Raw genomic sequence first — 69556 nt, 5'->3', positions numbered from 1 at the left:
AATCCCTGTGCTCTGGGGCAGAGGTGTTGCCGAGAGGGAGGAAGCCTAGTTGGCTGGCCCAGAGCTGCTTTGGGACTGAAAGGGGGTCAGGGAGGAGTCTGTTTTGTTCATGTTTTGTTCACTTTGTTCTCAGAGGCCCTATGCCTTCTACTCTGGCTGCAGATTTGCTGGGGAAGGAGCTTGGGACCAGGGGAGCCTCAGGTCCCCCCGGAAGCATTTCCCGGCAGCCCTAGGACCCCGTGAGCAGGTGCAGTGGGACCCACGCTCCGCCTCTACTCCTCCTTTTCTGGCTGGGAATCCCGCCTGCCCCCACAACACACACACACATTCTCAGTGTGGTTCCATGTGATTTACTGTGAGTGGTCATCATCGTCCTAATGGCCCGCATCATGGCCTGAGGAGAGCAGAGACCTCAGATGAGTCATCTCCCCAAATGGTAATGAGGGCAGTCTGGAGAGGATCTGTCCTTCAGCATCCTCCCTGGGCTCTCGGTCTCCATCCCCTCACCATGAACAGGCTTACCCAGGGAGCTGCTGCTTCACCAGCGGGGGCCTGCTGTGCCTCTCCAGGTCGGTGTGGCACAGGGTGCAGCTGTGCAAGCCACGCCCTCTGGCCACAGGGCAGGACATTAGGCCAGCACTCATTCCCTGCCACGGTCAGGGTTGTGTGGGGCTGGAATCAGAGGCCTCCTCCGTTTTCTCAACCTGATTCATAAACATTACCTGTTTCACTGTGAAAAACTATCCACGGACCTCTCCTGTGGTTTTCTACTCCCAAGACCAGCAGTGTTCAATAGAAACAGAATGTGAGTGAACCACAATTATTTTAAAATTTTAATAGCCACAATAAAAAAAGTGAAAAAAATGTGTTTAGCCCAATATATTCATAATATATTGTTTCAATATGGGCCAGGCACGATGGCTCATGTCTATAATCCCAGTACTTTGGGAGGCCGAGGCGGATGAATCACTTGAGGTCAGGGGTTCAAGACCAGCCTGGCCAACATGGTGAAACCCTGTCTGTACTAGAAATACAAAAATTAGCCGGGCATGGTGGCACATGCTTGTAATTCCAGCCAGTTGGGAGGCTGAGGCAGGAGAATCGCTTGAACCCAGGAGGTGGAGGTTGCAGTGAGCCAAGATTGCACCACTACCCTCCAGCCTGGGTGACAGAGTGAGACTCCATCTCAAAAAAAAAAAAAAGATATACACACACACATGCACATATATAGATACAGAGATACATAGTTTCAATGTGGACCCAATATAAATTATTAATACAAATTTTGCCTTTTTTGGCACAGTGTCTTCAAAATCTGACATATACTTTACACCTTTAACACATTGCAATTGGAAACAGCAGCATTTCACATGCTCAGAAGCGCCTGTGGCTAGCAGCTCCCATATTAGACTTCACTAGCAATTGTTAGCTCCTAGTACCATCTTTACAGGCAGATGAGTCTCCTAGGAGCCTGAAGCAGCCATAGCCGACCGGTCTGATGAGCTTCAGTTTCTCTATCTGAGAGCCCAGCCCTTGAGAACCTCCTGGGAAGTGGGTGAGCCTTCTCCATGGCCCCTGGCTCACAACTGGATGCGCCCTCAATTCCTGACCTGAGGGCTCCTGCTCACAGGAAGCTGCCATCTGGTGCAGTCCCTCCAGAGGAGAGAGGAAGGTTTAGGAGGCGCCCTCCTCAAATCCAGTCGTCCGGGTCATTCAAGGCCCCAGGCTGCACTCCCAGAGCTCCTTGCCCTGGGCCACGCTCCCACCTGGTGCCAGGGCTGCGCTTCAGCTCTGCATGAGGGGAGGGGCTTTGTGTAATTTGAAAGGAAAGTTAATATTTAGATAGTGGAAAGGAGAGAGTAAGTAAAGAGACCCAGGAAGGCAACAGTCTGGCCGAGGGTCTGGAGCTGGGAGGTAGCGGGACAGGAGATGACAGGGAGCCCAGGAGGAATCAGGGAAGAGAAGAGAAGACGAACAGCCGTCACCCTTGGAGAGGGGTGTGTGTATGAACACTAAATGCAGAGCCTGGACAGAATGGAGCCATGGAAGTCTCTGAGACAGGGAAGGAATTTCAGTAAGATCAGGATTTGAGGCACATTAGTCTGGGGGCTGTACAGAAAGGACTGAGAAGGGAAAGATGAATGGGAAAGTAAATGGGGTAATTAAAAACATAGGCAGGAACGCAGAGCACTTGGACCTTCTGTGGTTGGCCCCAGGGAGCTCAGCCTGGGATGCGGGCCTCTGTGCCAGAAGTCTGCACAGGGAACTGGACCAAGGGCTTTGAGGTGGGCAGCGAGTCCTGGGGCCCCGCCTCCTCTGCCTGTCTCCAGGAGAACCTGGATAGCTCCTACAGAGGGATTTGCAGAATCAGTGGCTTCTGGGGATGTGACTGTGAGTTGAGTGTGGGTTTGCTTCTCCCTCCTATACATCCATCACCACCCGTTCTCTGCCCTGAATGCCAGGGTCTGAGGGCTGAGCTGCCAGCTCTGGGCTCCTGCAAAGCCAACATATAATTCCGGGCCACTGAGAACCCAGGCAAAGCTTTTGTGAGAATTAAACAAGACAGGCCCCTCTGGGCAGACACAGCCTCTTGGCAGATGGTGTCTTTGTGCTAAGCAAAAAGTGCCCGGCGCGGGCTGGGTTTCAGTCCCCACCACACCCTTGGCTGAGGCCTGGCACGTGAACCACGTAACCATGCACGACAGTCCTGCGTAATTCCCAGTGCTGGGGGAAATGGTATGAAAGCGGTGAGTCATACTTGAAAACCACAAGGCACCAGAGAAGAGACCTTCAAATGAGACCCCCTACCTGTCCTGCTTTCTCCTTCTCCCCTGGACCAGGGGCCCAGAGCTACTGGGGGACTGGGCAAGGGGAGGTACGGCAAGAGCAAACTCGCTGGATCCAGGGAGTCATAGCAGCAGAGTCTCGGGCCCAGGCACAAAGCCTGCATACATCTCCTGTCTCCTGGAGCCAAGTGAGAACAGCCCTAGGAGAGAGGCAGGACAGAGACTAGAGTCTTGTTTTTTTTAAAAAAACAAAACAAAACAAAACAACAACAAAAAAACAAACAAACAAAAAACTTAGGCCAAAAGAAGTTCAGTGGTCTAGTCAAGATGAGCCAGCTAATAAGTAAGGGTGGACAATGAGAGGCAAAGTCATAGGGCAGTGAAGAGGCATCAGGTGGCCTAGGGAGAGTCCTGGCTCTGACTCTGAGCATTCATTGAAGTTCTTCAAGTATCAGTCTGCTCACCTGTAAAACGGGGCTCATAGCTGCGGTTATTCCTAGGATTAAAGACAGCAGTGTATGTAAACTGCTTAATGACAGTTATAGAAACTGGGACTCAAACCCCAATTTCCTGCCTAGGGAGAGATGTGGATACATTGCAGGATTCCTCAATAGATGACGAAGCCCAGGATATTAGAAAGTTGTCAAAGTACCAGGCCCATAGAGCAAAGGAAGAGATCAGAGAGATGCACCTTCCACAGCTCTGGAGGATGCATAGCTTGCCCCCTGGGGCCTGCTTCAGGACCAAGGTGAGCGTGGCCCAGGGCTCAAAGTAGGCTCCCTCTCCATGAACTGCTCTTGGCCAAAAGGAGCTGCCCTGTTTCAGGCCACATCCCCTGCACAGGGAAGCCCCATCCAATGACTGTGTGAGTCCCCGGGCCAGGCTTTCCTGCCTCAATCTCGGTAACTCTGCAGGCTGCCACGCCCTGGAGCTTCCCAAGGAAACACCTGCAACTGCCCACCTCTGCTCTTCTCTCCCCACAGGTGAGGGGCACGCCCCCAAGAGCACTCCTCACGCAAATTCCCGTGTGTACATCTTCATCACAGAGTCTGCTTCCTGGGTATATTGTTTCTGTGGCTGCTGTAACAAATTACCACAAACTTGGTGGCTTAACACAATGCACATTCATTCTCTTACAGTTTTGGAGGCCAGGAGTCTGTAATCAGTTTCACTGGGCTTGAGTCATGGTGTCATCAGGGCTGGTTCCTTCTGGAGACTCTAGGGGAGGATCTGTTTCCTCACCTTTTCTAGCCTCTGGGTGCTGCCTGCATTCCTGGGCTAGTGGCCACTTTCTCATGTTACTCCAACCTTGCTTCTATTGTCACATCTCCTACATCCTCCTCTGACCTTTCCTCTCTCTTGTAAGAGGAAGGCCAACCCAAATAATCCAGGATAATCTTCCCATCTCAATATCTCCTTTTTTTGTTGTTTTTGTTTTGTTTTGTTTTTTGAGATGGGTCTCACTCTGTCACCCAGTCTGGAGTGTTAGAGGCACCATCATGGCTTACTGCAGCCTTGACCTCCCAAGTTTAAGCAATTCTCCCACCTCAGCCTCCTGAGTAGCTGGGACCACAGGCGCACACCACCTCGCCCAGCTAATTGTTTTTATTTTTATTTTTTTTTGTAGAGATGAGACTCACTTTGTTTCCCAGGCTGGTCTCGAACTCCTGGCTTCATGCAATCCTCCTGCCTCGGCCTCTCAAAGTTCTGGAAATTACAGACATGAGCCACCACGCCTGGCCAAGATCCCTAACTTCATTATATCTGCAAAGTCCCTTTTGCCATTCACAGGTTCTGGCAATTAGGATGTGGATATTTTGGGGGACTATGATTTAGCCTACCACACCAAAGAACCTAACCAAAGAAAGCAGCTGCCTGCTGCGGTGGCCTTCCTCATCACCTACCAAGCATCCTCTTGTTGACACCTCCCCAGCAAGGGCAGTCTGACTCCATCACAGGATGGTAGGAGGGGTCTGGCTATGGAAGGCCTGTCTCTGGAGTCAGTGAGCCCCATCGTCCTGAGGATGTGTGATACCCAGCTATCAGGAAGGCTTAAGGAAGCTGGAAGCCTCTGAAATCCAGAAATACCTGTCCCCTCTTTTCTCTGCCTCTCAGCCTATGTCACATTTCAAGACTTGGCTGCTGCAAGAAGCCTTCCCCAGAGCAGACAGAACAGCTGCCTCTTCTCCAGCCTCCACCATGCTCGACGGTGGCACCACTGGTGCCCACCCCACAGCCTACTACATGCATCTGTCATTTCATGCCTACCTCTCCTCTCGACTATGCAATAGGTCTTTCTCATTTTCCCACCCACTCGATGATTAGCATGGGGTCTGCTCCCCTGGAGAACAGAGACCTTGTCTGCTTCCAATCAGTCAAATAAATGCTTGCAGAACTGGGTCATGCTGAGCCTATCTACAATTTCCAAGGAGGAAGACGGAAGTGTGAGGTGTCAGCCGAATATCCTGGCTGCTCAGTCTGAATCAGTGCAGGCTGGGGTGGCCTGGGGAGGGCCCCCTCTACATTTCCATCAGTCTGGGTCTGGCAGCTGGTGAGATGACATGCTGCTGCTCCTGCAGGTCTGCCTGCTTGTCTCTCTGACTCAGAGCAACTCCATAACCAGACCCAAGCTTGCCTGTTCCCCAGCCCCAGCGACCGTGCAACAGTTTTCCCATTATCCATACTTTTCAGAGTAGTCCATAGTCTCTGTGTGTCCTTCTCTCTCATTCTCCCTGTAACTCGCTCCCCTTTTTCCCATCGAAACTGCCCTCCCCAAAATCACAACCACCTCTGTGCTGCTCAGTCCACAGGACACCACTCAGTCCTTAACCGTAACAGGCTGCTGCTGCCTCCTGTCCTGGCACGAATGGCTCCGGCTTCTGCATCTCTTCATGAAGGAACTGTCTGGCCCACATGGAATGCCAGGGGGATTCACACCCCAGGAGCAGCCCTTGAAGGAAGGGCAGGGAGCTGGTGGATACATACCCCAGATTCCCCACCCCTCGATGGGAAGAGTCTGAGACCTATTCTGTACACTCAGAGAGTCCATAGGGGGCTGAACCTCCGTGTTCGACAGCAGTAGCTGCTGGGTAGCTCACTCTTATCTACCTTTTTCTCTTCCCTGTCTCACTTCCCTACTCCCTCACATGCTGCCTGGGATCATCTGCCAAACAAACAACTTCACCCAAATCCTTGTCAAAAGGCCTGTTTTGTGGGGGCGGGGAACCAACCTAGGGCAACATATTCAATCATGTTACTCTCCTCAATGCTAATAAGAAAAGACCAGGCCCCTTCACTCAGTATTCAAGACCTCATTGATCCTGTCCTCAGTCTGCCTCTTTGACACCATCTCTTACCTTTTCTAGCCTCAAATGTATACTCTGGGCTGGGCACGGTGGCTCTCGCCTGTAATCCCAGCACTTTGGGAGGCCGACGGTCTTGAGGTGAGGAGTTTGAGACTGGCCTGGCCAACATGGTGAAACCTCTTCTCTACTAAAAATACAAAAAGTTAGCTGGGTGTGGTGGTATATGCCTGTAGTCCTAGCTACTCAGGAGGCTGAAGCAGGAGAATCACTTGAACCTGGGAGGCAGAGGTTGCAGTGAGCTGAGATCGCACCACTGCATTCCAGCCTGGGCAACAGAGTGAGACTCCATCCCCCCCCCAAAAAAAGTATACTCTGGCAACACAAAATTTCTCATCTGTTTTGTGTCTTAGCCCAGGTATTTCATCTAGGAAGTCTTCCAAGTCTAGAGGTCCGTGGGCTTCCTGCCCCATCCTAAGGTGAGCACTTCTATGAGTCAGCCGCAAGGAAGAACTAACCAGGCTGGAGTGGGCTGTTGGCCCAAAATCGAGCTCCGTAAGGCTACAGTGGGCTGCTCTGTAGCCAGCCATGTGGGCACTCTCCCTGCCCCCGCAGCCATTCAGGAAGCCCCTTCTTGCCTAGTGGTGTGCTGAAGTCAGCTTGCACTGGCTCAAAAGAATGAAACTTGTGTACCTCTTCCAGTTCTGCATTCAGTAGCATTATGTGGGTTGTCTGAAATCAGCCATGGCAAGAGTATTTACACCATGGAAATTGGCACATGCTACAAATCAGGAGTTTCATTTTCTTCAAAGAGTGACCATGGCCTCCCACCATGTGCCATAATCCTGAGTATGTCTGTGGGTTCCTAGTACAGGTCCCAGTTCTGAACTTCCCTCAAGAGGCAGGGCAGAATCAGCTTGGGGGAAGGGGTGTTGACTGGCAGCATGGTGCCAAGATAGATGTGGAGCCAGGGGTCACAGTGCAGTTGGCTGAAGTGGAAACCGAAGGAGGGAGGAGAGGAGCGCATGGGACCTGGGGACAAGGGCCAGGGGTGTGTGTGTGTAGGAAAGAGAGAGACTCCAAGAGAAATGGAGAGAGACAGCAAGGAAGAGACATGGAGAGAAGAGAGAGACATGGAGACACAGACAAAACAAAAAACACAGAGGGAGGGAGGAAGACAGAGTGAGACAGCAAATAGAGACAGAGGCAGAAACAGAGAGCGAGAGACAGCTTGAGACTGGGAAGAAATGACAGAGTGGAGGAAGCCAAGGGCAGAAATAGAAGAATTCAGCAACAAAAACATAAACTGGAGAGTGACAAACAAAGACCATAGCAGCAGAGAGGGCTCGGGAGGGTGTAGCCCAGGCCTAGCTGGGGCCCATGGTGCATGGGGCAGCTTGCAAGAGAGGCTCAGGGCCCACTTAGGACAAGGCCTCCCTTGCCCCGTAGCCCCAGCCATCATGTGAATACCTCCTTAGCTGTCCATCAACTACTTGAAGATGTGAATGTTTGATTGCTTCTCCAATTTAGGCATTAAATCCCTCAGTCATTCAATAGTGCATTGTCCAATTACCCACATGACACACAACTTTAAATTAGGAAAAAATATTTAGACAATTCAATTGCTAAGTGATCTGATTGTTTCTGAAAGAAATTCCCTCATAACGCTCCCTTGAGTTATTCTCCCTTCTTAAATCAACCTGAGAAAGGGATGTGCACACTCAGCAGTCTGTTTCGTGGCTCTACCTGGCTGAATTCAGCACAACCTTTAGATTAGAGTCCCCGGATTTAGGCCCTTTACCTTGCCCAGTGGTGTGCTACAGTCAGCTTGCTGGATAAAAAATGCAATTTTCACACCTTTTCTTAATTCTGCATTCAGTGACATCATGTTGATAGCTTGAAAATGGCTGTGGTGGGAGTATTTACACCATGGAAATTGGTAACTGCTACAAACCAGGGCATTTTTTTTCTTTAAAGAGCCACCACTGCCTTTATTCACCTCCCATACTCCCACCTATCTGTGGCCCCCAAGTGTGATAAAACCCTGAGCAGATTTGTGGGTTTACAGCATTTGCTCCAGGGCCCAGCTGGGAGCCTCCCTAAAGGGGCAGAGCAGAATCAATTGGCTTGGAGGTTTGGGAGAGTCAACTGAGCAGCATAGGACCAAGCTGGGGATACCAGGGCCCTTCCCTGGCCTTTGTCCCAGGGATCACTGTGCCTCCCCATCAAGACAGCACAGTCTGGAATGAGGAGCACCTGCCTGAACATTGGAAGAACACAGGTATCACTCAGTGTTGGTCAAGGAAACCCAGGCTCAGCAAGGGACTGGCTCCTGGTCACCAGCAGGGTGGGTGGGATGGGTATGTCTACTGGGCTTTGGTTTTATGTCCTGGTTTTCTAAGCTGCTCACACTCAGAGTCCCAGAAAGTTTGTTGTGTGCACTTCTAAATAGAGAAAAATGTTGTCTCTATAAATTTATACTCTCTACTGCCTTCTCAGGAAGCTGAGTCCTGGTCACGGGTGGCCCTTTGTGCTGCCATCCTGAGGAGCTGGGTAGACAAATTAGGGACAGGAGGGGCTAGGGAAGTGGGAGACTTATGTGGGAGGAGGTTGGGGAGAGGCTGGAGAGAACTATGGAAGGATTTCATGTGTCTCCTTGGGGTATGAGACCATCTTCTGAATCTTCCCACCCAAATTGTCAGTAAACTCAACCTTGCTCCCTGATGTCTTTGAGTGAGTGGAATCTGGAGGGGAGAGTGTGGTGGCAGGTTGGAAAGAAGGATGAGGGACCAGCCCCACTGGTTACGTGTGGAGAGGACAAGGTATGTGGAGGAGGAAGGCAGGCTTGGCAGAACTCAGACATCTGTGGGAGGAGGAGGCAGGTTCTTGCCTCTCTCTTCCTCTGGGAAGCAGCTTGTCTGGGAAATCCAAGCACAAGTCCATCCAGAGCAAGTTCCTTGATTTTCCCTTGTGAGGAAGAAAAGGGCTATCCTGACCCAGGAGGAAGAGAAAACTGAGGTCAAGTCAATCAAAGGGACAAAGCTAACCCCTATGCCATCAAGGATGTATGTGCAGTGCTGAGTACTATTCTTTGGATGTGAGCTGTGCTGAGTTTTGGTTTACAGAGCTCCAGAACCCCCAAGTGTAGAACGACTCATTCACTGATGTCATGTGTGTAGAGAAGAGACCCGCAAGCCTGGAAGATTCTCCTCTGCAGGCTCTTGTTCTCTGTCCCACCAGCCTAGTAATATGGGCAGGTCTTAACTTCATGAAGAGGCCCCGCCAACCACAATTCCATGCAAAGCTTGCTGCAGAGACTGAACTCTGAGGGCAAGGACCCCAGGCCAGACAGCAGACAACTGGGCATCTCTCTTTCTCTCTCTTTTCCTCCTCTTCCTCCTCCTCCTGCTCCTCCTCCTCCTCTTTCTTTCCTCCAGTCTGAGCCCTCACTCCCCACCAGCTAACTAGCCCAGAGCAGGCAGCTAAATATAGTTCCTTATTCTTTGACTCGTAGAAATCAGCCACAAACTGTCTGTCAACATGAATTTCTCAGCTCAGTCCTTCTAGCCATGAGCAGCTGCTGCTCCTGATACTTCACTGGGCTGCCCTCAAGTTCATATTTGGTGGGGTCTGCATGGAAGGAAAACACAAATTTGAGAGGGCAGCTTTAGAAAGTGTGAAGCCAGAGACTTTGAAATTGGAGACAGGAACCAAATCTTAGCTCGACCACTTCCTAGCTGTGTGATCCTCTGCTGGCTCAATTAGTGAGCTCTTACTTAGATTCTGTGAGATGCTCTAAGATCTTTCCGATAAATCCTCATTTTGGTTCAGGCTAATGTGAGTTGGGCTTCTATCACTTGCAAGCTGAAGAACAAGAACTTGCTTCTCAACCCCTTGGGTCCTCTGCTGATGGCCTCTTCCATCCATCATCACTCACACATTCCATTCCCACATTTTTGCCATCTCTTACCCCTAAAATGTTCCAAAGCTGTTTTCTTTGTCTTTTACTTTTAAGGAAGATTTTTTTCAAGTGTAACACACTTATTGTATAGTCTCAATTTGTTGGGGTATAGATGTGAAATTGTTTTCTAACTTCCCTGAGCCTCACTGTCTTCATCTGTACAATGGGACTACTATTGCCTGGCTCACAGGACTGCCAGTGCAGTCAACCAGGAAACCTAGATGGAAAGCTTCTAGCCCAGGCCTGGCACAGTGTGGACTCCTCTCCCTGTGTGGAAAGTTATTCTTTACCTATCACACAGTAGAACAGAGACTAGAATTATAATGCCTGCCCCAGGAAGTGGCTTTATTGAGATGTACAAAATATTCTACACGAATTTTTATTTCATCCTCACATTTATTGAGATGAACAAAATCAGTGTTGTAGATTGTTATAGACACAGTATCTGTCCCTGTGCCCTGACCCTGACTGTGGGACTGTCAAATGTGCTTCCTAGGGCACAACAGACACACCACACACACACACACACACACACACACACACACAAACACATGAAGCCAAGCACATTCAGAGACAATTTGATGACTGTAACACATACACACGCACACACACGAGGGCATGTGCACGTTTGTGAGTGCACTGCAGGTCCATGGCTGGATGAAGCATGGGAAATGGGGGAATCCACAGGTGCACGTAGCCCCACTGTCCTGGCTCTCAGCGCTCTCCTTCTGGGCCAGGCCTGGGCCATGGGTGTATTGAGAGGCTTTGGCGCCCTCTGCTGACTGTGGTCCTGCCTGCAGCCCTCTCCAACCTAGCCAGAGCCGGTGCCGCAGGCCCAGGGAAGCCAGGAGTCTAGGAAGGGGGAAAACCAGAAGGGAAGAGAGCGAAAGGGGGTAAAGAATGAGGGAGAAGAGAACCAGGGCCTATACTGTCCCCAAAGCCACCAGGATGGAGGACCCAGCTATGCAGCCACTCACTGACCACAGCAGCTGCTTACAGACAGGAGCACCGCCTCCCAGGTGCTCATGATGACTCTCTAGAGACCCTGTGGTGGCACAGCTGGTGGTGTGAAGGGCACAGGCTCCAGAAAGTTCCTCAGGCTCTGGCTGTGATGCCTTGTAACTCCACGTGGCAGAACATCCACCAGACCAGTGAACTTTTCCACCTCCTCTGGGAATGCCCAGGCCCAGAACTTCAATCCTGGAGGCTAGGGAGCTTGATGATGGAAAACATGGACTTGGGAACCAGACTGACCTAGGTAGAATGCCTGCACTGCCCCTCACTAGCTGTGTGACCTCAGGTTCCTAATCTCTCCATGTCTCTGCATCCTCGTCTGCAAAGTGAGGAGAGTAAGACAGCTGCAGTCAGGATGAAATAAAAATCCATGTAGAGGCCAAGTGCAGTGGCTCACACCTGTAATCCCAGCACTTTGGGAGGCCAAGGCAGGCAGATCACTTGAGATCAGGAGTTCGAGACCAGCCTGGCCAACATGGTAAAACCCCATCTCTACTAAAAATACAAAACTTAGCTGGGCATGGTGGCACACGCCTGTAATCCCCAGCTACTCCAGAGGCTGAGGCAGCAGAATTGCTTGAACCCAGGAGGTGGAGGTTGCAGTGAGCCGAGATCATACCACTGCACTCCAGCGTGGGCAGCAGAGCGAGACTCCATCTCAAAAAAAAAAAAAAAATCCACCTAGAGTGCAGCCCAGGACCTGATGCAAAGTGCATAATAAATGCTAGCTACTAGCATTACTGTTGTCGTGTTGTTGCCCTTGCCACGGGCTTCACGAGAGATGAAGGACATAGTTTCATCAGGGCCTCTACAGCTGACATGACTCCTGGGAAGTGGAGGGAAGGTGGAATCATCAGAATCTCATGTTTGCATAAGGCCATGATGTCAGGCTGATAGACTCCTGTTGGGAACACCTGTCCCAATTGTCTGACCTTTCTTCTAGGGTGGCACAGCCCTGTTCCTCTGCAGGACTCACTGCTCATCTCCCTACATGAGGCTGTTCACCTAGGCCGAGCTGACTGTCCAGGACTGTGTGCCTGGCCTGAGCTCAGCCAGGGAGGCCCCTCTTCTGGTGTTTTCAGACTCAGGGACGCGGAGACTCACTTATTTCTCATGGCATAACCTCCAAGTGACAACACTCAGAAACTGTCAGTGGTCATATTTTCTGTCTTAGACAAAACCAGTCTTCTGGGGAAAGAACGAATGAGGCTGACCCGCAGCAAGAAGCAAAAACAAGAACCTGGTGGGGCTGCCGTGGCTTGCAGATCCTTGGTCCCAGATGTCTCTAAGGCCCACCCACATCCCTGCCCCTCTGCTGGCTCAATTACCGAGCTGTTTCTTAGATTCTGTGAGATGCTCCAAGATCCTCCAATAAATCCTCATTTTTACTCAGGCTACTATGAGTTGGGCTTCTGTCACTTGCAAGTCAGAGAACAAGGACTAGCTTCTCAACCCCCTGAGTCCTCTGCTGAAAGTCTCTTCCATCTGTCCTCACTACTCACATGTTCTTATCCCACAGTTTTGCAATCCTCTACTCCTAAAAAGTTCCAAAGCTGTTTTCTTTCTCATTTACTTTTAAGGACTTTTTTCAAGTGTAGCACATTTATTGTAGGGCCTCAATTTCCTAGGATGTAGACGTGAAATTGTTAATAATCTCTCCTGCAACACACACACACACAGTCAACTGTGCTCTTTGAAATCCTTTTCCTGCTGGTGGTAGGGATCTTAATGACATCATGGCTGCATCCCACAACTCCGCTGTCACTTTCACCTACTAGAACTGTCTCATTTCAGTAACCAAGACTTGTTCCTGTTTGTGTCTCCTGCCATGCCCACTTCTGCCCAGACAAGAGCGGTGACTGTCCCTCCCACCCCAACAAGGCCACAATGGAGGGGAGCATCCCGCTCCTGATCAACCTCCCTATCACTTTTCTAGTCTCTCAGTGACAGGGGGGCCAGGAGAGGGACTTGGAAGCAATTCTCACATGTCCTCTCCTGGGTGAATTGTCACTGCTTCTCTGGCTACTCCACTGCCTCCTCTCTGCCCTGGTGACTGTTTCATGGACAGCCTGTGCATTCTCTCAAGCCCTAGAGAGATGCCCTCATGGGTGAGACACCAGCTTGTCCACTTGAGCCCAGCCACCTCACACAGCTCTCTCCCTCCACCCTCCCATCTGTCTCGTATTGCCCTCTTCCCCAACTCAGGCAGCTCAGAGGTATACAAGGGGGTTCACAGACTAAGGAGATGTCCCCTGGGGGATGCTATGCTTGTCTCTCAAGAAATTATCTTATGTTATCAGGGAGGAAAGGCACCCCACCCTACCCCTCATCTCCCGTGAAGAGGGGAGCAAGCAGCCTCTACCACAAACACTGCCCTCCCCACACGGCAACCACCGACGGTTCCATCCCCTGCTCCTCTTCCAGTCGCTGTGGGAGGTGGTGGTGGATGAGAGAAGAGCCATCAGCCCTGCGGGAGGGAGATGGTACTGGCTGCTGACCACCCACTGACAACTCTCTGAATGCAGAAGGCAGGGTCCCCGGTGCCTTTTGTACTCAGCTTTGGGTGTTAGCTGCAATTCCAGAACAGGAGGAAGAGTCCCACACAATATCCTGTTATGCTGGTGCAGAACTCTCCTCCCTCCCAGATCCCAGCTGAATTGATCAAAAGACTAGGAAAGAAGAGAACGCCTGTTGGCCTGGACTGAAAGCCAGAGAAGGTACATGCTCATGCCAGGAAAGCTGGGGATTGCTGTAAAATGTGCAACATACAGATTAAAAGAAGACCCCAAGGGCTGATTCACAACTCTAATTTTTGAGAAAGCAAAACTATACCATGAGAAGTAGATGAGGTCCTGGCAGAAAGTACTGACCCTAAATTAGGGCAGATGGTGGGACATGGGGCTTGCAGGGCATCTTTGGAAAGCCCTTTCCATAGTACCAACTACCTTGGGAAGGAGCTGACTGGGAGGTGGGCTGGGGTGGGGGTATGTGGTTGCCATGTCAAGTAGATAACTGAGCTGGGTGGGGTGGGAGGAGTTCCTCCCTCAATCAGTTTCTCTCTAATACCATGTTCCTCCTTTCCTGTTAGAGTGGGCAGAGGTCTTATCATAGCTATGTTGAATACCTACAGCAACAGCCTGGAAACCCTGGACACTGTGCAAATAGAACTGGCCCTTGGTGCAGAGGAGGCAAGGTTCCCTGCTAGGCCTGGCCCCGGCCAACCTCCACACATTTGTCCCAGCTAGATCCCTGAGCTGGTAATGCCCCTGGAAGCTCTACCTGGAGTGGGGGGAAGAATGGGACACTGGCACGCAAACACTCACACAAAGCTGCAGCCAGCTGAACTACTGGCTGGTGCCTCTGGTGATGAGTGAGTGGGGAGGCATGTCATAGACGGTTTGTGTTCATAGCCAACTGGTGATGTGAAATTGCATTAACCATTCCTAAAATATGACAGGACAATTGGAGCAACATCCAGGTGAAGGGTGATCTAAAGAGAATCCATTTCCTTCTCCTCGTTTGGGGGAAAATAACAAGACTTTATCAAACACTCACTTTTAGCTCGGTGTGGTGGTGCCTGCCTATAAATCCAGCTGCTTGGGAGGCTGAGGCCAGAGGATCACTTGGGGTCAAGAGTCCGAGGCCAGCCCAGGAAATGTAGTGGGACCCAGTCCCTAAATAAATTAATTAAAAAAAAATAAAATGTAAAAAAGTTTAAAACACTCATCTTTAAAGTAGGAGTACAGAGAAAAGCAAACACACACCCCCACACATAAACCCACATGCGCACACATATACTTGGAAATACACAGAGCCTTTGAAAAGACTCTGCATGAGGCAAGGAAGAGAATGTGGCCCTAAAAGGGCAGAGAAAAGTAATTCCTTTGAAAAGATTTATCACATAAACATAAATAACTTGCAGACCACATCTGCTCTGTACTCAATTCATTTAATTAAAGTGTGCACTCTAAGAAATGAGAGTTGAAAAATAAGATGGAAAGAATGAAATGAGAAGGCTGCTGGCTGAGAGGCAGGTGGAAATCAAAAACAAACCAGAGGAGAGAAAGAAAGACTGCAAAGAAACTAAAAATGCAGCAGAATTTTAATTTCCATCAAGATGGTAAAGAACAGAATTGGAACTACAGAAAATGGAATCTGTAAATATGAAGGACAGATAGAAGTTCTCTGAGACTGCAGAGGAAAAGCCCAACAGGATAAAAAAACAAAGGGAGAACATGATAGGTATCTGGGCTTACAGAAGACACTAAACAAATGAAATAAAAGCAAGAATTACAGGAGAAAGATGTTCCTGAGCTGACGAGAAGCCTGAGCTTGTACATTTAAAAGGTTCCTCCTTAAGTCAAATTAATAAAAAGAAATGAACACTTAGAAATGCCATGTAGAATTTTTGTATTGCAAGGGTAAGGAAAGAATTCCATCAGCACCCATGCAGACAGAAATATGGAGAAATATCTCCAACATTTATTTTTGTTGCTGTTGTTGTTGTTGCTGAGACAGGGTCTCACTTTGTTGCCCAGGCTGGAGTGCAGTGGTGCGATCACAGCTCACTGCAGCCTCAACCTCCTGGGCTCAAGTGATCTTCCCGCCTCAGCCTCCCAAGTAGCTTGGGACTACAGTCATGTATCACTATGCCCAGGTAATTTTTTTGGTTTTTGTAGATATGGGGGGGTCTCACTATGTTGCTGAGGCTGGTCTTGAACTCCTGGGCTCAAGTGATCCTCACACCTTGGTCTCCCAAAGTACTGGGGTGACAGGTGTGAGCCACGACACCCAGCCCAACATTTCTTAAAGTGTATAATTGGAAGAGAGAGTCCATGGAATTTTGTTAACTATTTATACTGGGGACAAAAGTTTCTGTCATAGAATAAGCTTGGGAAATGCTGAATTAAACAAAACAAGATAAAACCCTATGCTGAGGCTTTCTCAGGGCTTTTAACGTGTTCATGCATGTTGTTAAACTGGCAATATTAGCAAGCACAGTTTTCCTAACTTATAATGACTATGAAATCCTTTGCCATAGACAATGTGGTAAGACTGGTGTTCAGTAGAACACACTTTGGGAACCACTCTTCTATAGAATTTTGAGAGAACAGTTGTGACCTTACATTTTAACAATTTGCCTGGTGCATTCATGCATGAAGACAACAGAAAAAGAATTTCCTACATGCCAGAACTTAGGACACATGCCATGTATGGCTCTACTTTTCACGGGGAAAAAAGTACTCAGAGATGCACTCTTTCCAAGCCAGCACGAGTCAAAATAAGTAAAATAATAGGAAGTGAAAAAGCAAGTCCTGGGCTGCAATTCTCAACCCTGACCCAAATAAACTCTCTACATTAAAAAAAAAACATCCAGCCTGGGCAACATGGCAAAATCCCGTCTCCACAAAAAATAAAAAATAAAACCTTAGCCAGGCATGGTGCCACAAGCCTATAGACCCAGCTACGCAGGAGGTGGGCAGATAGATTGAGCAGGAGAGGTCAAGACTGCAGTGAGTTGTGATTGCGTCACTGCACTCCAGCCTGGGCAACAGAGTAAGACCCTGTCTCTAAACAAAAACAAAAACAAAAACAAAAACAAAAAAATCAACACAGAGAAATTGTATAAAAGCCCTGGAAGTGAATATTAAAAACATGTTAAACAAATGGTTATGCACGTATTGGTCAGGAGACAGAAATCACACCAGAGCCACTTCCTTCCCTGCCCAGCCCTGAGCCCCACAAACTGCATTCACCACCCAGGCTCCCTTGTCCTCCAGCTCCTTGCTGACTCTGACAATGGAGGAGTATGGGCAGGAGTGTGGAAGGCAGGAGGTGAGAAGAGCTGGTGTATCTCATCTGTGCCCTGCCTCTTTTCATGGCCCCTCTCTGGCAAGGCCTTTGTTCCTCCACAAGCTCAGCTCTTGCCTGCACCTCTTTTTCAAGGTTCCAGCTCTCCCTGGGCTCCAGTTACACTGGTTCCTCCCATTGTCCCTGAAGCCCTAAGGACAGTAACACTCACCACGTCTAGTCTAGTCTCTGGGTACCTCACCTTATCCACATTTCCTTTTTTTTTTTTTTTTTTTGAGACAGAGTCTCACTCTGTCACCCAGGCTAGAGTGCAGCAGCACAATCTTGGTTCACTGCAACCTCCACCTCTTGGATTCAAGTGATTTTCCTGCCTCAGCCTCCCGAGTAGCTGGGACTACAGGCATGCGCCACCATGCCTGGTTAATTTTTTTATTTTTAGAGAGACAGGGTTTTGCCATGTTGGCCAGGATGGTCTCGAACTCCAGACCTCAAGTTTTCCACCCACCTCGGCCTCCCAAAGTGCTGGGGATTACAGGCATGAGCCACTGCACCCAGTCCCCTTATCCACAGTTCTATAAGAAGTCCCTTCATTAAAGTCTTGTTAGTTAAACCATCTTGGGTGAGTGTTTCTTGCCAGGACCTTAACTCAAACCCTTCTCAATCATTTTTGTAAAGCCAGAATAACCCTGATACTAAAACCTGACAAGTGGCACAAAGTGAGACAGAATAAATGAGTCATACACCAGCCTCATTTATACAAATGTAGAGTCCTAATGAAAATTTAATCAGATAAGTCCAATGTATGTCAACAATGTATTAAAAGAATGCGGCATGAGCAAACATTCCTGGAATGCATGGATAATTCTATATTAGAATGGTAGTGAACTGATTTACCATAGCAATAGGTCAAAGGAGAAAAAGATCATTTTACATACTGAATAGATGTTTGGTAAATTGCGATATCCATTCCTGATTTTCTTTTTAAAAGCTCAAGTAAACAGGAAATCAAATTATACTTATCTCACATGATAAAAAATAATAAATCTCAAACCAACAGCCAAAATCAAAAGCGTAAAATACAAGTAGCATTCCACCAAATCTGAGAACAAGACAAACAGTTCTAGTATCTTGTCATTTAACATTATTCTAAAGATCCTAGCTAATGCAATTATATAGAAAATAAAAGAGAGAAACAAATTATAATTATTTGCAAATATGATTGTCTTCCCATAAAAAACTAAGAAAATACAAAATTACCAAAATAAAAGAATTTAGTAAAGTGGCTAGTTATAAAATAACTTTTTCTTTTCTTTTCTTTTTTCAAGACAAGGTCTTGATCTGTCACCCAGGCTGGAGTGCAATGGGGGTGATCTCGGTTCACTGCAATCTCTGCCTCCTGGGCTCAAGTGACCCTTCCACCTCAGGCTCCCAAGTAGCCGGGACTACAGGTGCTCACGCCACCATGCCTAGTTAATTTTTGTATTTTTAGTAGAGACAGGGTTTTGCCATATCGCCCAGGCTGTTCTTGAACTCCTGAGCTCAGGCGATCCACCCACCTCGGCCTTCCAAAGTGCTGGGATTACAGGTGTGAGCCACTGCACCCAGCCTAAAATAAATTTTCATTTCCTAATAAACTGTTAGAAAACATGATGCAAAAAACAGGGGCTATATTAGTTATCTCTGCTATGTAACAAATTACCCCAAAACTGAGTGGCTTAAAACGTTTATTATCTCAAGTTTCTGTGGGTCAGGAATCCAGGTGTGGTTTAGCCAAGTCCTCTGGCTCAAAGTCTCTTACAAGGGTAGAATTAAGGGGTCAGCCAGGGCTCTGGTGTCATCTGAAGGTTCAACTGGGGAAGGATTTGCTTCTAAGTTACCTCACATGGCTACTGGCAGCATGTGGTTCCTCACCAGTTGTTGGGCTGTGGGCCTCAGCTCCTGGCTCGCTGTTGGCCAGCCACCAGCCTCGGTTCTCTGCCACTCGGGTTTCCCATAAGGTGGCTCATAACACAGCAGCTGGTTTCATGAGCACAGGCAAGCAAGAGGGTTAGAGAGACAAAATTACAGCAAAACAGAAATTAGCCTCTTATAACCTAATCTCAGAAGTAACAACCCATCATTTTTTGCCATATTCTATTTATGAGAAGCAAGTCACTAGATCCAGCCCACACACGAAGGGAAGGGATTCTACAAGGGGGTGAATACCAGAAGGTAAGGATCACTGGGAGCCTTTTCAGAAGCTGCCTGCCACAGATGTCATTGCTTTGTTTTATGAAAATAAGCACCAAACACACTACATTCACCTATAAAATAAAGCTTCCTAAAGACCTATAATAAAAAAGACCTTAACAATAGAAAGATATGCCACGTTCCCGGACAGAAACACTCAATAGTGCAAAGAAGTTGATTATCAGTAAATTAATCTACAAAACTAATCCAATTGCAATGTCCAGTGGGATTTTTGTTTGCTGGTTTATCTTGGCAGAAAAAAAAAAAGTTTAGAATTTATCTTAAAGAATATATCAATGACTGCAAAGAACACTTCGAAAGAAAAAAATGGGCCGGGCGCGGTGACTCACACCTGTAATCCCAGCACTTTGGGAGGCAGAGGCAGGTGAATCACTTGAGGCCAGGAGTTCAAGACCAGCCTGGCCAACATGGTGAAACCCTGTCTCTACTAAAAATACAAGAATTAGCCGAGTGTGGTGGCACACATCTGCACTCTCAGCTGCTTGGGAGGTTGAGGTGGGAGAATCACTTGAACCAGGGAGGTGGAAGTTGCAGTGAGCCGAGATAGTGCTATTATACTCCAGCCTGAGCGACAGAGTGAGACCCTGTCTCAAAAAAATAATAATAAAAATAATAAAACAAAACAATGGGACTTGTATTCTCAGTCACTAACCCTTATTAAAAAGTTACAATCATTAAAATAGGGCAACAAATACCAATGTAAGAATGATGTGACAGGCCAACGGAACAGAATGGTAAACCCAGTCAAGCACACAAAAATATTTAGTGTATGATAAAATGGCCTTTCAGATCATTGGAAAATGATTAATTTGTTTATAATTCATTTGGGGATAGTTGGAAGTTATGTTCTTACCTCTCACCACACATGAAGGTAAAATAAAGAGTTTAATATAAAAAAGTGAAATGAAATAAAAAAATCACAGAAGCACATTTAATTGAAAATGTATATGTTCCTGGTGAGGCAGCAGTTATGCAACAATAAAGTCCAAGACCATAAAGAAAAGATTAATAATCTGACAGCTTAAAAATGAAGCATCAAGAAAGTATTTTAAAAATCGATGGAAATGATAAATTAATTGCATAATATGTGACAAAGAGCGATATATGAAAAGGTGCTAAATACACATCTTATAAACCAATACTAAAAAGATGAACATTACAATAGAAAACAGTCAAAGAATATGAACAGAAAATTTATCATTCATTCACTCAACAAGTATTTATCGAGCACCTCTTCTATGCCAGACAAGTTTACACAAGGGACACAGCAGTGAACAAGACAAAGGTCTCTGCCCCAAGGAGCTTACATTCTACTGGAGACAGGCAAACAATAAACAAGTACATTATGAAGTATTTTAGATAGTGGTAAGTACTATTGGTTAAAAAAAAAAAAGAAGAGTTAAGGCGATCAGGAGTGAGACATGGGGAGCTCAGGGGCTGGGGAGGTCTCATTAGGAAGGAGACATCTGAGCAAAGCTTTGAACAGATTCAGGGAGTTGACCACACAGAGCAGGGGAAATTGCCATGGTGCTGTGGAGGGGCAGGAGAAGGCCAAGGTGGCTGGAACAGAAAGAGCAAGGGACCAAGTGGCGAGGATCCTGGAGACCTTGAACAGGACTTTGGCTTTTAACCTGAGAACCATTGCAGAGCTTTAAGCAGAAGAGTGAAATGTCTCAAAAGGATCATTCTGGCTACCGTCTTGAGAGCAGACTTTTGGGGTACAAAGGTAGGAGCAAATAGACCATTTAGGAGGTCAGCAAACACAAGGCAACATGTTCACTCTCACAGGTAACCAAAAAAAAAATGCAACTAAAAAAATGCATTCACCTGTTTTTAACCTATCCAATTTTTAATGTTCTTTTAGAAAACTGTACCCAGTATGAGTAAGGGTGAGGGCACTTTAGGCAGGTAAATGGGAACCATCTTTCTGGATCTGGCTGGGTAGTCTATGCCAAAGCCTTAAAAACACTAAAACCCTTTCACCAGAAATGCAACTTCTAATACATTAATCTAAAGGTCTAATAATTGCTGATACTTAGTGAGTGCTTGTACGCACCAGGTTCTGAACTAAACGCACTCCACATTACCTCATTTAAATTCTTACCATTATTCCCATCTTACAGAAAGAAAAAAGGCATGGAGAGTCACACAGTTCACAAATGAGGGCTAGAACCAAACCTGAGCACTGTGACCTGCTACACAGCAGAGGCAGATATGAAGATTTCTTCAAGGGCGCTTATTACAGCATCATTTATAATAGCAAATAAAGTACCCAAAAAAATCAACAAAGGAGGTGATTCATTCAGTTATGATTTGTCCACATAAGTCAGTCATTAAAAATCCAGTTAAAGAAAACTCATTTCTGATCCAGCCAGGTACTGATACAGGCAGAACTTTCCGGAGCTTCTCCTTAGAAGCTGCCAGTTGTTGTGATGTCCTATTTCTTGATCCAGGTGGTAATGCAGAGGTGTGCTCACATTGGGATCATTCATCAAGTGGTACACTTAGGATTTGTGAACTTTTCTGTCTGTGAGCAGAGATCGCGCCACTTCACTCCAGCCTGGACGACACAGCAAAAAAACACGTTATTTTTAAAAATTTAAGTTGCCAGGTGTTTCTCCTCCTACGGGGACACAATAAGGCTGTGGAGCAGGTTTCTTGGGTCAGCGATGAGGCCATAGTTATGTAGACCCAAGGCTGGTAGCCACCACTTGCTCCATGTGGAATTAGCTCTCAAGATTCTGTGGTCTGAGAAAGCCTGGTCCTTCCCATACTGCAGGAAGGAAATGCTATGCAGGAAGTGGCTGGCCTTCTGGCAGATAGAAATGAAGGTACTCCCCCACCTCACACCCCACCTTCCCATTCCAACCAGTGGGTTAACATTTCCACCTCCAAGTGAAACTTGCAATCTGACTGCAGGCCCAGGATCCAGGTCCAGTCCTGAGGGAGACAAGGTTCTAACAGGGGAGGGGATCACCACTCCAGAACAGAGGGGGTATCTTGGAGAGTGGGGGACACAAGTCTTGACCTCCTCTTCATCTAGGCAGGCAGGAGCTCCTGTGATCAAGATGAACATTGAAACAGCAGTTACCTTGACACAAGGAAATGTTCATCAACTGTTATCACACAAACAAAGCAGCTTGTTAAATGACATAGACACTATGATCTAATTGTTTTTTTAAATGGGCGGGGGTGTGGAGCCTAGAACAATGGTTTTTCTCTAGGTTAGAGAATGAATTACTTTTTCTCTTTTACTCTGTATTCTAAATTTCCTATAATTGACCTATTTCTTTTGTAATCTGAGATTAAAAATTATATTACAAAAACCTTAAGGGAGAGATTGCTGGTATCTCTTCTTTCATCACCCTGTGGCCCTTTCCTTTCCAGCGCCCAGCTGGGCAAAACTAGTCTCCACTGGCCCCAAGGGCCTGCTCCTTCTGTTACAGGAAAGGGGTCCCGATCCAGGACCCAAGAGAGGCTTCTTAGATCTCACACAAGAAAGAATATGGGGCAAGTCCACAGAGTAAAGTGAAAGCAAGTTTATTAAGTGAAGGAGTAAATGAATGGCTACTCCATAAGCAGAACAGCCCCATGACTGCTGATTACCAGTCATCTATGATTATCTTTTGATTATATATTAAAGAAGGGGTGGATTATTCATGAGTTTTCTGGACAAGAAGTAGGGAGTTCCCAGAACTCAGAGTTCCCCTGTTCCCCTTCCTTTTAGCTCGTATAGGGTAACTTCCGGATGTTGCCATGGCATTTGTAAACTGTCATGCACCGGTGGGAGTGTCTTTTCGCATGCCAATGTGTTGTAATTAGCGTACAATGGGGAGTGCGGTCAACCAGAGGTCATGATCACCACCATCTTGGTTTGGGCTGCTTTTTGGGTTTTGTTTTGTTCTTTTTGAGACAGGGTTTCGCTCTTGTTGCTCAGGCTGAAATGCAATGACGCGATCTTGGCTCACTGCAACCTCCGCCTCCCAGGTTCAAGTGATTCTCTTGCCTCAGCCTCCCAAGTAGCTGGGATTACAGGTGTACACCACCACGCCTGGCTAATTTTTTGTATTTTTAGTAGAGACAGGGTTTCACCATGGCCAGGCTGGTCTTGAACTCCTGACCTCAGGTGATCTGCCCTTCTCGACCTCCCAGAGTGCTGGGATTACAGGCGTGAGCCACCATGCCCAGCCAGCTGGCTTTTAAAAAAAATTTTAATTGCATTCTGTTTTATCAGTGGAGTCCCTGTGACCTGTATCTTGGGACCTCCTGTTTCATCCTGTGACTACTAAGGCCTAGCCTCCTGGGAATGCAGCCCAGCAAGTCTCAGCCTCATTTTACCCAGTCCCCATTCAAGATGGAGTCCCTCTGGTTGGAATGCCTGTCACTTCCATCACCCACCTCCACTCTCAACCTACACCACCTCCCCTTCTCCAGGTCCACTACCAACCCCCACCAGGGGGAAATAAGTAAACTGCATGAGCTCTGAGAAAGCAGAAAAAAAGTCACCTCATGAAGGTGAACCAAGGACTGAGTCACTGACAGAGACGGATGGGTAAATGGGCGGACAGACAGACATGGAGACTGAAATAGAAATGCCTCCCAAAGGCCACAGAGAGTCAGTGCCATGTCTTCACCTCCACCCAGGACTATCACTTATGACATCCCTACCAGCCTGGGCACCCACTGGAGACTTGGCAGGTCTGGCTGCTCTCTGTGACAACTGCAGTCAGCACAGGGGCTGGTATTCCACAGATACCCAGGGAACATGCTGAGTGAGTGAGTGAGTGGATGAATGAAGGAATCGTTCATTGGGAGAAGCATCAGAAGATAGAGATGACAGGAGGGAGTGTGTAAGAGAGTTGAGGAGGAACAGAAACAGATGGAGACAGATGGAGGCTGCAAGTCACACAGTTGGCCACAGACAGAAAATGAACGAATAAGATGGAGGGAGGTTACTGCAGAAAATTTAAAAGCTATAGAAAGCCAGTCATGGTGGTGTGCACCTGTAGTCCCAGAGGCTGAGGCAGGAGGATGGCTTGAGCCCAGGAGTTCCAGGTTGCTGTGAATCCACTACACCCCAGCCTGGGGAACACAGCAAGACTATGCTTTTCTTAAAAAAACAAAAACAAACAAAGAAAAAGCTAGAGAAACCCAGAGAGATCCCAGTGAAAGTTAAATATACAGACAAAAAGAAAAGGAGAGAGAGTACACAAACCCTCCCTTAACCTTGTCAGGATGTTAGTAGTCAGAATCAGTGGTTCCTGCCTTAGTTTCCCTCCTAGATTTGCAGGCCTCTGCTGGGTTGTGTCCCCAGGGCCTGGCGCCCTGCTTGGTTTTGCCAGTTCTCTCCCTTGGGCAGGGGACAGTTGCCCTCTTACCCCAGGGCATGGTAGCTCAGGGCCCTCCCACCCAGAAGGCCCAGATGACGTAAATCCGCCCCCACCCCCCTCCAGCCCCGCAGGCAGGTCCCTGGGAGAAGATCCCTCCCCCTAGCTGGTCCTCATTCCTGCAATAACAATGGGCCCCTGCCTCCACTGGCTCTGGGCTCAGGGCCCCCAGGTTGGGTAGGGGTTGGGGCTGGAGGTGGAGGTAGAGACAGGAATGTAGAGTCTGTAGAGACAGGCCACACAGAGCCTGCTTGCCCCAGACTCTGGGGAGGGGTGAAAGTCAGAGAGGGGAGAAGCTCTAAGGGGCTGAGGGGCTTCCCGCCTCCACAGAACCCAACCTGAATGCCCAGAGTACTGTATCAGCTTGGTTATTTCCCAATCTCCTGGGAGCCATGGGGGAGGGGGCCCAGAGAGCTGGGAGGAAAAAGGACTGGGAAGTAGCCAAAGCCACAGAATTCCCCTGGGTCCTAGAGAAGGGTGGGTTCCTTCCACCCCCAACCCCATTAGTCCCTCGAAAAGGCTCTGACCTCACCTCCCCCACTTCCGGAGTGGAGTTCCAGCCCTGAAGAAACACTTCCAAACCCATGGCTCTGGCCCCCTCCTCAGGCCCCTTCCTCAGCTGCCTCGGCCCTGGGGACTGGGTCCCCCGCCCCACCGTTGCACCAGATGTGGCTACGGGGGAGGGGTAGGCACGGGGCCCAGCTGGCAGTGGTCACTTGGTGGTCCTCTCCCTGCAGAGTCAGCGCTTTCTGTGCCAGCTCGCCCAGCCTCCTCACTCAGCACTTCCTCCAGCCCACTTTCCAGAGGCAGCAGCTGCCTGGGTTGGGTCTTGGATTCCCAGTGCTGCCCAAAACCCATCTACAGTGCAGCCTGGACGATGGAGGGCTTCGGTGCACTGGGGCCTGCCCTCATGGCTTCCCCACTACCACAGAAAATTCTGACCCTCAGTGGGCCTCCTAGTACTTTCCTCTGCAAAGCAAGTGAGGAATCCCACAGCTCCTGACCCCTCTCTGCTTCCCAGACCCGCTGCTGGTCAGGCCTGCTGCTTCCTGGCTCCCCCATGGACTTTCCAGAACCCGGCCTTCCATGACAGGGTCACAGGACCCTGGCTGCTCCGTGGGAGCCCCAGCAACACAGAGCTGAGCATGCGGTAGGGGCTTAAAGTCATGCCTGATCAACAGGCTCTTTCATCCTTCTATCACCGCACCTCTGAGGGTCCCTTGACACTGGTTCCTAGTGCCAAGAACCGGCAACAAGCCTCAAGCACATGCCTGGGTCTTAAAAATGTGGGTGTGAATCCCGGCCTGTAGGGACAGGCGGAGAGAGCTGCCCTTCCCCACAGACGGCTCTGGCTCAGCTCAGCCTTCGAGTCCACGCCCTCATTTGACCCCAGCTCTGCACCCTCCATAGCCTGCCCAGGTCTCTTTTAGGACCCCACCTGCAGGTTTCAACCTAAGGATGCCAGGACACCTCCAGCCACTGAGGCAAGGCCTTGCCCAGCATAAGGAGAGGTGAAGGTAGGCAGGCTCCCCTGGGCTCACAGAGCTGCTGGGCCTGTCAGCCACTGCAGGAGACCTAAACTCAAGCAGAATGAGGTCAGCGGGAGGGAGTAGAGAGGAAGGGAGAGGACAGTTCTGGTGGAGGAGCCACCTCTGGCCCCCCTGCACAAGGTTCACCCTGGGCAAGGAAAGATGCTGAAGACAGATAAAAACAGGAAAGACAGAGGAAGTGGGAATGGGGGTCAACCCCAAGAGATAAACCCCTCCCTTCTCTCACAAGTCAAGAGGAAAGAAAGAAAATAGTGGCCACATGTCTGGCTCTGTGCTGGGGACTTTTCATAATCCTCTCATTCCATCCTCCCAAATATGCCACAAGAAAGGTATGATTACCCCCAGGTCACAGACGGGACTCTGAAGCTCTGAGAGCTTAAAAAGCTTCCCTGGGGAGTGGCTGGGCCAGGCCAGGTCCCCAGCTTAAGTCATGGTGTGGATCCTGGGTCTCCATCTCAGCAGGGATGGCTGGCAGGAGCGCAGTCCTGGCCAGGGAAGTCTGTGCAGAGGCCCAAGCTATGTTCAGAGCAGAGTTTATTCAAATAGAGCCTAACAGGAAACTTGGCTCCTCTGACTCACTCTGATTCGACCTTATTAAGAAAAAAGAGAGAGGAGCAGGAGCCAGCATCGGGTAAGGTTTCACGCCAAGAGCTGGCTCCGAGGCCCGCTGAGTGGAATGGCCTGTGCCCTGATCCCCCCACACCCAAAGCCTTGAGGCAGTCCCTACTCTGCTGTCTGAGTCAAGGCGAGGGGTTCTGCCTTCATTTTAGGGCAACTGAGTTCCCTTCCTCACAGTCATCCTCTATCCTCCTTCCACTCCTCTTCCCTTCCCTCCCTGCCTAGGGGTACCCTGAGGCCTGTTTCCACTTCTCCCCCTCTGCTGCCGCAGCTGCCCATCTGGCTGGCGGGAGGGTCCTACAGGACCCCAGGGATTCCAAGCAGCTGAGGCCAACACTGCAGGGGGCAAGCAGGAGGGAGGGAAGGCTTAACCCTCCAGGTCCCGGCCCTCAGTGAGCCCTGCCTCAGCATCTTGCTTGGTGTCAGTCACACCAATGGCTCTTTGGAGGAATCTTGTCTGGAGTCTGAGATAGAAACCCCATGCTGGGGAGCTGAGGTGTGAGCGTTGACAGGTTGCTGGCTGGGAGATACTGGAAGCCTCTGACCTCTGGGCTGAATTCTGGGCATTTAAAGGATAGAGACATGCCAGAGTCCAAGCCTCAGTCCTGAAGAACAGTGCAAAGGGTGAACAAATGCTGCCTGGCAAGGATGGGGTTGGGAGGTCTACAGTTCTCGAAGAATGTCCACTCTAGTTACCTCCTCCCTAGGTGGGCTCCAGGCATTTCCAAAATAAGAAGGAATATACAGGGGCCAAATTAAGGGCAGGTCCTTCATACCTTGTTTATAAGTCCAAGAGGGCAATTTCTGCCCTTCGGTTTCCAGGAATACGGTTGGAGAAGGCAGCCCGAGGGAGGCCGGTAGAGCAGTATTTGGAGTGTGATTTCTTGGATGCCAAAGTGTCCAAACTTCTGGGACCCCCTCCTATCCCTGCCATTCCCAGAAGGAACAGAGAATCACCCAAAGCACTCTCAGGAGCCATCTGGCCTAATCTTCCATTGGTGAGATGTGGCAGCTGGATAGTAAGGGACTGAGCCACACAGCAACAGGACCAGGCCAGTTCTCCGGAACCACCCTTCTGTTGTTCTATGCTTACAGGCTTCTCTATCTCACAGTGACCCCTGTCCCATATCAAAGACAGCCCCTGGTTTCATTTTATCCATGTATACACTCAAGTTATTCCCAGGCTATGCAGAGTCAAGAGATGCAGGACAGAAACCATACGTGCTGTTTGGGAAGATGATCTCTCCCAGGATCTCACAAGTGCTATTCAGCCCAGGGATATACCCCACTCTTCAGACTGGGAAAGTAAGCCCCTGAGGTGTGCCACGAGGGAAAAGCAGCAGCTCCAGTGCCTCTCTACACAGGTCCAAGAGCTGCGGTGCACCTGAGGCCTGGAATTAGAGAGTGGTCCCTGTTCAGCATCTCCCCGAGGAGGCCCACAAACAAAGAGGGTGTGTGGTTTTTTTTTTTTCTTCTTATTGAGGGTGTGGGATAATGGCGGAAGGAACATACAAAGAGGGTGTCTCTTAATTAGCACTGGCTTTAGGGAACAAGGAAAATGGAAAACTCGGGAGTACTGGGAGGAGGCTGGAGCAGACAGGAGTCAGAGTCCCATTCCAGCCCAAAAGAGAAGGCAGTGAGCAAGGTGGAGACCAGGGATGCTGTGTCCAAAGCAGAGAGGAATGGGTGGGGTGGTGCTGACATTCCAGCCCTGTTCTGCCTGCCAGAGCCCCACTTACCAGGCCCGAGTCCCCAGAGGTCCTCTCCTACTCCCTGCTCGATTCCCTTCCTCAGAGGCAGGTCTGTGGCTTGGCTGGGAACTCCAGGGACGGAGGGAGCACTGCAGCTGTAGGACCGGCACATAGCTAAAAGCCGGCGGGCCATAGGGCCCCGCGGAGGAGGCCCCAGCAGGCGGACCAAGAGGCCGAAGCCTCCCGACGCTCCCAGCCTGTTGCTTATTCATTCAGAGTGGGAAAGCGCCAGCCGAGCGGCCAGCCAGTGCGGGGCTGGCCATGTAAGGCCCACAGGCGGTCCTGCCCGCCCGGTGCCCTGCGGAGAGCCTCGTGCAGCCCTGGGCACCGCCCCTGCCCTGCCCTGACCCCTTGGCCTCGAAATGCTGTCATCGGAGGAGCAGTCCCGCTCGGGACAAGGCCAGCATGGACAAAGCTAGAGCTGGGGCAAGCAAGGAGCCTTCCTGTCCTCGAGGCCGTGGGAAGAGAAGCACGCCCAAGGGGCCACTCCTGAGAGCCTCTCTGTCCACCAGGCCTCTGCAGAGGGGTCACCATGGCTCTGGCCCGAGGCAGCCGGCAGCTGGGGGCCCTGGTGTGGGGCGCCTGCCTGTGCGTGATGGTGCACGGGCAGCAGGCGCAGCCCGGGCACGGCTCGGACCCCCGGCGCTGGCGGCAGCTGATTCAGTGGGAGAACAACGGGCAGGTGTACAGCTTGCTCAACTCGGGTTCAGAGTACGTGCCGGCCGGGCCTCAGCACTCCGAGAGTAGCTCCCGGGTGCTGCTGGCCGGCGCGCCCCAGGCCCAGCAGCGGCGCAGCCACGGGAGCCCCCGGCGTCGGCAGGCGCCGTCCCTGCCCCTGCCGGGGCGCGTGGGCTCGGACACCGTGCGCGGCCAGGCGCGGCACCCATTTGGCTTCGGCCAGGTGCCCGACAACTGGCGCGAGGTGGCCGTCGGGGACAGCACTGGCATGGCCCGGGCCCGCACCTCCGTCTCCCAGCAACGGCACGGGGGCTCCGCCTCCTCGGTCTCGGCTTCGGCCTTCGCCAGCACCTACCGCCAGCCGCCCTCCTATCCGCAGCAGTTCCCCTACCCGCAGGCGCCCTTCGTCAGCCAGTACGAGAACTACGATCCCGCGTCGCGGACCTACGACCAGGGTTTCGTGTACTACCGGCCCGCGGGCGGCGGCATGGGCGCGGGGGCGGCGGCCGTGGCCTCGGCGGGAGTGATCTACCCCTACCAGCCCCGGGCGCGCTACGAGGAGTACGGCGGCGGCGAGGAGCTGCCCGAGTACCCGCCGCAGGGCTTCTACCCAGCCCCCGAAAGGCCCTATGTGCCGCCGCCGCCGCCGCCACCGCCCCCCGACGGCCTGGACCGCCGCTACTCGCACAGCCTGTACAGCGAGGGCACCACAGGCTTCGAGCAGGCCTACCCCGACCCCGGCCCCGGCCCCGAGGCGGCGCAGACCTACGGCGGAGACCCGCGCCTGGGCTGGTACCCGCCCTACGCCAACCCGCCGCCCGAGGCGTACGGGCCGCCGCGCGCGCTGGAGCCGCCCTACCTGCCCGTGCGCAGCTCCGACGCGCCCCCGTCGGGTGGGGAGCGGAACGGCGCGCAGCAGGGCCGCCTCAGCGTGGGCAGCGTGTACCGGCCCAACCAGAACGGCCGCGGTGAGTACCGCCCCCGACGCCCCTCCGGCCGCGCGTGCCCCTGGCCGCGGGAAACTGCTCCGGGCGCCGGGCCCCTCCTCGGAACTTCCCAGAGGCCTCCCCTGAGCTGCTAAGCACGGAGCAGCGCCCCCTGCCGACTTCCCCCGACCCAGCCAACAGCCCCCCTGGCACCTCACCTCCCAGCTTAACCCGAACCCAGGCATCATCAGTGCCAGGGTTTGGCCAGGCAGGTGTGGGCTGTGATCCTGGCTTTGGTGGAGGGACTAGCCGAGCTTTGGGAGGAGGTTTGCCTTCTGCACCTGGCTTGGGTCATCTGAGGACAAAAGGAAGAAACACCTCATCCAGCTTCTCCCTCATTTCAGAGAGGGCATCTCCTTCTCCCCTTAGAGATGTCCTGTGCCAGCTTACAGGGTGAGGCAAGGAGCATCAGAAACCTGAGTCTTCAGGGCCAGAAAGGCCTTAAGGGATGCCCCTGGAGGTGTGGCAGGTTGCCCATCACTGGGCATGTGTGAGCTTGGCCTGAGTGTGCAGGAGGTTAGAGGGGAGCCTGTGCTCCAGGCGGCAGTCCAGACTTCCTCCAGGGAGTCTGCAAGGCTGGGGCAAGAGAGACCAGTCAGGCACTGGCCTGGGTGCAGAATTTCAGAGGCTACCAAAAAACACAGTAGTTGAGATGAGTAATATTTAGATATATTTTTTAAAGTCAAAATTAATGCAAAAAAAAAAAAAAAACCCTGTGATAAACGATATATCCAAATTTTAAATAGAATCAGTAATAGTGGTATGCCAAGCCATATTGGAGCCTGAGGCAAACTGGAAAATCAGCAACACGGATCTTGTCTCAATTTGAAATTTGGATATTTTGTTCATTACAGATCTTTTTGCATTAATTTTTATTTTAAAAACTATTGCGTTAAATATTACTTATCTCCATTACTGAGTTTTTTTTGGCACCCCCTAAAATTTTGCACCCCGAGCAAAAAAAGAAAAAAAAAAACCACCTCGCTGGCCTCATTCCCCTCCCCCTAGTCCTGGTCCTGGGGGAGAGCTCCAGCTGTGGACAGGCCTCCCTCTGGCTTTTCAGGGGGTGAAGATATGTCCTCCTCTTGGGAAGGCCCAAGCCCTCTGCGCATGAGGGCACAGTGGAGAGGCAGCTTCCACACATGCTGTTAGCAGTCAGGGCTACTGTGACAAGGGCTGATGGGTGGGTCTGGCTAGTGCGGATGGCCATCATCCATTCTCTACTGTCCTAGAATCCCCCTCCCTGCTACCCTCTCCATACAGACAGCCTTTGGGTCAAGGTTTTCTGGTCAGTGCCTGGTACTTATGCAGTCCAACCCTGCCTTGCCTCTTTCAAGCTGTCGTAGTTCCCTCTACCCGTAATCCTCTGCTCCCCATTGAGGTTGCTGTGCCTGGCCCACCAAGTAAGGGCTGAGCCCTACAGTGCCCCAGAGCATAGGTGCTAGCACCCCAGCCTCCTCCTCAGCTTCTGTCAGCAGAGGGATGATGCCTTGTCTCCAGCCAAGCTGACCTCAGGAAGGGGCTGCTCATGGGGTGCCTGTCTCCCTGGGGACTGCTGGAGGCCAAGACTAGGCGAGAGGAGTGTCTCCACTGGGAACACTCACTCCGTCACATCCAAGGGGACTCATTTGAGTTGTGTGCTGAATTCCACTTTAAGAACCTGCAGGAGCTCAGGAAAGTCGGATGGCAGGTCCTTCTGTGGTGTGATGCAGGATGCATCCGCCTGCTCTGGTCCTTATCAGGTACTTGCAGCATCCCTGCGGAAGGGCGCGTCATAGCCATACGTCAGCTGCTCTGCGGCCCCTTGGAGGACAGGATGTTTTACCTAGAGGGTGCTAAGCTTTTGCAGTGGCTTTTTTTAGAACGCAAGACCTCAGCATGAGACTCAGCCTGATGGGCCCCACCTCTGGGCAGAGAAAACTGAGCCCTCAAATGCCACAATACTGGCAGAGGCAGGCCTGGGACTTGGCATCTGGGCACCAAGTCAGTGGGTTTTCTAGGGCCTCTCTTTGGGCTATTAGTTCTTAAGGAAGCCAGTTGGTTGAGAGGGGAATGGGACAGGGCAAGGCCATGTCTGAAGTGGGGGTGCTTGGTGCTTAGCAGACCTCTGGCCACTACCCCTGAGCCCCACAGTTCATTTTGGGTCAAAAACATTTCTCCCCTGAAGGCAGCATCCTAGGTGCCAAGCTGAGTGTGCTTACATGCATCAAGTCCAGGCCCTTCCCTGGGGGAGTCTAGCAGGAGGGGCATCTCAGTGCTGTAATTAGGCAAGCATTGGTAGGGCCAGGGGCTTTGGGATCCCAGAGGAGGGCCCTCCCAGTCAGGCTACGGCTCAGGGAGACTTCCAGAGGAGGCAGTGTCTAAGCATTGCTGCAAGGGATGGTCGTCAGCACCATCCAGGTGTCCCTTCCCCTAATCATTGAGGGTGTGGGGTGGGAGTGTGTTTTTTGCTCGGGAGGGGGTTGCAGGCTAGTTTAGGGCTCACAAAGAGGCCAGAGAGGGAGCAGTAGTCTCTCCCATCATTGGTTCCTCCCTCTCCACCCTGCTAGGCCAGACCGTGGAAAATCCCAGCCCAGGGAAGGCCAAGCCTTGTACTTGAGATCAGACCCCCAGGCCTGGTGTGGGAGCCCAAGGCGGATTCTCTGAGACTGACTTCATTCCTCCTGGCCACACACCCAGGGGTCTGAGGCTGGGCGCTGGCAGCCTGAGTATGTGTGTGGGCGTGGACATGTCCTCACAACACCAAGCACATGTGAGCACCACCCACCTCCCTCCATGGGTGGGTGGTTTCCAAGCGCCTGTCCTGAGTCCAGTTTCTTCCTCAGGTACCTGTGCCCTCTTTCTTCCCGCCCTGGGCACTGGTACTGCTTCCTGCAGTACCATTCTCACCAATTCTGCAACATGAAACTGAAAAGAAACTAGGGGAAACAGAGGCCCGGAGGGGGTCACATACTTTGCCTGGCTCTCATAGCAAATCCCTGAAGAGAGGCCTGGAGGGTGGCCAGCCACTTCCCAGGCCCAGCTGGGTCCCCTGCACTGTGTCGGCTCCCTTGATGTGACCTGTCCCTCTACCACCAACCAGGCCCTCCTCTCCTGGGATCCTTGCCTCGGCTCCTGCCTCCCTGGAGTTTCAGCTTGTCTGAGCTGGGGGTCTTAGTGCCACGTAAGAAGCCCTGCAGCCCCAGAAGACCAAAGCTCCCCTCCCAAGGCTTTACCCTCCCACCCCCCGCCTGACTCACTGGCTCTGGCAATCCTGTGAAAGGAACATGGAACAGGCTGCCCTGGGCATCCTCCCAGGGCATCTCGGATGGCTGTGCTAGCCTTGCCTGGCATGTGTCCTCTATCCCTGACCTCACATGGCCAATCAGAGGCCAGGAGGGAACTGCAGCTGCCTCCTCCCTGGTCCCTTGCTCCCAGTCTCTCCTTCTCCAGTCTATCCTACATGTGGGCAGATAAACCCCTGCACTCTGACCAGGTTACTCCTCTGCTCAAGAAGATTCTGTAGCTCCTCAGGGCCTTTAGGACAAAATCTAGTGTCTCAGCTCAGCACTTCAGAGCTAGAGGCACCCCTTCCTGTCCTTTCTTCCTCCTTTTCTCAAGCCTCCATAGCCCCCATCGGACCATGCTGCTCGTGGGCCTAGATGTTACACCTCCCTAGACACATGCAAGGGTGTTTCTAGGGTACCCCCTTCTCTGTCCAGCTTCCTGCACCCAAGAGGCCAGACCTGTCTGGACCCTCAGTCCCTGAGAGCAGCCCTGGCTGCCTGCTACCACCCCTCCTACCTGAGCCCCTAGCTCACCTGGGCCTGCTCCACCCCACCTCCACAGGATGCCTGCCCTCCTCTGCCCTCCAGATGACTCACCTTCCCCTGCAGAGTTTGGAGTAGATGCAGGGAAGGACCAAAGCAGGCTTTACCCAACAAGCTTCCAGAGTTAGAGCCCAGAGGCAGGGATGATAATGCCAACTTGGCCATTTGCGGAAGACTGCTTCCTGGGCTTAGTGACTTCAATGTGCAGTTTCATTCATCCTTACAACCTCCTAATGAGGTGCAGGTTATGGTACTCCTGGTGTAGATGAGAAAACTGAGGCCTAGGGAGGTGGCACAGAAGGGTACAGCCGAGCTTGAATTCAAACTGATGCATCACAATGAGATGACCCAGGAGGATGCCATGTTCAACCTGCGGGCGGGGCAGGGCGTGAGCATGGACCCCTCTGCCAGCTTTGCCTCTGTGGTCCTCACCTCCCCCCATCTGCATCCAGAGGAAGAATATGCTTGCATTTGCTGAGTGCATTACACATCATCTCCTTTAATTCCCAGGTCCTAGCCAGGTACTGTTTTTTGTCCCATCTTACAGATAAGGTGACAAGTTCACTTGCTTGCTTTTAGTAGTGGAACTAGTATTTGGGTCTGTGTGACTCCCTATCTTGAGTTCTTAACAACCATGCATTTTAAAAAAATTGTTGTGTATTACTGCTTATCTTGTATGCCTCATTTATTCACTCATTCATTTGGTCATTCATTCATTCAACAGATATTTGCCTGCTAGATTCTGGGCACTGGTTGTGACAGGGTGAGATGGGACAGTGAGTGTGAAAGACTTTGGAAGCAGAGTCTCTCCCCAGTGTGGTGTTAGGGTGTAGCCTGGTCATGGTCATTGCTGATTCCAGAATGTTTGTGTAACAAACACTCATATAGTGCATACTAAGTGCCGGACGCTGTTCTTGGAGCTTTGCAGTTAGAATCACTTAAGCCTTGGCCAGGCGCGGTGGCTCACGCCTGTAATCCCAGCACTTTGGGAGGCCGAGGTGGGCGGATCACGAGGTCAGGAGATCAAGACCATCCTGGCTAACACGGTGAAACCCCGTCTCTACTAAAAGTACAAAAATTAACTGGGCGTGGTGGCGGGCACCTGTAGTCCCAGCTACTCGGGAGGCTAAGGCAGGAGAATGGCGTGAACCTGGGAGGCGGAGCTTGCAGTGAGCTGAGATTGTGCCACTGCATTCCAGCCTGGGTGACAGAGTGAGATTCCGTCTCTTAAAAAAAAAAAAAAAAAAAAAAAAAAAAGCATCACTTATCCTTGTAACAACCGTGGGATTGTTATCCCCATTTTGCAGATGAGCAAACTGAGGCCCTGAGAGGTTAAGCGACTTGCCCTGGAGGCAGAATCACAGATCAGCATCCCTCCTTCCTTCCCTGAAGTTGTCTCAGATTGTTCCTTCAGAAAGAAAAAGAGTCATCAGGCTTAGAAAGCTGTGTTGGATCAGACAAGCTGTGGAAACGGAGGGTTCTAGGCCCTCCTCCTGCCTCCCTGTTCCTCCTTTGAGAGTCATTAGTGTCTGAACAAACAAGTAGAGTCCTAAGCAGCCTCATCCCAGGCAGACTTCCTGTCTCCTCTCTTATCAGCCACTTGCAAGGCACCTTCTCTCTCCCCTGGTCTCAAACTGGACCATCCCTGCAAGAAGAGACAGCTCCTGTTTTCAATACTAAGAGTAAGAATATCTGATATTTATTGAACAGACACTATGCTAAGCATTTTATTTTTCTCATTTAATTCCCACAACAGCCTTGTGAGATTAATAGTACTATCATCTCCATTTTATAGATGAGGAAACTGAGGCTTGGAGAAATTAAATAACTTACCCAAGGTCTCAGGGTTAATGAGTGGCCAAGCTTAGACCTAGGCTGACTGTCCACTCCAGTGGGCCCGGCTTCTGTGCTGTCTCTCAGGGAAGGGTGTTTTATGTTCTGTGTTATCTGTCTCTGTGTTCACTGTTCCCCTGAGGTGTGAACACCTGAAAAAAACAAAATTTGGGTTTTCGCCTCAAGTTTGCAGGCCCCACAAACTTGCTGTGGATGGTAGCAGAGCTGGGTTGGGAGCCATTAGTGCCTTTATGGGTCCCAGGCTACTGCTAGACTTGGCCTGGGAGTTCTGGCTTTTTGTCCTCTCTCCTTCCTCCTAACCTCAGGGGTCCCCACTGCAGCATCCTCTGGTCTCAGAAGGGGTACCCCTCTCCAGTAGCTCCTGAGTCCATTCTATCTCCTTTCTAAGCTGGAAACACATGGAAGACTTCCCAGGACAGTGGCTGACATGGGCAGGAGAGGAAAGGGGCAGGGAGGGAGCTGGGGTCCACCCAGGTGGCTCACACCTGCTTCCAATTGCTGTGCCCAGCATGCCTGCAGAAGCACAGTCAGGGTTGGGATGCTGGAGAGAGAGGTTTGGACTTGCCCCCTCCCCTGGCCCTGATCTAGCCACCTCATTTCCACAGGCAGCTGGGCCAAGGGCCTTCTTTTTGTCTGGACTCATGATCACAGGGCAAGGGTTGCATCTGGGTCCTTCTCCCTCTTGCTGATGAGCACCCAGAAACTGGGCATTGCAGTACCACCTGGAAATGGGGAGAGGGGTCTCAGAATGCCAAAGCAGGAAGAGACACAGGATGGGAAAGCGAGACCCCAGAGGCCTTTGCCATCCAAACCTCAGGAGACAACCCAGCCTTCCCCCTGCTTGTGGGCCAGTTGGAACCACAGGTTTTCCAAACCTGAAGCAAATCCTTTTGCAAAAGAAGGGACTTTGAGAATCAATTCCAGACTCTGCTTGACAATGAAGTCTGTGCTCACACAGGCAATGCCACCAGACCCTTTATGCAGTGTGGGCATTGGCTCACGCACTTGCCAAGGGCATACAGGTGCTAGGCCCTGAGCTGGGCATGGAGAATTTCAGGGGCACCTCAGACCCCTCCCTGGCCTCACTGACATCTCAGCCTGGCAGTAAGAAAACAGACACCTGGGGTGCAGAGTGGCCCAAGCCCACGTCTGTCTTTGCCAGCTCCCATCGTCTGCTGTGCACCTGGGAGACATGCGCCAGAAGCTGAGTACAGGCAAAAGACAATACCACTCACCCCTGCCCTCATAGGCTCTCGCCTGGCTGCGGAAGGCAGATATCATCTCGTGAGGAAATAGTCATGTAACAAATATTTATTGAGCGACTTACTGTATGCTGGGCACTGTTCTAGAGCTGGGTATTTGTGAAAAGAAAGAGACAAAATTCTTGCCCTTGTGGATCTTCTATTTTCATGTATAAACATAATGAATACGTAAAAAAAAAAGAAGAAGGTAATAAGTGCTGTGGAAAAATAGAGATAGGTAAGAAAGATCGGGAGTATAGGAGAGGGGCAGGTGGCAAAGGTGGTCGGGCCTCATGAAGGTGACATTTGAGCAAAGACTTGAGGCGTATGCAGCTGTCTGCAGGAAGAGCATTCCAGATAGGAAGACAGTCAGTGCAAGGCCCTGAGGCAGGAGTTCTCTGGGGTTTTCAGGTATGCTCCAGTGTGGTTAGAACAGAGTGGAGTGGAAATGGAGGTATAACAGGGGACAGGTCAGAGAGGTAATGGGATCCAGGCCATGGGGAGCTTGTCAGCCATTGTGACGGATTTGCCTTTTATTTTCTGTGCATCCTTTTCCTCAGAGTTTGAGCTGAGCAGAAACATGGGTTTCTGCTAAACAGGGCCTCTGACTGCTGCGCTAGGAGTGGACAGTGGGGAGTCAGTCGGGGAAACTGAGAGGCGGCTGTTCCAGAGACCAGGAAAAGTGATAGCAATGGAGGAAGCCAGCTTTAGGGTTTGTTCTTGAGATAGAGCTGAGGGGATTTCCTGCTGGGTTGGATATGGGGTATGAAAGGAAAAGAGGTGTCAGGGATCACACAGTGGTTTATGGCTGGTGTGGCTGGAAGGATGCAGTTGCCTTGAGCTGAGATGGAAAGGCCATGGGCAGAGTAAGTTTTGTAAGAAATATAAACATTTCAAGTCACTCTGCAGGGCCTGAGAGGGCAGGGAGGGAACCCCTGGAGTAACTGAAGCAACAGGGGAAGCTTCTAGAGGTGGGATAGGGGGCACCAGGCAGGGCTTGCAAGGGCGAGGAGGACTGCAAGGGCAGGGGTTGGGTTCACGCTGGGAAGAAATGTGCATTAGGTGTGCAGAGAGGCAGCAGAGGCTTGGCCTCTGGGCAGGGGGCTGACCTCCCCAGTGGGTAGTGTCGTCTGCCTCTCCCTCAGCCCAGCCTGCCTCCTGGGCAGCTGGTGCAATCAAGCACACACTCACAAATCCCTTCCGTGAGTCAGGCCCTTCTGCTGCTAGCTGTCTCTCCCCATCGGTGAGGTGGACAGACGAGTGCTATAAAACGGTGCAGGGTAGTGGTGGAGGGGTGGTCAGGTGTGACAAGGTGGGCTTTGGAGCTAAAGACTGTGTACCCCCGCATAGGTAGAGCTGGTGTGTGTGTGTGTGTGTGTGTGTGTGTGTGCATGCACACACATGCATAGCTGGGAATTCCAGGACAAGGGCACCATGGGATCGGGGGTAGAAAGGTTGGGGTATGCTGCTAGAGACCTGCCTACTGATCCTGAGGGTTAAGAGTTCTGGAAGGCTAGGTAAGGCCAAACCACAGATGGCTTTAGCTGCCACTCTAAGACTTCTGGGCTTGATTCTGTGGGCAATGGGGAGCCATTGAAGACTCTGGGCCTGGCTTGATGGCTGTCCTAGCTCTCAGGCTTGAGCTGGGATTGCACCTTCGTTATGGGGCAAAGTAGAATCTGCAACCACTTTGCCTGCCTGCTCACCAGGTAGGTGTGGCACCACCAGGCCAGTGCTGACAAGTTAATTTCCTGATTATGAGATAATCATTTCCTAGGGAATCGGGCAGCCAGCTCTAGCCCTAGAGGCCTCTCTGGCTCATCTTTATTCAAGGCCCTGCTCTGCAGAGCTTTCTGCTTCTCCCCCACCTAGGGGCTCCTCTGGAATCTGGCTGTACTAGCCAAAACATCCCTCTCAGCACATATTTCACAAGCAACTGACCAGTTGCTGCTGGACTTTGTTTATCCTCCAGCCCTGGGCTCAACAGATTAGGGCTCTTTTACGTTCCACTTTCCATCATCTGCCCCTCATGAGCAGGAGGCTTGGAGAGGAAAGATTTCAGAAACAAGGTTTACTGAACCACAAAAAAGAGGAAGCCAAGAGGGAAACAGGTGAGGTGTGGACGAGCAATGGGAAGGTAGCCACAGGGCCCTCAGCGCTGGGCAGCCTCCAGGAACCGTTGGGCAGGAGGGAACAGATTTCTAATGAAGCAGGAAGGATTTAGGTCAGACGGTGGGAGAATTTCCTGACTGCTAAAGTATCGTCTGTAGGGTTGTGAGAGGTCTCGGGCTCTTGCCCAAGGCTGGGGAATGAACTGAAGAGCTCCTAAAAAGTATTTTAATCTCCAAGTGTTTATCGATCCATCCAACCTGTGTTCAAGGGCCAGCTAGTTCAGTCTCCCTCATCATCCAGATGGAGAAAGTGAGCCTCAGAAAGGGGGCTGGGGAGACCAGACAAGACAGTGAACTCGCTCCTGGAGCCTCACCCCTGAGAAGGCCCCAGCTGCATCCCACCAGGGAAGGGGCAGATGGTCTTTGTCCCCGGTTCCCGAGGGCTGGCACAGGAGACATCAGCAGCTCTAGACCCAGCGTTGAGCAGGAGGACAGGGTGGGCTTGTCCCAAGCACACGGGCCCCAAGAATCAGTGTGACAGGTTCCTCCTACTGTGCCCCTGCACACTCCCACAGAGGAAGCTCCAGGGGCAGAGCCAGGATATAGAACTTTGGTTCTGTTTTCTCAGCTCCATGTCTTCACTGCCCTGGGGGGTTGAAGGGGCTGCTATAGCTAAAAGGCTTACCCCACACCAGTGGCTGGCTGTCTCCCTGTGGAATGGATGGCTCTGGGACCCTATTTCCTTGCACCCAGCCCATCCGCAGCCGAGCAGCCTGGCTTTGGCCATCTCAAGGGTATTCGCCACCCCGTGACTCAGCATCCCTGCCATCCTAGCCCAGGCTCTGTGCGGCCTGCATCTGAGGAAGAACGCCCACAGAGGCCAGCACAGGGCCTTAGGCCCTGAGTCAGGTGGAGGACAATTAGAAGTGGAAGAATGGAGACCATGAATTCTGAAGTGGGGCTGGGTCAACCCAAGGCCACACAGAAGTCCTATGACACAGTCGGGTAAGACCCCAGGCTCCTGTCTCCCTCCTGGGAGGAAGAAATGGATGGCAGCCAGGGTTTTCTTGGGCAGTGTGAGCAAGCCCATCCACCGAGTCTTTGGATGGTGAGACCCGCCCCAGCCTACCCCCCACCAGTGGTGCTGGGGGCTTGGGAGAAGACTGAGCAGGGCTGTAGGTGACCCAGGGAGCTGGATGTTTATCTTCAGGCCCAGGAGGGGAATGTACAGCCATTCACTGTAGCATGTTTGTGGAGCGGGGAGTCAGAGGCAACCTGGGGGTCTAAAACAGGAGGCTGGCCGGGCGCGGTCACTCACACCTGTAATCCCAGCACTTTGGGAGGCGAAGGCTGGTGGAACACTTGAGGTCAGGAGTTCGAGACCAGCCTGTCCAACATGGGGAAACCTCATCTCTACTAAAAATACAAAATTTAGCCAGGCATGGTGGCACACACCTGTAATGCCAGCTACTCGAGAGGCTGAGGCAGGAGAATTGCTTAAAAATACAAAAATTAGCCAGGCGTGGTGGCATGCGCGTGGTCCTAGCTACTTGGGAAGCTGAGACGGAAGGATCGCTTGAACCCAGGAAGTGGATGTTGCAGTGAGCCGAGATCGTGCCACTGCACTCCAGCCTGGGCTGATGGTTTCCCCTGTATTTGGAGTAAGCAAAAAGACCTCATTTGGCTGGGTCCAGTGGTTCACACCTGCAATCCCAGGACTTTGGGAGGCTGAGGCAGGAGGATCACTTGAGCCCAGGAGATCGAGGCTGCAGTTAGCTGAGTTCATGCCACTGCATTCCAGCCTGGACAAGAGAGCAAGACCCTATCTCAAAGAAAAAAGAAAAGGTGGAGGTGGCGTGGGGAGCTGGATGTATACCTTCACCAAGTCCAGGATCTTCCTTTAAAATGCATACTTTTTGAGGTGAGGGCTGATCACACAGTCTGATAGTAACTGGACTTCACCCAACATTGGCCACTCTGCTTGGAGGGCCTATTGTACCTTACAAGCCAGAAATTGCAGACCAGCCTCCCTACTCCTACACTGAGCGTGTCCACCAGCCCCCAACTCAATCAACCCTTCTTTATCCTCTTCCCACATCACATAATCCCCCAGCCCCAAGCCCTGCAGAGAGGCCAAGAGCCCAAGCCTACAGGCCTGACTGCTGACGAAATGTCCCCTGGGAGAGCTGTCCAGAGAAGGAGGCATTGTTCCTTCCTGGAAAAACATACCAGCCGTGGGAGGGGGTCTGCTATTCTCTGGGACCTCGGCAAGGATCCTGAGCGTGAGGCGGGGGGGCCTGGCCTGGACTCCTGAGGCTACTCCTTTCCAGCAGCTTCCCCAAGCTGCTGCCTCTTATGTCACCCCTATGGCCATGAGGGTGTGACAGAGTAGAGCACAGAGAGGAAGCCGTTGGGGGAGTCACAGGAGGCTCCGGTGATGCTTAGAGATGTAGAACAAAGACAATTACAAAATAATGGTAAGAGTGATTCCACTTAAGTTCTAGAAAAGGCATAACTAATCTACAGGGATTAGAAGCAGTGCAGTGGCTGACTGGGGTGGTGCAGGCGGGGAGGGGACTTACAGGGAAGGTACCAGAGGGTGATGGAAACAATCCACAGCTTGATTGTGGTGGAAGCTACATGGCTTTCTACATTTGTTAGAACTTATCAAACTGTACACCTAAAATCTGTGCATTTCACTGTGTATAAATTATAGCTCAAAAAAGTTTATTTTTATAAAAAGAGTGACAGGTGGAGTCCTGGGAGGGCAAGGAGACCTAGGATCCCCTCCTAGGGTACCCCGGCTCCCTGTGCGACCTTGCGCAGATTTATGGGCCTGAGCCTCAGTTTCCTCCAGTGCTTCCAAAGACATTGTGTGCCTTGGTGTCTTGGGGGCAGGACATGGAACACACTTCGGATTGCCTGGAACAGTCATTAAAGAGGCTCTCCTGACAGAGCCTGAGGGGCTTTGGGCCAGTCAGTCACCCCTAAAACAAAAGTTGCTCCACTGAGGTTGAGTAGGACTCAGGCCCTGCCCATAGAACCCCGTCTGGAAGGGAGGAGACACACACAGGTTAATATGGTGAAATCTAGGTGTAGATCAATACAAATGGGGTAGTGAGAGAGGAGAAGTGTGTGCAGCCTGAGATATCATTGCGATCAGGGGAGACTTCCCACAGGAAGAGGCCCCTGCCTGAGCGTGAGATTCCTCAACAATAAGAGGAAGAAGATGATAATCTGTGGGAGGGTCAAGGCTCAGATTGTGACCAGCGGCCTCAAGCTGTTTGTCCTTAGCCTCTCTTCCAAATCTCCACACGCAGTACTCTACAGATGCCCTCCTCCATACCTCTGACACTTATAACCCTACCCCACTCAGTTTTAATCAAAAGGCTTGATGATATCACAGCAATTCCTTTTTTAAGGTTTTTTTTTTTTTTCTTTAGCTGAAGAGCTTTCGCCCATGATCAGGGGACAAACAGAAATGAGCCTGAGATTCAGAATTGCTGATAGGCATCAGACCTTGGTCTGTGACCAGGATCAGGGCCCAGTCTGTGACCAGGATCAGGGTTCAGTGTGTGACCAGCATCGGGGCTCAGACTGTGATCCTGAACAGGGCTTGGTGTGTGATTGAGGCTCAGGGTGTTCCCAGGGCCAGGGCTCAGTGTGTGACCAAGGTCATGGCTTAATGTGACCAGGATCAGAGGTCAGTCTGTGACCAAGGTCAGGGCGCAGACTGTGATCAGGCACAGGGCTCAGTGTGTGTACATAGTCAGGGCTAGGAGAGGCCAGGAACAGCATTGGCCCTCACTGGCCCCACCTGGCCTCTTCCTCCCCACTCCTGCAACTTCCCGGGGTTGCGTAGCCAGCTCATGAAATAGCCTAGAGAGGAAGGATCAGGCCAGAAAAGCTTTGTGGAGCCATCTGTGCAGTATTTCTTGAAACTGGGCCTGGGGTGGGGGCAGCAAGCTGTCTGATGTCAAATGCTTAGTGTCCTGCGTCTTAAAGGCCCAGCTACCCCACCCTATACACAGCTGAGGGAAAGGCACTGGGTGATGGGGACGGGGCCCATCCCCAGTCCTCACCCCTCCCCCAGAGGCTTCCAGGGTCCAGAGAGTGAGAACCAGCTCCCAGCTGGCTTGAGGGCCTATGGGTCCCTTGGGAAATGACTGCAAACATTCCTAGGGGCTCAAGTAACAGGGCCTAGGCTGGCCAAGAAGTCCCCCACCAGCCGGGAGCCACCTCATCCTCACCCACCCTTGCACTCCAAGCTTCCTCTTCATTCCAAGTAGGTGAGATCACCGTGGCTGCCTGGACCAGGCTCCCCCATGAGGCCCAGGTCCCAGGGAGAGCAAAGCTAGGGTCTGGGAACTCAGGGTGGTGTGGGGAGGGGAACATGCAGGCAGACACTTCTGCCAATGGCTTAGAAGCCAGGCTTCCCCTCCTTGGCCTCATCTTCCAGATCTAAAAGCTGATGAGAGGGTCTTGGCAGCAGGAAAGGGGTGGGAAACCCCTCCATGGGACTTAAGTCCTCCCACCTTGCCTGCTGTCACCCTTCCCGAATCCCTCAAGAGCAGAGTACTTCAAAGAAACTAAGAGGAGCTTATAGCCTCATCTTATCACTTACCTGACAAAATCCCTGAGGCCAGAGAGGAGAGGGAGTTAGAGGCCCCAGGACCACTCCCCTTTAAGTCAGTGGCTGGGCTGGGATAGAGCCCAGGGCCCTGGAGTCCCCCCTGCCCACACCCACCCCTGCCCGCACCCACCCCAGCCCACACCCTGTCACTCCAACATTAAGATATTCCTTCTTCATTCCAATGCGGGATGGAGTCTGGACACCTAAGTGTGGTTTCTGCTTATTCTTAGTAACTCCTGCTCAGACTAATGCATGCCCAGGGAGGAAGGTGGAGGGGCAGGAACAGGATGGACAGGCCTCGGACTCTGGCACATCCTGGGGAACAAGGGACCACAAGGACGGGGGCAGCCTCCAGACTTCCCCTGGGTGCTTGACCCCAGACCTTGCAGGGTAGGGAGCCAGGGTCTCCCTCAGGTTGCTGGCCAGAGGTTGCAGACCGAGGAGGGTGTGGTCAAGTCTAGGGCGCTGATGGCAGGAAGTGGTGGCAGGTGATTGGGGGTGGGGGTACGGGGAGGAGTGGCTGTGCCAAGCAGAAAGGAATCCTGAGAAGGTCGGGCTGGGCGCCCAGGCTGAGAATCCTGCCCTGTCAGCAGCCTGCTCTGGGGAAATGTTTTCCTTCTAGCCCATCCCTTCCTGCCCACCCCGACTCCTGCCAGCCTGCATCCACCTGGCTCTGCCCATGAACCTTCAGGGACACACTCCAGGCCAGAAGCCAGGACTCTCTTGGTGGTTCACAAAGAATGCTGACTGCAGGGATGAGAGGAATGGAGGGTGTCTGGGGGCTGCTGTCCAGAGGCCTGGGGAGTAAGGACTCGAGGGAGTGCCTCTGTCAGGAAATTACATGGTTCACTCATTCCTGCCTCCAGGTCTTTGTTCATGCTGTTCCCCCTGCCGAGGACACCCTTTCCTGCACTCTGGTTCTCTAAATCCTGCCCCATCTCCCAGATCTTGTCCATGTCCAAGCTTTTCCAGGAAGTCTTAGCAGCTCCCACACCACAGAGCTCGAGATGCAAGCTCTTGCTGCCTGACTTCCCTGACCCCACACGTGAGCCCAGGACCCAACGCCCAAGGAGAATGGCAAAGGGTTTTGGGGTATGAGAGGATGTTTGGGGTATGAGGAGGTGTCTGGGCATTAACAGTGGCCAACCTGACGCTCTCAATGTCATGCTCTTCCTCCCTCCCTCCTCTCTCCCACTGCCCACTCCAGGTCTCCCTGACTTGGTCGCAGACCCCAACTATGTGCAAGCATCCACTTATGTGCAGAGAGCCCACCTGTACTCCCTGCGCTGTGCTGCGGAGGAGAAGTGTCTGGCCAGGTAAGCAGCTGAGGCAGAAGTGTAGAGTGTTGGGATAGTCCCTGGGAGTCACCCAGAACCCAGCCTAGCTGTGGCTGCCAGCTAGGCTGTCTGCAAGCTGATGACCCTGGCCAAATGCCCCGGCCTCCCAGGACCCTGACCTTTTCATCGGTGAGCCTTGCCTGCCCTGAGGGAGTCAGGAGGGGAGGGGAGCAAGTGGGGACCCAGCATTTCTGTATACTGTACCTTACTATACAAGGAACTTCACTTTTACTGTGGCACCTCATCTGCATACGAGCCCTGAAGGCATGGGTTGCCCCCTCAGGAAACTGAGGAGCAATGAAAGGAACTCAAACCTTTTGGATCTGAGCTGCTTAATGAGAAGATTCCTCTTGGGAACCCAGGCTTCCAGTGCTCATACAGGGACCTATGGAAGTCCTACTGGGTGGATGTACCTGCAGGATAGAGCCCAGGACTATGGAGCCATGTCCACAGAGGACAGTTGTGGCTTTGGCTGGCCCAGGCTGCCTCTGCCTGGTCACAGCAGGGGCAGTGAGCCCGGGGGACAAAGAAGCTTCAATTATATGTTGCACTGGAAAGAGGGGAAGGAGACCAGTTTCCATGAACCCAGAAGGTGAGCACAGCTGGCTCGCCATTATTCATGGGTGATCCTGCCTCTCATAGTGTTTGCTTCTAATTTATTAGCAGTTCATATTCTGCTGGAATATAGGTTCTTTGGGGATACCTCCCTGGGCTAAAATAATTAGTTAAGATTATGTTATCTGCTTCTTTTGTTAATATCCCTCTATGTTGAAAGCACCTATTTTTCTTAATTACCTGCTTTTTGGACATTAGAACTCTCTGTTTAGTTTGACTTTCTACTATCTGGGAAACTCTTCAGAATCTCAACATTTTCTCATTTCTAGAACTTCTAGTTCACTGCCACTATAAGTAGCTGATCATAAACTCTTATCTGTCTGTAACAAGATAAAAAGCTTGCACCAGAATGTAACTCAATTCACTCTTTCATTGAGAAAGTCTTGCTTTAAAAAAAGAAAAAGTGTCCGCTGAACCAAGCACAGTGATTAGGAATGTTGTCGATATACATTCTGGTGCAAGTTCCCGATCCCATCCCAGACTGGCATCAGTGTGGAAACGGCCCCTGGTTCAGGGACCACAGGCTGAGTACCACTCAGCCAGTCTGTCTGGGCAGTTCTTGTCTTGTTTCAGTTGTCCTGGGGAAGAGAGCGTAATGGTCCTGCTGGAATTCCTCCAGCCATGAGGAACTTACAGCCTCTATGACAGCCCTTCCAGTCTTAAGAGAATAAGTCAAAGCCAAACTATTAATATCACGGCCTCTTCATGAAGAATCCTGAGTACCCGGACCTGCGCTCCCAGCTGGGGAGAGGAGGCAGCCTGTCCTCTGTCCTGGAGGGTCTCCTGGTACAGCTGGAGAGAACAGCCCTCACCTGTACCCCAGCGACAGAACCAAGACACAAGTGGACTGGTTCACAGGCCAGGGCTGCTGGAGGTCAGAGGAGGGAGGGGTCAGCAAGGGCTGAGGCCTCAGAGGAGGTGGGCGCAAGAGTTCAGACCTGGAGAACCCTGCAGAACTGGAGCCCTGGGGCAGGAGGGCCCTCTGAGATCATTTGAAGTATGGGCCACGGGCTGGTGCCAGTTCACATGCTGCAGGCAGAACCCAGAGAAAGAAAGGGACCAGTTCCAAGTCTCACCGCTAGTTTGTGGCCAAGCTGGGCCTAGAACGTAGACCTTTATGGTTTCCCACGGTGTGCTGAGCCGAACAGAAGGGCAGGATTTAACTGAACAGAGGGAAGGAGGATGTTTTGTTTCGACCCAGACATAGACAGATTCCAAGCCTCCCCCAGACAAGGCTGAGGGCCTTTCATCCTGGCAGACAGTCTGAGCCGCCTGTTGTCCAGACATTCTCTCAAAGAGAGCGCTAATCCCTACGACTGGCCACCAGTCCCCTCTGGCCTTAGGACTGGACCTTAATGAGTGCCAGGGAAGAGCCCCTGAAGCCAACAGGGTTAGCTGTCAGCCATCAGCTGAAGAGGGGAGGGGCCTTCAGCCACCCCTTCCTGTTCCTACCACACACGTGTGTGCGCGTGTGTGTATGTGTGCATATGTGTGTGTCTCGCCTCACGGCAGCCTCTCGTTCCTCTTTCCACCCTTTTCCTTTTGTCACAAGGCCTGCCTCAGTTGGAAATCTGGAGTCAGCAGGTAAACTGTGAGCAGGCAATTCATACCAGACCCACACTCCCTGAATGGAAAAGGACAGGTTGCCAGCCTGAAGCCATGCAATCAGGGAGAGGTGGCCTGGTCATACCCAACCCAGCACAAGATGTAGGTGGTATTGGGCTATGCTGCAGTCAGTGCTGTTAGAGCAATCCAGGCAGACTTCCTGGAGGAGGGGACTTTTGAGTTGCCCCTAGGAGGCTGGGTGAGTTTTGGAATTCTGAGTCAAGCTAACAGCATGGGGAAAAAAAGTATGGGTCAGGAAAAAGTTCAGCCTGTTTGGAAAATAGGCTTTGAAGCAGGAACCCGCGGTGTGTAGGGGAGTGGAAGGGCAGATGGGACTAGAAAAGTGAAGAGGCTTTGACCAGAGGACCTCAAGTCTGTTTTTCAGGCCCACACCTAAGACACGGCATACTTTTGTCAACAATTAGGGCTGTCTGGAGGAGAGAAGACTTATCAGAATCTCCTGGATAGTACTTTTTTTTTTTTCTTTGTTTTTAGAAAGGGGGTCTCACTCTGTTGCCCAGACTAGAGTGCAGCAGCGCAATTATAGCTCATTACAGCCTCAAACTCCTGGGCTCAAGGTATCAGTCTCCAAGTAGTTGGGACTACAGGCATAAGCCACCTTACCTGGCTAATTTTTTAATTTTTAAAAAATTTATTTAATTAAATTAATTTTTTAAATTTTAATTTCTCACTGTGTTGCCCAGGCTGGTCTCAAACTATTGGCCTCAAATGATCCTCCTGCCTCAACCTCCCAAAGCTCTGTAATTACAGGCATGAGCCAAAGTGCCTGGCTCCCGCAACAGGGCTGTTTTTCAAAGGCCCTTCAGAGATTTCTATGTGCTCCTGCACCCAGGGGCTGACCCCAGCTGAGTCACCTGCAGGTATCAGGGACACTGCCGTGCCTGGTACCGCTTTAGAAAGATGCTGTTGGCAGCTGCCGGCCACATGGTGGAGGCCAGAAAGGAGGGGACAGCCAGGATTTCACGGGGTCAGAAGACAAAGGAAGAGGCCTGAGCCTCTGCCACAGTTTGGGAAGTCAGAGGAGAAGATCTTCAGGGACAAGCGGTGGGGCTGCAGAACCAGTGGCCAAGGACTAGGGGTGGGGCTGAGGGGGCCCATGCTGGGTTCTGGTGTCACTGTGCCCCAACCCCCCCCTTATCTCCCCTGTCGTCCCTGCAGCACAGCCTATGCCCCTGAGGCCACTGACTACGATGTACGGGTGCTGCTGCGCTTCCCCCAGCGTGTGAAGAACCAGGGCACAGCGGACTTCCTCCCCAACCGGCCACGGCACACCTGGGAGTGGCACAGCTGCCACCAGTGAGTGGGGAGGGGCTGGGCCCATCCTCTTCCACTTCTCCTCTGGACCAGGGACCTTGGTGCCTGAGCTCCCCTCCCGCCACGAGCACTCTGAGAGACACAGATACTGGATTAGAGGGCCCAGGGAGGTGTTATCTGCCAACTCTTACTACTGGGGCAAGTGTTTCTCAGAGAACTCTTAGCCAAAGGTAGGCTGGAAGGTGGAAGGATTGGTCTCAATAAGGGGTGGAAATGTCTAGAATATGGGGCATTGCCCAGTGAGGTCATTACAGGTGGGAGCCCAAAAAGAAAGTGAGGGGTCCAGAGCATGTGCTGTCCTGGAGCGACCCAGCTAGGTGGGGAGCACAGAGGGGCCACCCCGCAGGACTCAGGGGACAGGAGAGCCTAGATTGGCCAGGAGGCTGTGCCACAGCAGGGTCACCTGAGCCCATCTCAGGATGAGAGGCCCAGGGAAGACTAGGCGCTCTTCTCTTCCTCTCTCCTCTCCTCTGCCCCTAGACATTACCACAGCATGGACGAGTTCAGCCACTATGACCTACTGGATGCAGCCACAGGCAAGAAGGTGGCTGAGGGCCACAAGGCCAGTTTCTGCCTGGAGGACAGCACCTGTGACTTCGGCAACCTCAAGCGCTATGCATGCACCTCTCATACCCAGGTTGGGCTGGAGAGATGGGGTTCAGGGCACAGGCGGATGACGAGTGGGGAGACAAAGAGCAAGGCCTGCTGAGGCCGGCTGAGGCCTGGCTAGTGCCAAGGCTTCTGGCCACTCAGCTCTGCTCACAGTGAAGGTCTTCTCACCAGTCCTCAGGCTGCCACAGTGCCCTGCAGGGACTATTCTCTCCCTGCCCAAGCCCCTTCTCATGTTATTCCCAGGTGATCTGCTCATGGAGAGAAGGAAACATTGCAACAGTCTGGAGAGCAACACGTCCCATTAGCCTGTTCACCCACCCATATCCCCCTTTCCATCAGCCAGCCTAAACATCCACAAACTGTCTGTCTGTCCCGTCTCTCTTTATCCATTCTGTCATCCATCTTGCCCACGCAGACCGGCACATCCATCTCATCCCTCCCACCTGGCTATTAGAGATCTCTGTCTTTCCTCTGGTCCGTCTAGCCAGCGACTTTAGGAAGGGGTGGACCCACCGTAAGCAGTTGCCCTGGGCCAGGGTCAGGGGAGAAACCCAGGGGAAGATGGGCCTGAAACTCCTGAAAGTGGGCATGGGGTGGCTCTAGGGAACCAGCAGCATCAGCCGCTCCTCTTATCCCTTTCCCAGGGCCTGAGCCCAGGCTGCTATGACACCTACAACGCAGATATCGACTGCCAGTGGATTGACATAACCGACGTGCAGCCTGGGAACTACATCCTCAAGGTGGGCCTCTGGGTCTGGGGCTTTCTCTCCAACCGGATGTTCATCATTCCTGAAAGAAGCTTCAGCCTCTGGGCCTCTTCCGTTCTCCCAGCAGCTGAGCAGAGGCAGCATCTGAGGCATCCCTCAAGGTTTAGGCTTCCCAGCCGAAGATTTAGGTCTCAGGCTGGCATAGCCTCTCTCTCCATAAAGAACCCAAGGAACCTTTGCCCCAGCTGTGGTAATGCTAGAGACAGTGGTGATACTGTCTCCCTAAGTGACAGAGGACCAGAGAGAGCAAGGGAGACTTGGAGAACCATGTGGTCTATCTTCCTGTCTTCGGACAGGGCAGACTTTGTATCATTTGGGAGACAGATAAGAGGCCCTTGGCTCCTTACAGGGACCCCTGCAAAGCCAAGGGCTCCTGTGACCAAGACCCTTTTAGCCTGAACCCCTCCTGCTCTAATGGACACTCACCCCATCGCCTCTTCCCTTGGTCGGGAGAAAAGTAGAAAAGCATATTAACAACACACAGCCAGACTTGGTACATACGTGTAGGCCAGGTTGTCATGGGCCCACCTGGGGAAGCCATGTCTCAGCCTCCTCCACACAGGTGTAAAATGAATAGGGATCATTCCACCAGTTCATCTGGACCCACTCAGAAGCAGAAAAGCAGCTCAGTAAAGGAAGAGCAGTGAAGCCAGGTTTGCAGGCGGAGGCCTTCCCTGCAGAAAGTCAGCTGGTGGAGAGATGCGTCCAGCAGTGGTTCTCTGCGGTTCCCTCCTGAGTGCCCCTCAGCAGGCCCCAAGCTTGCTCCTCCAGGGCCTGGGGTTGTCCAGTATATTTTTTCTTTTCCTCATTCATCCACTCAATCAAACACGTAGGAAGTCCCCTCTGAGTTCTAGGCACTGGACACACAAACCACATAAGCAATACAGTTCACAGTCCCTGCCCTTTGGGAGTGTACCAGGATTTGAAAGTCACATCCCTGCATCTGTTCTTAGATGTTCTGCAAATAAAGCTGGCCCTACCCTAGTTAATCCAACATTTAAAAGTGTTGTATCCCAACAGCTCCTTTTCAGACAAAAAGCATAGACAGGAATGCATAGGGAACAACTTTGAGCCTTGGCGTTGGGGAGGCCAGGTGTCGAGTCCCCGCTCAGCTCCTCGTTACTGCATTCCCAGGGGCAGGATCCAACCTCTCTGACCCCACATGCCCCATGCAGGGCCCACCTGGCACAGGCTCTCGCTCTAGGGAAACATCCATTCTTCTGAGAAGGGGCATCAGATGATGTTTGCTTGGATTACCTCTGTGTCTGATAAGGGGCATCAGATGATTGCTTGCTTCTTTCCCCTCTGTGTCTCTCTAGCAGTGTGTCTCTGTCTCCACGTCTCTTGGCCTCACATGGTCTTTCTCTGTCTCCTGTCTACGTCTCCTCTCTGTCTGTCTGTCTGTCTGCCTCCTTACCACCTTCTCTGGTGAGCGGTTGAGGTGCAGCCCCCTGACTAGACTCCCTTTCTCCCTGTTTCTCTTCTTCCTCAGGTGCACGTGAACCCAAAGTATATTGTTTTAGAGTCTGACTTCACCAACAACGTGGTGAGATGCAACATTCACTACACAGGTCGCTACGTTTCTACAACAAACTGCAAAATTGTCCAGTAAGTGCTTGCTCCCCATCCTTCCTGGCCCTGTCCCTTTCCTGCCTGGGGAGCAGGCAAGGCCACCTGAAATACCTAAGATACCTGCACTTTAGGTCCCCCTGATGGCCGAACACAGCTGCAGCAGGGCCCAGCAAAAAGAGCCTTGTCCGTGCCAACCCCAAGCTGAGTGTTTACGGTGGGGCTCAGGCTGTAGGGTGTTGATCTGGGGCTGCATCCTGTGGCTCCCTGAGATGTCCCAAGTGAAAACCAGCAGAAGGCAGAGTCATTTGGTGCAAGGCCATGAGCTCTGCAGTCCCAGTTCCACAGCTTCCTCGCTCTGTGACATTGGGTAACTACTGCACTTCCCTGAGCTACTTTCATCAACTATAAAATAGGTATTTCCACATAGGCCGGGGCTGAGGATCTATAGGCCTGATGTCTGCATGTTCAACAGCCCAGCACACAGTGGCACACAGTGAACAGCAGCTGTGATCATTAGTGTCCGTATCAAGTGGACTGGATTAAATAGTCACAGATGAGAAGTGATTCTGGTTAAAAGGAGCCATCTTCAGTCCCTAGGCCCCCGTTGTAGAAGTCCCTAAAACCTGGGCTCGGGATTTTAGCACATGGCTGCTGGGTAGGGTCCTCAGTCTTTCTCCTGATCCCCACGTGAAGTACTTTGCAGAGGGACCCCCTTCCTTACAAGCTCACAAGGAAACCCTACCACACTCCAGATCAAAGGAACCCTTTTCCATTAAAAAAAAAAAAAAAAAAGTCCTAGAGCTTTCGGCTTTACTTCATCAACTGGGAGAAAGGTGGTAGAGATCTCAAGGCCAGAGAGGTGCCTTTCCCTAAAAGTGTATGCTTATTAATGGATGGCAGGTATGAGAGATTAAGCCTGTGACTATGGTCAGGGTGTGGTGTATAGCCAGGGTCAGGGCTCAGTCTGTGACAAGGGTTAGGGCTCAGTGTGTGGCCAGGGTCAGGGCTCCGTCTGTGACGAGGACCAGGCTCATTTAGAGACAGCCCTCTCACATTTGGCTGCTACCACCAACCTAACTGTTCACAGCATGCTGCCACCACATCATGAATGTTAAAAATGGAAACAGCAGCCTCTAGTTCAGTGCAGAGATTAGGTTCCTCAGGAGTAGGATGAGATCAGAATTCCCCAGGGCACACAGCGTATTTGAAAGGACGAACTCCTATCCCATCACTGGCAGTCTGGCTCTTTAGTAGGCCTGGGTTCCCAGCACATTCCCGCTCCTCAGGGCCTGTCTTAGCTATTCAAGACCCAGGGGTCACCTAAGTGGTAGAAGCCATTCTAGGGAAGGAGGAGGAAGGAAGAATGGGGTATCCAGGAAACAAAGGAGGCTGCTGGGGGCTCAGGGAGGCAGGGAGTCCCGCCTGCTGCTGGGAAAGGGGGATGGGAACAGAAACAGCGTCCCACATCCCAGGCGCCTGGAGCAGCCAGGGGGGCTCTCGGCAGGGCAGATGGAGAAGCAGCCTGCGCCGCCCTGCCAGCTCCCGGGGGCCTGTGGGCAGCAGGGGGTGCCAAAGCCCTTCCTTCCAAGAGCTCTTTACATAAGTGCTTGGAAAGGCCAGGTCTTATTAGAGTGTCTCAGTCTCTGTGACCCTGACCACAGGCAGGCGGCTGGGCCAGCGTGCACAGGAAGCTGGACAGAGCGTTCCCAGAAAGGCCACGGGACTGACGCCTGTGGGTTTCCATCGTATTTCTGGAGGAAAAAGGAGGCTTAAAAAAAAGGTTCTGAGTTAGAAAAAACAAGAAAGTATTTCCAGACAGTAGCAGCTCTGCTAATGGCCTAGAAAACAATCTGGGACTAGGGCATGGGGAGGGGAATGTGCTGAGACTGTGCCCTGGGTGGGTGGGAGTCCATCAAACCCCTCCTTTTGGAGCTGGGCTGAGGGGGTCGGCACTTTCTCTTGAGGGAAATGGAGGCCCATGCCTGCCCTGCCACGAGGGACCTGGGCTGTGGGAGGGAAGCCCGGGCTGAGGGGGCCACGCGGGCCCTATTTTGCAGCCCCTCATTGACCCACTGTCTTTCCTTCTTAGATCCTGATCTCTGGGAGGGACAGATGGCCAATCTCTCCCCTTCTAAAGCAGGCCCTGCTCCCCTGGCAGCCTCCCGCCGAGGGGCCCAGCCCCCAACCCACAGGCAGGGGCATCCCTCCCTGCCGGCCTCAGGGAGCGAACGTGGATGGAAACCACAGGGATTCCGGATGCCAGACCCCATTTTATATTTCACTTTTCTCTACAGCGTTGTTTTGTTGTTGTTGGTTTTTATTTTTTATACTTTGGCCATACCACAGAGCTAGATTGCCCAGGTCTGGGCTGAATAAAACAAGGTTTTTCTACTCTGTGGCTCTGCATGCGGCCTGCTGGCTGGCTGGCCAGCCACGGCTAGTTTGGGCCTAGGGGATGTCCTTGGGCGTCATCCTTCCCCTTGACAAATGTGGAAAGGGCAGCCACCACCCGATCAGGACCACAGCGACCATGAGGGCGCTGAGCCCATTGTGGAAGCCTGTGGGGTTGAGCCCTTGGCCAAGCCTGTCGTATGGGAATGGGACCACATCCGACTAGGGGAGGGCCCTGCAGTGGGGTGGGCGGTGCCAGCCTGCTCTCCCTGCTTAGCCCCTGCTCCTATCTGGGCTCGTGTGCCCGCTGCTGCCCCTTCTCAGCCTTCAGCCTCACACTCCCACCGTCCCCCACTCCTGGCCCTCTCACTCTCACCATTCACTCTCTACCAGTCATCCACTCCCTTACAATTGCAGGTTCCTGAATTCAGTCTCCTGAAGGCCAGGCGTTGTGCTAGAGCACACGCAGGAGCATCGTAGCTCCTGCCCTCAGGGAGCGCACAACCACAGGGAACAGGGAGCATGCAGTGCCCAGTGAGGCAGAACCTAGGGGCACCAGGGAGCCTTCACATAGGAGAGGGCCTCCTTCTAGGCAGGGAGGGGAGAAGAGGATTCTTGGCAGAGAGACCGCCTTGAGCAGAGATCATGGGGCGGGGCTATAGGCTGATGGTGTGAGTGGGAGATGGAGGGAGGCCCCATGGCCCTGCAGCCCCCGTCCCCTGCCCTGGCTGTGGCATCCCAGAGGTCCTGGACACTGGGATGGACCAGGAAGAAGTGAGAGGGTGGTGCCTCTCCTCCTCCCCTGACCAGTGAGCCCTCGGGATGCCTCCGGACCCACCTGCTTCCCTGTGGGGGCAACACCAGTGAGAAAGGGAAAGAGACTTTGTCCAAGTACCAGGGCTCTGGATTCCAGGGCCAGTCCTGCTCACTGCTGTGTGACTGTGGGCACGTCAGACTTCACCTCTGGGCCTCAGTTTCCTCACGAGTAAGATGGGAATGCCCTCCTGCTTGGCTCCCACACTGACATGGAGAGTTGATGAGCTACTGCTGCCAGGGAGGCACCGGGAGAGCTACAGGGTGTTGGCACCCACCCCTCCAGATCTTGGTGGGTCCCCGCCCATTTGCAGAGGTCCTCCAAGGAGGTGTCCCCTGCTTTTGGCTCTGATGTGATCCTTGCCTCAGGGCCCCTGGTGGCAAGGAGGTTTTCTGATGCAGTAGAGAGGGAGGGCTTCTTGGAGCCATGCTATGCATCCAGGAGGGTCCTGGCCCAGTACCCTGGAGCCCTTAGGCCACTCACCAGCCCAAGCAGCAGGGTGGAGTGGGTGTGGCTGCAGCCCTCTCTCGCCCTCCCTCTGCAAGTCTGGCTGGGATTAACTCTGCTAACAGGGTAGGTGCCGTAGCTCTGCCACTCTCCCTCTGGAGCTGGACCAGGAGGGCCGAGAGGAGTACAGGCACATGCCTGTCATCCAGGGCCGCCATTCTGCTGCATCCCCTGCCGATGTGTGCCTTCCAAGATGCCATCCTTATTGCAGCCCCACCCCCTCTCCTTCCTAGGTACTCCCAGGAGTGAGCTGGGGACAGGGCAGACAAGGTCAACCAATTCCAGGCTGTCAGGAGGCCCTTATGAGGTAGAGACAAAAGCCCCCATTTCTCAGGTCAGAAAACTGAAGCCTGTCTGAGACCACAGGCAAGTTCAAGGCAGACACAGTGCTGGAGCTCACGTCTCTAAGACCTAGGCCAGGGCCAAATGCCAGGTGTGCCCAGTTTTCTGGGGAGATCTGTACCTTCAGCAGATGTTCAAGGGGGTGCTATGGCCCTGAACACAGAATTGGATGGAAGGAGACACTAAGGGTGGCTTTTCCAAAAAGCCCACACATCATAAATTGTGGGGAGGTGGGGAGCATACAAGGAGACTCCCAGACACAGTGCTCTCGCATGCACATGAACCTTTGGCCTGGAGTTCAGGTTCTGGGGGGCTAGTGGATGTCCCCAAGCCTGCCCTCAGAGTGAGGACACCTGGGCCAGTCCTCACATGCTGGGAGGACTCTGAGATTAGATTTCTGGGGAGGGGCTTCAGATACCCCTTTGCCCCCCAAAAAGCAGAGAAGGCGTTCACCCAAAGGAGAAGAGAGAGAGAGAGAAGAGAGAAGACAGCCACGATGCGCAGGGACCAGGGCAGTCCTCACCACTTCCTGGCTGACCCGTCAGTGCCCTATCAGTGCAGCTTCGTGGTACTGCCCAGCAGTAATGGCCCCTCAGGAAAGGAGATACAGCTGCTCCCACCTCAGAGGGCAGGGTCTCCTCAGGTATTCGGACTCCATGTAGAATGGCAGAGTCTCCCTGGGAGTGGGGAGAGAAAAACTGTCAAGAGCCTGGCAGGCACTGAGCTGAGGGGTGCGGCTGGGAGAGGAGTGCCCTTCCAGCTCGGCTTCGGCCTCTTGAGGTCTGTCTGGCTGTCACTGCGTAGAGGAACAGCCTGCTTGTTCCTTGTTCTTGCTGTCACCTGGCTCAGGCCCCTCCCCAGATAGAGCTCACCTGGTGGTCTCACCCCACCAAGCCAGGCCCAGGGAGGGGTGTGTGAGGCCCACAGGAGGCCAGGTCACATGACGCAGGGACTCAGGCCCACTGGTCCCCTCACCCTTCCATTTGCCCCTTCAAGGCCAGCTGAAACCCGGATTTCTCGAAGCCTTCCTTAACCATCCGCTCTCCCTTTCAACTGGCCTCACTCAGGACTCTCCCACCCCCACCCTGCCATGGACACACATGGGTGTGGGAGGAGGCACCCAGGCCTTGATGCTGGACAAAGTTTACGTAGGTGCCATCTCAGCCAGGTGCAGTGACTCACGCCTTTAATTCCAGCACTGTGGGAGGCTGAGGTGGGCAGATCACTTGAGGTCAGGAGTTCGAGACCAGCCTGGCCAACATGGCAAAACCCCACCTCTGCTAAAAATACAAAAGTTAGCCGGGCACGGTGGCACCCGCCTGTAATCCCAGCTATTCGGGAGGCCGAGGCAGGAGAATCGCTTGAACCCAGGAGGTGGAGGTTGCAGTGAGCCAAGATTGTGCCACTGCACTCCAGCCTGGGCGATAGAGTGAGACTGTATCTCAAACAAACAAACAAACAAACAAACATAGGTGCCATCTTCACTCCTGACCCAGCACCTCCTTCTGGGCTGCACAGACCAAGAGGGTCTCTGCTGGTACACTGGGCACTGGTGTGCAGGAATCCACTTGGGCTGTAAGGGCCTGAAGTCACCTGCCCAGCATCCCTCCCTGTCCTCTTCTTGCTCAGCCTGAGTGCTGGGGAGCTCACTGCTTCTTGAGACATTTGCTGTTAGAAACACCTTGAGGTGAAACAGACCCCCCAACCCTGCCCCACAGCCTTCCCTTGGGCTGGTCCTCAGGGTCTGCTAAGTAAACAACTCTGGTGGATGTGACTGGACAGCAGGAAGGACAGAGAGAGCAGAGGCAATGCCTGGCAGGGAGTGCAGCTGTGGCCCTGACTCTGTCCTTCAGTGGGCCTCAGTCTCCCCATCTGTCCTGAGGGGACTGAGTGTCTTGCTAGTCCTTGCCTGACAGAGAAGAGGGGGCAGGGGAAGAGAAGAGAGGGAGGGGCGGAAACGGGAGGTAGAAGAAAGCTGGGTGGGGAGTGGTAGGCAAAGTCCAACCTGGGGGAAGGTGGGCAGGCAGCAGGGGGACTGCCTCAAAAGGGGAGCAGGGAGCCAGCAGAGGCACTGCTGGGGCTGCTGCCTGGAGGGCTGGGGCATTATCTGGCTTGGAGGGTGCCACAGACAGAGGCCTGAAGTGGGGATACTGAACCTCGAACCAGGGCTGGCCTGAAACGCTTGGAAGGGCCTGCTGATAGAGACAGAGGTGTGCTGGGCCCTTGGCAGGGTGGGGTGGGCTCTGAAAGCCAGCACAACAGGACCAGCCCAGACCTGACCCCTCCATGGCCTACCATCCCGGCCACAGCCTTGACCTTCTCCCTCCTCCTGCACCTCGGATGCCCACACACCCTGTGCACTACACTGTGCCCTCCCACCCAGGGCAGCAGCCCCCTGCAGGGAGGGCCCAGGCTAAAATCCCACCCATTCTGTCTCCTCTCCTTCCATTAGAATCCCACCTGTTTTGAGAAGTTAGCTGGGCCTGTGTTAAGGAAGCACCTGATAACCAAGGTGAGACTGGTGGCGCTGGTCCCATGTCCTGTCTCACTTTTAGACGAAGAGTTTCTTTATCCTCAAAAAAAATGACTTGGAAGAGAGCCCTTTAATAGATTTCTCAGCCAGGGGTGGAGGGCTCGTAAGGACATTTACAGATCCTTGAAAACAGAGCTTCCAACGTTTAATCCTGGAGAGAGCGGGAGCCCGGGCCCCAACTCCTTATCCCGCCTGAGCCTCCTCTCTGAACTGGAGGCCTCTGAGCCTGACTCTGTGCACCCTAACGCTGGCCCACAAGCCATGGCTCCCTTCTGATGTCCCCTGAGGCCGCTGGCATTGGCAAGGGCTCCCTCAGCACCTCCTGGCAGGTGCGGAGAGTTCCCGCTTTCCCTACTTACTCCAGCCTTGGTTAGGGGGCCCACTTCCCAGCTCCTGCCAGGCCTCTCCACCCATTTGTGGTCAAGGCAAGAGAGACCACACCCCCTCGAATGTCCAGGCACTGAGTCCCTGCCGGCTACTCATATGGATGGGCCCTCCCCAGCTGCTCCTCACCACAGCTGTGTCCAGGTCCACACCACAACCACAGCATTGTTGGAAAGCAACTGCACACCTCCCCGCAACTTCCCCTCGCATCCCCCAGACTGAGTCATGCAGGCGGTGCCCGTGGGCAGGCCTGGCCAGGGTTGGCACTAGCTGGCCAGAGAGAATGAGAGGCACTGACCACACCCAGGAACCTCCCCAAAGTCCATGCATAGGAGTCAGGAGAGCAGCCAGATGCTGGGACCCAAGGGTGCCTGTGACACACACCACCCTGAAAGTTGCAGCTGAGCTTTTCTGAGAAGGATGACAAAGTCCTGGAAAAGCTCTAACTACAAAACTCAACATATAGAAGGCAGAGGAAGCAGGTATGGATTCTGGTCTCCTTTTACGTGAAATAGCTTTAAAAAAAAAACTGTTTCAAAATCACATTTAATATGCGTTGAGCCCCCTGGCTACCAGGTGGGAAATTCAAAGTCCTGAATCATTTACTCCCACCCTAGACGCCTAGAACTTCCGAACTTCAGAGAGGAGTCCTGTGGTCTTCAGTCCTCCCGGTCACCGCTCCCTGGCTCATTCACTGTCCTCTGGGGTGGTGTCTCCACTTCCTGCAAAGCTTGGGCACATGGGCAGCCATGTCCCTCGAGGTTTGCCACCTCCCCAGGGTACTGCCAGGAGGCACTGTCCTCACTATTAGCAGAGTCAGAGCCACCACCACGACTATAGCCACTACCTCCCCAGCCTGGGGAACTCTCCCAGCCTCTTTCCTCGGCCTGTCTTCACTCCCTCCTAACTACTCACTCCTTTGCTCTTCCTCTCTGGGGCAACCTTCCATCATCCCTGCCATGTGCCTTGGTTCATGGATCAACTTTGGATTCTGGCCCTTGAGATGAGGAATCACAAGTACTTTCTAGAAATGAGAAAGAAGAAAAGACCCAGCAGGGGAATGCCAATAATATTAGTGACACTCACTAACTTCTTCACACTTAGCCATGGGCCAGGCCCTGCCCTAAATGCTCTACAAAGGTTAAGGCCATTTAGTTCTCATAAGAGCCTTATGAGGGAGATGCTGTCATTCCCATTTTGCAGATGGACAAGCTGAGGCACAGAGAAGTCATGTGACTTGCCCCAGTTCCATCAGCCAGTGAATGTGAGAGCCAGAATTCCAACACAGGCACATTTCTGGAGACAGGGCATGGGTTCCTCCAGGTCCTCAAAGGCATCTGGGACCAGCAAAAAAGCCATCGGTCTGTGCTCTGAAACATGGTCACAGCACTGTTCAAACTGTCATCTCCTTCCTCCACGAGCCCTCTAGAATCATGCGTGACTCCTGGAAACTGCAGCTTGAAAAGGATTGGCGAGAAGTAGAATTCCTCCTAGAAGTAGTGTGGTAGTGTAATTCAGACGTAGATTGTTCTTTATGGGTGAGAGAGGGGGTAAATTACAATCGATAAACCGGCTGGGTGCAGTGGCTCATGCCTGTAATCTCAGCAGTTTGGGAGCCTCAGGTGGGTAGATTGTTTGAGCCCAGGAGTCCGAGATCAGCCTGGGAAACATGGTGAAACCCTGTCTCTACAAAATATACAAAAATTAGCTGGGCATGGTGGTGCACGCCTATAGTCCCAGCTATCTGGGAGGCTGAGGTGGGAGGATTGCTTGAGCCCAGGCGGTGGAGGTTGCAGTGAATTGAGATTGTGTTGCCGTATTCCAGCCTGGGCAACAGTGAAGCCCTGTCTCAAAAATAAATAAATAAATAAACCATCAGCTAGTCAACAAAATATTAATAGAAAAATATGGGATTAGAAGGGATAAGAACACAGCCATGGAGATGACTTTTCAAATGGAAGAAACTAGTGCATGCTTATAAATAGGAGTGTCCCAACATTAAATAATAATTTTCTAGTGTTTCTAAATTGCCAAAATTGACTCAAGTGAAAAGCACAAAAAGACCAATTACCACAGAAGAACATTTAAAAATTATCATCTCTAAAAAGACACCAGCCCTAGAGAGTTTTAGCCGGAGTTATTTCAAACTGGAAGAACAGTGAATTTCTATGTTATTTAAACCCTTCCAGAGCATATGGGGAAAACGCTGAATTGATTTTATGCTTCTGAATTGATTTTATGAAGCTAATCCTAACACCAAACTCTGATAAAGATTGCTATCCTGCACCACCCACCCTCATGCTGATAACCACAGGCCAATTTTACTCCTGGCTACAAATACAGAAGTCCTGGATAAAATGCCACCAGTGGAATCCTGTACCATCGTACTGCCAGATGCAGCCCGTGTTTGGCATGCTTTCCCCGACACCAGATGTGTGCTAGGGCAAAACTGGAACCTGATATCTGGGTCCAATTTGGACACAACATTCACTTCTGTGGTCCTAAGTACCCCCTCTCAGGAAGCAGAGAGTAAAATGAAGCAGGTGTCCAAAGCTTGCAAATATACAGAAAGGCTACAGCTTGGATTACTGTTGTTGACTGGCAACATAGTTAACCACAGTATAGTGTTAAGAGTGATTGTTTGTCATTTCTCTTTTTTTTTTTTTTTTTTGAGATGGAGTCTCGCTCTGTCGCCAGGCTGGAGTGCAGTGGCGCTATCTCGACTCACTGCAACCTCCACTTCCCGGGTTCAAGTGATTCTCCTGCCTCAGCCTCCCGAGTAGCTGGGGCTACAGGTGTCTGCTGCCACGCCCAGCTAATTATTTTATTTTTAGTAGAGGCGGGCCTTCACTGTGTTGGCCAGGCTGGTCTCGAACCCCTGACCTCAAATGATCCACCCGCCTCGGCCTACCAAAGTGCTGGGATTACAGGTGTGAGCCATCATGCCCGGCTGTCATTTCGTTTCCTTGTTGAGAAGTTCTTAAGTATTTTTTGTGCTTTTTTCTTGTTGGTAGGTGGCTACCTTCTCTGCCTTTTTCCTGCGGGTTTGATAACATGATTGAATAAGCAAGTCCTAATAAATGCCCTGTTTGCTGTATCAACATGGATACCCCCAAAACTTGGGAGACAGTGCCTGTGGTGCCCTGGGAAACCGAATCCTGGGCCCAAGGGACATGATCCAGCTGGTAGTGCCCCTGTGCCAGGTGAGAAAAAGAGACCTTGCCCTCTGCTGGAGTTGCAGAGCCTGGAGTTTCTCAGCCAGGGAAGAGATCTTTGCTGCAGCTGGAGGACACCCTATTTCAGATATGTGACATCAAAGGCCATCTCATTTCTGATTCACAGCCACTGCCCCTTCCACTTCTTCACTAAAATTCAAGTATATTAAGAAATATATTTATTTTTTGAGACGAGGTCTCACTCTGTCACCCAGGCCGGAGTGCAGATCATGGCTCACTGCAGCCTCGACATCCTTGGGCTCAGGCAATCCTCCCACCTCAGCCTCCCAAGTGGCTGGAACTACAGGCAAGTGTCACTATGCCTGGCTAATTTTATTTATTTGTTTTTTGTATTTTTTTTTGTAGAGACAGGGTTTTGCCATGTTGCCCAGTCTGGTCTCAAACTTCTGAGCTCAAGTAATCCTCCTGCCTCCGCCTCCTAAAGTGCTGGGATTACAGGCATGAGCCACAGTGTCTGGCCAAGAAATAATCTGCATACAGCAAAATTTACCCTTTTTAGGTGTACACTTTGATGAGTTCTGACAAATATATGCAGTGATATAAATACCCCCACAATGAAGATGTAATACCTCCATCAGTCAGGACTTCCCTCTTGCCTCTTTGTGGTCCGTTTTCTACCTCCCACCCGCAGCCCCTGGCAACAACTAAGCTGTTTTCTGTTCCTGTAGTTTTGTCTTCTCCAGAATCTCAAATATATGGAATCACATAGTATGTGGTCTTCTGTATCTGGCTTGCTTCACTTAACATAATGTTTTTTTAATTTAAATTTTATTTTTATTTATTTATTTATTTTTGAGATGGAGTCTCGCTTTGTCGCCCAGGCTGGAGTGCAGTGGCATGATCTTGGCTCACTGCAACCTCCGCCACTTGCCAGGTTCAAGCAACTCTCCTGCCTTAGCCTCCCAAGTAGCTGGGATTACAGGCACGCACCACCATGCCCGTCTAATTTTTTGTATTTTTAGTAGAGACGGGGTTTCACCATGCTGACCAGACTGGTCTTGAGCTCCTGACCTCGTGATCTGCCCACCTTGGCCTCTCAAAGTGCTGGGATTACAGGCAGGAGCCACCGTGCCAGGCCTATTTTTCATTTTTGAGACAGTCTCACCCTGTCGCCCAGGCTGACGTGCAGTGGTGCAATCTTAGCTCACTGCAACCTCTGTCTCCCGGGTTCAAACGATTCTCCTGCCTCAGCCTCCTGACTAGCTGAGATTGCAGGTGCCCCCCACCATGCCTGACTAATTTCTATATTTTTAGTAAAGATGGGGTTTCTCCATGTTTGCCAGGCTGGTCTCTCAAGTGATCTGCCTGCCTTGACCTCCAAAGTACTGGGATTACAGGCATGGGCCTCTGCACCCGACCTAATCTTATTTTTAATTGTAAACTGACAAATAACAGTTGTATCTATTGAGTATGAAGTGATGTTATGATGTATTAATATGATGTTGAATAATCAAATTGAGCTAATTAACATATCCATCACCTCAAATACTGTTCTTATTTTTTGTAGTAAGAACATTTGGAATTTACTCTGTTGACAATTTTGAAATGTATATTATTTAAGATATTTGGCCGGGAGTGGTGGCACATGCCTGTAATCCCAACACTTTGGGAGGCCAAGGCAGGCAGATCACTTGAGCCCAGGAGTTCCAGACCAGCCTGGGCAATATGGTGAAACACTGTCTCTACAAAAAACACAATAATTAGCCAGGGATGGTGGTGGGCACCTGCAGTCCCAGCTGCTCAGAAGGCAGGGATAGGAGGATCACCTGAGCCCAGGAGTTTGAGGCTACAGTGACACTGCACTCCAACTTGGGTGACAGAGGGAGACCTTGTCTCAAAACAAAAAACAAAAACAAAGTGGCTACATGCTCAACAGACACATTATATCCTCTTTTTTTTTTTTTTTTTTTTTTGAGACGCCAGTCTGGAGTACAGTGGTGTGATCTCAGCTCAGTGCAACTTCCGCTCCCGGGGTTCAAGCGATTCTCCTGCCTCAGCCTCCCAAGTAGCTGGGATTACAGACACGCACCACCACACCTGGCTAATTTTTGTATTTTTAGTAGAGACAGGGTTTCGCCATGTTGGCCAGGATGGTCTCAAACTCTTGACCTTGTGATCTGCCTGCCCCAACCTCCAAAAGTGCTGAGATTACAGGGGTGAGCCACTGTGCCTGACCTGTATCGTCTTTTTTTAAAGCTATTCTACTAGGTACCCAGTGGCAGTCATCTTTCCATATTCCTGGGGACTGATTCCAGGACTCCTGAAAATAGGAGAGTCCGGGGATGCTCAAGTCCCTGATATAAAATAGTGTAGCATTTGCATATAACCCATGCACATCCCCCACTTTACTTTATCTCTAGATTACTTATGATCCCTAATATAATTTAAATGCTATGAAAATCGTTGTTATGTCGTACTGTTTTTTATTGTTGTATTGTTATTTTTTTCAATATTTTTTATCTGTGCGTTCACTGTGCAGTGGTTGAATCCGTGGATGTGGAACCCATAGATACTGAGGGCCAACTGTATTTCATTCTGGTTTAAATTTTCATTTCCCTAGTGACTAATAATGTTGAGCCTCTGTTCATGTGGTTGTTTGCCAGGATATCTCTTCTTTTATGAAGTTTCTGTTCAAATCCTTTGCCCATTTTTAATTGGCTTGTTTGTCTTATCATTGAGTTAGAAGAGTTCTTTATCTATCTATTCTGGATACAAGTTCTTCATCAGTTATACGTTTTGCAAATATTTTTTGCCAATCTGTAGTTTGTCTTTTCATTTTCTTACTAGTACCTTCTAAAGAGCAGAAGTTTTTAATTTTGATAAGAGCGAATTTATCATTTTTTTCCTTTTATGGATTGTGTTTTTTGTCCTATCTAAACCTTAACTTAAACAATGTCACAAAGATTTTCTGTAAGCACTGCAGTAAATGGTATCCCATGAGTTTTTAGGACTAAGTTCTGATTTTTGATCTTGCTAAAATTTCTATCCAAGTGGTCTAGGGAATCATGCCCTACAAATCATAAATTCTCATCAGATGGGTTTTATTTATATATTGTGACTTACTTTTCAATCTGATTCTGGCATAACATTACGAGACAAGGAAAAAATATTTAACCCCAAAATGTATTTCCTTGCCATACCTTGAAATTGCCCTGCAAGTCTCTTGTGGGAAAAATCCACATTCTATAGAGAATCCCTTTTCCCCTTTGTTTTCCTTTCTTCCTTTCCAGATCCAAGAGATAATCAACTAAGAGCCAGGCACCCTTTTAGGTCTAATAAGAAACATTTTACAACCTGCTCTCTCTCTCTCTCTCTCTCTCTCTCTCTCTCTCTCTCTCTCTCTCTGAAGTCTGCTATCTGAGAGATTCCTCTGCACAATAAAACTTGGTTTCCACAATCCTTTATTTTAACCTGAACATTTCCTTTCTATTGATCCCAGATCTTCAGATAAACCAACCAATTGTCAACGAGAAAATGTTTAAATTTACCTATAGCCTGAAAGTCCCCGCTTTGAGTTGTCCCTCCTTTCTGAACCAAACCAATGTATTTCTTAAATGTATTTGATTGCTGTCTCATGCCTTCCTAAAATATATAAAACTAAGCTGCACCCCGACCATCTTGGGCACGTGTTCTCAGGACCTCCTGAGGTTTGTGTCACAGGCCATGGTCACTCATATTCGGCTCAGAATAAATCTCCTAAAATATTTTACAGAGTTCGACTATCTTTTTTTTTTTTTTTTTTTGAGACGGAGTCTTGCTCTGTCGCCCAGGCTGGAGTGCAGAGGCGCAATCTCGGCTCACTGCAACCTCCACCTCCTGGGTTCACGCTATTCTCCTGCCTCAGCCTCCGGAGTAGCTGGGACTACAGGCGCCCGCCACCATGCCTGGCTAATTTTTTGTATTTTTAGTAGAGATGGGGTTTCGCCATGTTAGCCAGGATGGTCTCAATCTCCTGACTTTGTCATCCACCTGCCTCAGCTGCCCAAAGTGCTGGGATTACAGGCATGAGCCACCACGCCCAGCCAGAGTTCGACTCTTTTCGTCAACAGTTTTGATATGTTGTATTTTTATTTCCATTAGAATATTTCTAATTATCCTCATGGTTTCTTCTTTGAACCATAAGTTGCCTAAAAGTACGTTGTTTGATTTCCAAACATTTGGGGAATCTCCAGATATCTTTCTGTACTGATTTATAATTTCATTATGGTAAGAGAACATACTTTGTATGATTTCACTTATTTTTAATTTGTTAAGATTTGCTTTATGGCCCAGAATATGGTGTATCTTGCTAGTTTCATGGGCACTCAAAAAGAATGTATATTCTGCTGTTGTGCAGAATGTCCTATAAATGTCAATCAGATTAAGTTGGTTATTAGTGTTATTCAAGTTACCCATACCCAGCCTGATTTTCTGTGTACTCACTCTAACAAGTATTGAGAGAAGAGTGGATTTGTCTATTTCTCCTTTCAGCTCTAACGGTGTCGATCCTCACTGTGTTCTCCAGTGCACATGCACAGACAGGTATGATGTCCTCTTGATGGATCAACCCCTTTATATACGGTCCTTCTTTATTCCTGAAAATATTCTCTGTTTCTGCTTCGTCTGACATTAATATAGACACTTGAGCTTTCTTTGGATTAGTGTTTACATGGCAAGTCTTTTTTCCATTCCTTTGGTTTTAGGCTATCTAGGTCTTTATTATTACTTTTTATTTCTTTTGAGACAGAGTCTCGCTCTGTTGCCCAGGCTGGAGTGCAATGGCGTGAACTCAGCTCACTGCACCCTCCACCTCCCGGGTTCAAGCGATTCTCGTGCCTCGGCTTCCCAAGTAGTTGGGATTACAGGCACATGCCACCACACCTGACTACTTTTTTATTTTTAGTAGAGATGGAGTTTCACCATGTTGGTCAGGCTGGTCTTGAACTCCTGACCTCAGGTGATCCCAGCCTCCCAAAGTGCTGGGATTACAAGTGTGAGCCATGGCCCCAGCCCTAGGTCTTTATATTTAAAGTGTGTTTCTCACAGACAGCCTGGGGGGCCCGGAAGTTTTCTCAAAGTTGCGGCTCCACCCTCAGCTCTCAGCAGCCCCTGCTCACCTGCACCACCTAGGGGATGTGAGGTCTTGCCCCCCTCCTGGTGGTAAATGCCGTTGCTGCTACTCTTGGTTGGGCTAGTGGTGGAGGCGGTTTGTGGATGTGTATTAAAGGGTTCACTGGCGGTGGGCAGAGAATGGGCAGTGGCCATTCTCCTGGCCCAGCCTCCACAGAGCCTGTGTACTAGGATCTCAAAAGGTGGAGTCTTTGAAGTGCTCCTGTCCCTTCTTCTCATGCCTTCTATCTCCTGTAGGTTTAACACAGGAGAGTGTGTCCTGCCCCTCCTGCAGGGGCAAGTGGTATTTACTTTGATACTGCCCCAGAAGTAGTGGATCTTCGTTTCTGCCTCTCAGGTAGCAGCCGAGGTCCAGAGAGAGCAGCCTCCCACGTGGCTTTGCCCAGAGAGAATCATCCTGGGGAAGCAGGTGGGGGTCGCTGCACAGCAGCCAATCACCTCTTGCATGCTTGCGTCACCAGCAAGCGGGGAGGGGTCTCTCCCGGCTCTCCCTCTGCCTCCAGTCTTTTTCCTGCAGTGAAGGCCTATGCAAAAAGCTCAGAAGGCAGGGCAGACTCCCTGCTGCCCACCACATGCTCTGTCCTGCCTTTCCTTGGCGGGGCTTGTCACTCTTTGGAATTCAGTTCTCTTGGTTGCCTGCCACCTCAGCTCCTGACTGGTTTAAGAAATTATGGTTTTGCAGATTATCTGGTGTTTTGTTATTGTTAGAGTCATGGGGCGGGGTGGCTCATTGCTGTACTCCCAGCACTTTCAAGGGCTGAGGTGGGTGAATCCTTTGAGCCCTGGAGTTCAAGACCAGCCAGCCTGAGCAACATGGCGAAACCCTGTATCTACAAAAAAAAAAAAAAAAAAAAAAAAATTAGCCAGACGTGGCGGCAGGAGCCTATAGTCCCAGCTACTCAGAAGGCTGATGTGGGAGGATCACTGGAGCCCCCCCCCAAAAAAGAATGGGAATGATGTTCCCTTGTGATTTTCTACATCCTAAGAGGAAATAAACACTCTTCTCTTTCACTTTTAACATATGCAAATGAGTGACTCCAAATGCCTTCTAGGGCAATGTCTCATGGCTTACAGTGCCTCGTAATTTTTCTTATTTCTTTGATGATTGAAGTTATATTTGCTACCACTCGTGCAGCTGACATTTACCAAGCCCTTACTGTGTTCCAGCACGGTTTCATTTAGAACCATCCCTGACTCCTCTTTTCTCTCAAACCCACATTCAATTTGTCAGATAATCCTGTTGGCCCTATGTTGAAAATATAACCAGTTCCTTTCAAAAATAAAAATGGACTTATCATAAAACCTGGCAATTGCACTCTCATGCATTTTTCCCAGAGAAATGAAAACTTATTTTTATGGTGGAAGTTGTACACAAATACTCATAGAAGCTTAATTTGTAATAGCCCTAAACCAGAAAATACTCACAAACTATAGTGTATTCCTACCACAGGATACTGTTTTGCTGTAGAAGGAATGAACTATTGATACAAGCAACAACTTGGATGAACTTTTGCTGAGTGAAAAAGCCAGCCTCAAAAGGATACATCACTGCATGATTCTATGCACATAGCAAATAATATAATTAGAGAGATGGGGAATAGACTAGTGGTTGTCAGGAGTTAGGAATGTGTATTAGTCCTGTTCTCCTCTTGCTATAAAGAAATACCTGAGACTGGGTAATTTATAAAGACAAAAGGTTTAATTGGCTCATGGTTCTGCAAGCTGTACAGGAAGCATGGTGGCTTCAGCTTCTGGGGAGGCCTCAGGGAACTTACAATCATGCGGAAGGCGAAGGAGGAGGCAGGGACTACTCACACGGCCAGAGCAGGAGGAAGAGAAAGGGGAGGTGCTACACACTTTTGAACAACCAGATCTCATGGTGAGAACTCCGCTGGATTTGGTGGGGACACAGATCAGTACCGTATCAGAATGGGAGGGAAGGGTGTGGCTGTAAAGGGGTAACACAAGAGGCTTTGTGGTGATGGTACAGTTGAGCACCTCGAACATTCTGGTGGCTACTCCAGGCTACTCATGGGACAAATTTGCATAGAGCAACTTTGTGGTTGGCCAGGCATGATGGCTCACGTCTGTAATCCCAGCACTTTGGGAGGCCGAGGTGGGGGGATCACAAGGTCAAGAGATCGAGACCATTCTGGCCAACATAGTGAAACCCCGTCTCTACTAAAAATACAAAAATTAGCCGGGTGTAGCAGTGTATGCCTGTAATCCCAGCTACTCAGGAGGTTGAGGCAGGAGAATCGCTTTAACCTGGGAGGAGGTGGTTGCACTGAGCCGAGATTGCACCACTGCACGCCAGCCTGGCAACAGAGTGAGACTCTGTCTCAAACAAACAAACAAACAAAAACTTTTTTGTGGTCTTTGTGCTGATACCAAATAAGTGGTATCATTTCCAGCACCAATTGATTTTCTGATTCTGTGATACCAATTGGGTGTTCAATAATTCAATTCTATTCCAATACTAACTACCTGGAGTTAGTGTCAGGCTCCACGGGCTGAAGGGCTCAGTCCCATAAGACTACTCCCATTTCTGCCAGCCACAGTGGCTCACACCTGTAATCCCAGCACTTTGGGAGGCTGAGGTGGGCCGATCACCTGAGGTCAGGAGTTCGAGACCAGCCTGGCCAGCATGGTGAA

The 69556-nt window shown here is 51.2% G+C and overlaps 1 protein-coding gene and 1 long non-coding RNA gene across 3 annotated transcripts; one reads left to right on the top strand and one right to left on the bottom strand.

The window, feature by feature from the left end:
- Positions 1-19916: 19916 nt before the first annotated feature.
- On the bottom strand, positions 19917-41652 carry LOC117070388. 2 transcript variants are annotated; one of them, XR_004431902.1, is made up of 4 exons: positions 41339-41652; positions 35737-35888; positions 22014-22181; positions 19917-21684 (listed from the first exon to the last, which is right to left on the bottom strand). It is a non-coding gene; the product is annotated as an uncharacterized LOC117070388 (long non-coding RNA). The 2 variants fall into 2 exon arrangements; XR_004431901.1 differs by lacking the exons at positions 35737-35888; positions 41339-41652 and adding an exon at positions 29968-33900.
- Positions 28606-53977, top strand: LOXL1 (lysyl oxidase like 1). The gene is made up of 7 exons (XM_033189437.1): positions 28606-30076; positions 44950-45058; positions 48479-48616; positions 49115-49271; positions 49891-49986; positions 51506-51621; positions 53675-53977. Exons 1-7 carry the CDS (start codon positions 28963-28965, stop codon positions 53679-53681), a joined length of 1737 nt encoding a protein of 578 aa, XP_033045328.1. The 5' UTR covers positions 28606-28962; the 3' UTR covers positions 53682-53977.
- The last annotated feature ends 15579 nt before the right edge of the window (positions 53978-69556 follow it).

Source organism: Trachypithecus francoisi, unplaced genomic scaffold, assembly GCF_009764315.1.
Source record: "Trachypithecus francoisi isolate TF-2019V2 unplaced genomic scaffold, Tfra_2.0 Lachesis_group3, whole genome shotgun sequence".
Taxonomy (NCBI): Eukaryota; Metazoa; Chordata; class Mammalia; order Primates; family Cercopithecidae; genus Trachypithecus; species Trachypithecus francoisi.
This window is presented reverse-complemented; position numbering and strand designations above follow the sequence as displayed.

Coding starts and splice junctions, on each gene's coding strand:
- LOXL1 (XM_033189437.1), top strand. CDS start 28,963: ATGGCTCTGGCCCGAGGCAGCCGGCAGCTGGGGGCCCTGGTGTGGGGC. Junction 30,077..44,949: donor GCCCAACCAGAACGGCCGCG/GTGAGTACCGCC, acceptor TGCCCACTCCAG/GTCTCCCTGACTTGGTCGCA. Junction 48,617..49,114: donor GAGTGGCACAGCTGCCACCA/GTGAGTGGGGAG, acceptor CTCTGCCCCTAG/ACATTACCACAGCATGGACG.